This window comes from Hyperoodon ampullatus, assembly GCF_949752795.1.
Source record: "Hyperoodon ampullatus genome assembly, chromosome: 10".
NCBI classification, from domain to species: domain Eukaryota; kingdom Metazoa; phylum Chordata; class Mammalia; order Artiodactyla; family Ziphiidae; genus Hyperoodon; species Hyperoodon ampullatus.
Genome location: NC_136923.1, coordinates 68,764,505 through 68,827,295, shown reverse-complemented (window position 1 = coordinate 68,827,295; position 62,791 = coordinate 68,764,505). Strand labels below are relative to the sequence as shown.

At 43.2% G+C, this 62,791-nt stretch overlaps 2 protein-coding genes across 2 annotated transcripts; one reads left to right on the top strand and one right to left on the bottom strand.

The window, feature by feature from the left end:
* Positions 1 to 10,835: 10,835 nt before the first annotated feature.
* Positions 10,836 to 30,886, bottom strand: LOC307059318 (bombesin receptor-activated protein C6orf89 homolog; the record flags this gene model as incomplete). The annotated part of the gene is made up of 7 exons (XM_079713197.1): positions 30,683 to 30,886; positions 29,739 to 29,952; positions 18,669 to 18,823; positions 18,399 to 18,538; positions 16,788 to 16,917; positions 13,804 to 13,927; positions 10,836 to 10,930 (listed from the first exon to the last, which is right to left on the bottom strand). Exons 1-7 carry the CDS (start codon positions 30,869 to 30,871, stop codon positions 10,836 to 10,838), a joined length of 1,047 nt encoding a protein of 348 aa, XP_079569323.1. The 5' UTR covers positions 30,872 to 30,886.
* A 12,410-nt stretch (positions 30,887 to 43,296) lies between these two features.
* Positions 43,297 to 61,775, top strand: PPIL1 (peptidylprolyl isomerase like 1; the record flags this gene model as incomplete). The annotated part of the gene is made up of 4 exons (XM_079713394.1): positions 43,297 to 43,352; positions 46,862 to 47,016; positions 60,622 to 60,690; positions 61,233 to 61,775. 4 exons carry the CDS (start codon positions 43,297 to 43,299, stop codon positions 61,451 to 61,453), a joined length of 501 nt encoding a protein of 166 aa, XP_079569520.1. The 3' UTR covers positions 61,454 to 61,775.
* Between the last annotated feature and the right edge of the window lie 1,016 nt (positions 61,776 to 62,791).

Genomic DNA, 62,791 nt, shown 5'->3' with positions numbered 1-62,791 from the left:
GAGGAAAGGAGAGGAAGAAGAAAGAGGAGCAGGGAGGGAGGGGAGGAAGAATAAGAAAAAAAGAAAGGCACCTTCATTTTAAAGGGGAATCTTAGGCTGGCCTGTCTTGTCCCTACCAACAGTCAATGCTGCCAAATGACAATGGAGAAATGCCTCCAAAGTTCTGAGCAAAAGGAAATGTGATGCAAGAATACTTTACTCAGCCAAGTCGTATTCAAGCATAAAGACCACAGAAACATTCTCAAACACAGAAAACACAGCGTTGATGAGCCATCCTTGAAAAACTTAGTGATGATTCAGCCAACTGAGAGTTTAAAAACAACTCAGGAATGAAGAAGTGATGGTAAAAGTACTGGTGATGAATCACAAATCATTTTAAATATAAAATGAAGGCTAAATAACTCTGAGAATTATGGTTTCAGAGCAGAAGGAAATGCAATAGACCCTGATAATGTCAATGTAGTTATAATTCACACAAATTGGGAAGTAGAGGAAGAGATAAGGTTGGAAAAAGAGCAGCCTATTTCCTTATCTTCAGAGCCTTGAACCATGCCATCTAAAAAGGAAACCTTATTAAGAACAGCTGTAGTTTCTCAATGTTTCTCATCATCTTAACTTCACAGAGATCTTTTAGGAATTATTTTTGTGTGTGTGGGAAAGAAATGTCTACTTCACTTTCTTTTTCTTCTGTTACATTCACATAAAATTGATGTAGTGTTTTTATTCTTTAAATGGCATGACTGGGCCCATTTTAATAAAAGCATTTCTATCTAGCCTTCTAACTAGAAATACCCTCGAGATACATAGAATGCTGTTCACCTAAAGTCAGTAGTTATTGCTGGGTGGAGGTTTTCGTAAGATCACTCAAACTGTCTTCAATTCTTTATAAGATGAATCATTTTTATAGAAATAATAAAATCATTATGAAAAAATAAGATTGGTGAAATATCTATCTTCACCATGGTACCTAGAGGCTTGTCAGTTTGATTTATTAAGAAAGCCTAAAGTACATGTGTCATGTTGAAGGAATGTGCCCTAATACAATGGAATTCAAACTGAGCAAAAGGACATATTGGAGTGTAAAAATATTATCATGGGATAGGAATTATAACTTCTAATTTAAAACAACCTGGATGCAACTAGATCTGCAGAGTCAACACAATCTCAATCGAAATTCCAGCAAGTTATTTTGTGAAATTCGACAAACTGATCCTGAAGTTTACGAAAGGCAAAGGACCCAGAATAGCCAACTCAATATTGGAGAAGAATAAAGTCAGATAACTGACAATACTGGACCTCAAGACTTACTATAAAGCTACAGTAATCAAAACAATGTGGTATTGGAAAAAGAAGAGACAAAGTATCAATAGAGCAGAGTAGGGAGCCCAGAAATAGATCCATATAAATATGGCAAATTGACATTTGATGAAGGAGCAAAGGCAATACAATGAAGCAAAGATAGTATTTTCAACAAATGGTGCTGAAACAACAGGACACCCACATGCAAAAAAATGAATCTAGACCGAGACCTTATACCCTTCATAAAAATTAACTCAAAATGGGTTATGGACCTAAATGTAAAATGCAAAACTATAAAACTCCTAGAAGATAACATAGGTGAAAACCTAGGTGACCTTGGGTATGGGGATGACTTTTTGGATACAACACTAGATCCATGAAAGAAACAATTGATAGGCTGGACTTCATTAAAATTTTGAATTTCTGCACTATGAAAGAGAATGTCAAGAGAATGAGAAAACAAGCCACCAACTGGGAGAAAATATTTACAAAACATACATCTGATCAAGGACTATTATCCAAAATATACATAGTCTTAAAACTCAACAATAAAAAAATGAACTACCTGATTACAAAATGGGCCCAGGTCTGAACAGACACCTCACTGAAGAAGATACACAGATGGCAAGTAAGCATATGAAAAGATGTTCAACATCATGTTACAGGGAATTGCAAATTAAAACAATGAGGTATCACTATACAACTATTAAACTGGCCAAAATCCAGAACGCTGACAACACCTAATGCTGGTGAGGATGAAGAGCACAGGAGCTCTCATTCATTACCAGTGGAAATGCAAAATGGTACAGCCATTTTATAAGAGCTTGGCAGTTTCTTACAAAACTAAACATTACTCTTATCATATGACCCAGCAATTGTGCTTTTTGGGTATTAACCAAAGGACTTGAAAACTTATGTCCCCACAAAAAACTGCACATGGATGTTCACAGAAGCTTTACTCATAATTGCCAAAACTTGGAAGCAACCAAGTAGGTGAATGGATAAACTGTGGTACATTCAATGGAGTATCATTCAGCGCTAAAAAGAAATGAGCTTTCAAGCTATGAAAAGACATGGAGAAAACTCAAATGCATATTTCTAAGTGAAAGAAGCCAATCTGAAAAGGCTACATATTGTGTGACTGATGTCAACCATATGACACTCTGGAAAAGGCAGAACTATGGAGACAGTAAAAAGATCAGTGGTGGCCAGGGGTTAACAGGGAGGGAGGGTTGAAGTGGCAGAGCACAGAGTATTTTTTAGGGCCGTGAAACTATTCTATGATATTATATTCTGTATGATACTATAATGATGGATACATGTCAGTATACATTTGTCCAAACCCACAGAATGTAGAACACCAAGTGTGACCCCTAATGCAAATGGACTATGGATTCTGGGTGACGATGTGTCAGTGTAGGTTCACTGACTGTGACAGATGTACCACTGTGGTGCAGGAAGTCAGTGGTGGGGAAGCTGTGCCTGTGTGGGATCGGGGGTATACAGGAACTCTCTGAACTTTTTGTTCAGTTTTGCTATGAACCTAAAACTGCTCTAAACACACACACACACACACACACACAACACACACATAGCCTGGATGCTTCCAGGAATTATGGATGGTCTAGTAGAGGTGGGGCACAGGAGATGAGGAGGGGAGGCAAAGGCAAGAAGTGGAATGAGGCTGGAGGGGCCAGCCAGGACTCCTTGTCTTGTGGGTAAGGGAGAGCCATTGAGGAGTGCTAAGCACGGAAGTGAAGTGACACGTGCTTTAGAAAGATCACTGCGGCAGCTAAGTGGACGGTGAATTGGGATGGTAGGATGTGCATGAGAAACAAATGAGGTGGGAAGTGGGGGGGGGCGTGGGAGGGAGGTCCAAGGGGGAGGGGATATAGGTATACAAACAGCTGATTCACTTCACTGTACAGCAGAAACACAACATGGTAAAACAATTATACTCCAATTCTGGAAAAAAAATAAAGTCATGAATTCACAGCCAAAAAAAAAAAAAAAAGAGAGAAACATATTAGGCAATTACTGGCAAAGCCTAGGAGTGAAACAGCAAGGTTCTAAACTGAGGCAGCAGCCAGGGGGTTGGACATATGACAAGGAGGCAGACGCTCCAGAGCTTGGTCCTGACCAGAAGTAGAGGTGCTTTGGGAGACAGCTGATGGAGATGAGCTCCCGACACTTGGATTTACAGGACTAGAGCGCAGGTGAGAAGCGGGCCGGGCACGGAGGTTGCCCATGGGTGGAAGGTAAAGCACAGAGTTGAGATCTCTCCCAGGGAGAAAAAAAAGAGGAGAACCCAAGGGCAGACTGGTAGGGGAGACCAGTGTTTCAGAGACAGGCAGAAGATCCTACAGCAGAGACAAGTGGAAAGAGGAGGTTCAGGAGGGGTGTAGTGAGTTTCACAGAAGCCGAGGGAAGGAGGTGTTTTCCACAGGTCAGTGTCAAGGGCTATAGAGGGATTGAGAAAGAAGAGGACTGAAAACAGGCAACTCTGCCACCTTTTTACCTGGAATCAAGCCTTACTTTTATACCTTTTTTTTTTTTTTTGCGGTACGCGGGCCTCTCACTGTTGTGGCCTCTCCCGTTGCGGAGCACAGGCTCCGGACACACAGGCTCAGCGGCCGTGGCTCACGGACCTTGCCGCTCTGCGGCATGCGGGATCTTCCCGGACCGGGGCACGAACCCATGTCCCCTGCATCGGCAGGCAAGCCTTACTTCTATTTATTTATCTATCTACCTATTTATTTATGTTGAAGTGCAGTTTTCAAGCAGGTAAATGAATAGCACTGTGGAATGGGATAATTTTTGAAGAACCTACATGAGACTTGGAGCAAATGAGAAGGAATATACATTTTGTAAAAACAAGTATTTTAAAAATTAACTCCAGACTTCTTGACTTATAATCCAGATAATCATTTAACAGGATGTGATTTACCACATGGTTGAATTCATACCATGGAATATTAGCCATTAAAAAGAATGGATTAGAGAGCTATGCCGGCTGACTTGAAGAGAACTCTGTGGGGTATTGAGTAAGAAAAGCAAGAAACATCAAGTGCCTGTAATATGATCCCAATATTGGCAAAGCAATGACAAAAATCTTATGATTTCTGATTGTCATTAGAGAACAAGGAAGAAAGTGTGGAAAGATACATGGCAGGGTATAGCTGTGTATATATTACATTTACCTGACATGGGAAGGGGGAGGGATAAGGTGGAGGAGAGGGAGAAGGGTGCAGCAAGTAATAAAAGAAAATAAAACAGGACACTAAACACTATATAAGAAATGGCCATATTTATGCATTTATATAAAACTATGCATATATTAAAAAAATTATAAAAAAATGAACACACAAAAATGACTTAAATCAAATCTCGATTGAGTTGAGTGCTGAGAGGGGCCCTAATCTTGTGGCAGTGGGGGTGAGCCAGCAAGGGGGACTGGCTGTCCTCCTGCAAGGACCAAGGACATCCACGGATGAGGTAACACTGTGAGGGCACCTGGGCCGTGTGCAGCCGTCTGGGAGAAGGAAAATGGCATTGAGGGTCTCATTTGAATTTTGGGCAAAGTGCAAGAACAGGGGAGAGTATTAACAGGAGGACTGAGATTTGAGAACTCATGGAACAGGAGATCAGAAGTCATTGTGGGCAAAGGGTTAGAACAGGGATAACAGAAGAATCTGTGAACGCAGGCGAGTACAAAGCCGGGTGCAGGTGTTAGAAGGACCAAGGCCCATGTGGACAGGTAACCCGGAGGCCCACAGAAGAGCCTCGAGGCCTGCCTCATGAGTAGGATGTGGCTACAAGTCTCTGAGTTACAGGCGAAGAGAAAACTGGAAACCAAAGAATGACATCAAGTACAGGAAAGTTCTTATCAACCAACGTACACACTTTTAATTGCAAAAAGTAAAAATTTTTGTTACATAAAACTTTAATTTACATACATTCTTTACAAGTTTGCAGTACATTAACTTACGGTCAATATTCCACACTGAACACAGAGTAAGAGCTTAGACCATTTGGAGCACTCGTGGTGGGACAGGTGTCCCCCTTCCTCTGTTCACTGGGACCACCCAGGCCCACCACCCTGGTTCCCTGAAGACGAGCTGCAGCCGTCCTGGCTCCCGTCCCTGATGGCGGCGGCGAAGAGGCTGAGCACTGAGTTCCTGCTTCCCTTTGCCTCTGCAGTGTTCTCCCCCAGCCTAGGCGTCTGTTACTGACCTTTCCCCAGGAGGGAGGGGGAGGAAGAGACCACAGCCAGCACTTTTCTGAGGGTGAAACTATGGAGAGAAGTTTGGAGGGAAAGTCGCCTATGAGGCTGGGGCTTCTCTGGGAATGCCACAGGTCTGTCCGTTTCCGTCACCAATTCTCATAGGTTAAGTGAGAGTTTGTTCCTTGAAAGGTTGGAAGTGCTCTGAGGGGCTGAAGTTTGAAGGGTAGGACACTGCTGACCTCACCTACCCCACAGAGCCGTTGTTAGGAATAATAAGGACGGCTATGCCTGGCACAAAGCAGGTGTCCCGACACCCCAATTTCTGTCTGAAACTCTAAATCGGTTTCCCTCCTCAGCACGGGTGCTTGCAGCTGTGGCTCACTCTTGGATTGATGCGGGCTGACGGACAGAGTTCAGCTGCATGAAGACAGGAGGAATGGCCTGTGGGCAGCCCCACCATGTCTGGACAGTTCCAGGCCTCTGCTTGCAGTTATGTTAACATTTCTTCTCTCTACTATTCTGAAGAGGGCTGGACATTTCACAGTCTCCAGAGAGGGAGAAATGACAGATTTAGCTCTAATGCTTAAATTATGCAGGACAGGGAAACCAGACACTAGAGGACCTGGACCATAGACGAGGTGGCTGGAGGGTTTCTCACCAAGGCCAGCACTTAAAGCCACATTGCGCCCGGTGGGTGGACTCGGATGTGGTGCACAAGGGAGACTGCCCGTCCATCTTCTCTGAGATGCTTTTGCAGAAGAAGCTGCTGGAGATATGGGGAGGCTGATGGCGACACAGCACGTTCCCAGAGCCTCCCATTTTTCATTTGTGACAAGGCTCTCTCCATAAGCACCTGACCTTTATAGCCTCCTGGCTCAGACATGCGTCTGCTCTGGACCCAATATACGCAGGTCCAAATGTGGAGAGACTCTCAAACCAAAATGCTATTTTAAAGCACATCTCTGGCACTCCCGTCCTTCAACCAATTTTAGTGGGTGAAAAAGTTTAAAAATGAAAGTTAATGAGTGTGGAACTTCTGACTCAGGAGAGTTTTTCTTCCATCAACAGGAGAACTCAAAAGCCTAAGAGATTCCTGTTTAATAATTGATTCTCAAAAGGTAGACAAGAGCGTCTTTCTCCTTGCAACCAGACTTCACTTTCCCCTACGACCTGGCCTGCTGGACAAGGATTAGATGAGAAGCAAACATCTGCTTTGAGGTTTTGAATTTTCACAATGGAAGGCACTGGTTAATGAGCAAAATATCATCTAGACTGTATTAAAATGATTGAGGCCATCACCTGCAGCTGAGGAACTATTTTGTTTTAAAATAATTGTTCCTACTCTGAGGTCTATGCTGGGTTTTGGAAGAAGGGAATAGAAAACGGAGAACTCAAAAACAAGTGATGTAAACTCCAAGGGGACCCACAACCGGAACTGGGCAGAGTCTTTCTTCTGGTCACACATCTGGAAACTTGTGGTGATGGGAAGATGGCTGGACATGGTTGTGTTCCAGCCACATTCACTCTTAAAAGAGTTTTCAGATGGGGAGGGAAAAAGTGAAAGGCTTTTTATAAAAGTCATCTGTTAGATTCTCTCCATTTCTGGCCAAAACAGTTTTGAAAACAAACCCTGGAGTTCCTGGCTTGCTGACCCTGCCCCTAGGTTCTCCTACCTGGCTGGGCACACCTGAGTCAATTAAACCCACAGCTTCATTCCTGGGCACCATACTTGCAGTAGCAGGAAAATAATGTGGAACCATTATTGGTGGAACCAGCCATCTACAGGACAGTCCTCAGCCCCAGTTTCTTTAGTTGTAAAATGAGGATCTAATACCTGCTTTACAGGACTGACAAAAGATCAGAGATCATGTATATCGAGACACTTTTTTTTAAAATTAATTGTTTGGTTTTTTTTTTGGCTGTGTTGGGTCTTCATTGCTGCACGCAGGCTGTGTCTAGTTGTAGCGAGCAGGGGCTACTTTTCTCTGTGGTGCACGGGCTTCTCATTGCGGTGGCTTCTCCTTGTTGCAGAGCACGGGCTCAGTAGTTGTGGCGCACGGGCTTAGTTGCTCTGTGGCATGTGGGATCTTCCCGGACCAGGGCTCGAACCCATGACCCCTGCATTGGCAGGCAGATTCCTAACCACTGCACCACGAGGGAAGCCATTCGAGACACTCAAGCTGGAATGGACTGGACAAATGTTACTATTTCTTTCTCTCAGAAAATGACCCCAAATTTGTCCACTTCATAGACGTTTTGTATTTTGCCGAACAGGCAGATTCTGTTTTCATAAACCAGTTATTTCACTCTCTCCCTTCCTTGAAAAATTGAGAGTGGGGAGAGGATAGGTTCTACCTCTCTTCATAAGCCAGGACAGGTGTAGTGTCTGTTCAACACCTGATTCCTGGGGACCTCAGGACACTGGATATAATACTTCAAACTGGTGCCAAAGCAGCCTTTCTCCTCTGAGAGCTGAATTCTGGGGACACAAGCCTCTGCTCTGGGAACTGACAAGAAAGGGAACCTAACCCATGCGCGGAGGTCACCGCCACGTGACCTCTTTAAACAACTCAAATTCACGAGAGCAAGTCCCTCTGTTTAAAGCAAGCTCTGCAGTTTTGCTCTTACTGTGGTGGTAGAGATGGGGAGTTATGTGGTCCCACCAGCCCCCGACCCTGTTTCCTCATCTTTATGACCCTTTTCCCACACCGGGAAACGTGGAGGGACTTTTGCTGCTTCAATGGAGGAGCTGAGAGCTAGGTGAGCAGGGGAGATCCTGCGGCACCCTCACACAAAGACTTGGATAACTAGAAAGGAATTGGCCGGCAACCCATTGATCATTGACTGGTCAGTGGTAGATTCTGCTTTTCAGAATTACCTTGAGAAGAAGGTGAATTACTTCTCAGTATCCAGTAATTAAAAGCGGAAAACCTCTTTGGAGAACTTCTCCCCTAACATAAATCTATATTCAATTCTGAACTGGACAGATTTTTAAATGATTTTTAAAAGTCTCTACTCATCTGCTGCCATACCATTCTTTGTTGAACTGTAGACAGCTCAGGGGACCTCCCAGAGGATGCCTCAGAACACTAACACATACAAGGGTTTTTCAGTTTTGAGCTGAAGAGGGTATTTTATGAACATTTAAGGTGTAAAGGGCTGGAGTAAAATGGAAAGGGCTGGAGTAAAATGAGGAAGGAACACAAGGTAATTCATAAAAACAGAAATTTCCATCAACAAAACAGTTGCTTTGCTCCTAAGGAACCCTGTCTTCTGTTAACCCAGAGGACCTGATTTAAGAAAAACGCTGAGAGGCCTCTCAAGAACTTGTTTACATATAAATCTTCCCCGTATGCAGCAGGGGTAAGGACACTGAAAAGGCTCAAAAAGCTTGCACAAAGCTGGCCTCCAAATGATCTCTCTGATCTAAAACCTCTTAAATTGTAACTGCTTAGCAGCATGACTTTCATATGGACACAAAGTTTTGTTTTTCCAGTATCAATTCACACACGCCTGATTCTTTTAAGGAAAAATTCCCTCAGGTACAATTCATCCTAGTTTCACTCAAGACCGTGGAGGAGGCTCTGAGCTTTTCCACCCTGGACTCTGTGAACCCTCCTTGTCCTCTACAAGCCCACACACAGGCCACTCAAGCACCTGATGATCCTCACTGCTGCTTGTGAGATGTGTAGAGAAAGAGGGCCTGGGGACAAGGTGCAGGGGTGCCTCCAAGGATAAAGAAGACCCCATAAGGAGTCACACCCACCCTCTTCCCTCACCACTGTCTGCCTCTGGTCTGTAACTCGACACAGACACCTCCAGTATCTGTTTGATTTCTGCAGTTCAGAACCAGGGCTGCAGTGTGGTTTGCTTTTTCTTCAACTGGGCAATGGCATGATCAGAAGCCAGATTTTTTTTTTTTTTTTCGGTACGCGGGCCTCTCACTGTTGTGGCCTCTCCCGCTGCGGAGCACAGGCTCCGGACGCGCAGGCTCAGCGGCCATGGCTCACGGGCCCAGCTGCTCTGCGGCATGTGGGATCTTCCCGGACTGGGGCATGAACCCGCGTCCCCTGCATCGGCAGGCGGACTCTCAACCACTGCACCACCAGGGAAGCCCCAGAAGCCAGATTTTTAAGAGTCGATAAAGGGATAATAAAGGGAAAAAGGAAACAAGAGTGTCCTTCTTTACACACTTAAGACACGCTAAAAGCACTTGGGGAAAACAATGAGCATAGTGAATCATCCAATCAAAAGAACATAATTTTATATTTTCACAAAAAATAAAAACACCTCACCTTGGCTCCCAGTACAGAGAGAGAAATCATTTCAAGACAGAGAGTCACACAGTCGTACGCCCAGCTGGCCAACACTCTGGGTCTGGAGTTCCTTCCCCAACCACATTACAACATCAGCTTGACACGTCTGTAAAACATCTTTCCTGCAGAAAGTTGGACCCTAAAGATCAAACCCAGGGAGGCACCCTATCCCCCTCCAAAGACATTTGGTAAAAGCAACATAGTTGACAAGAACAGTGCTGCCTCAGCAGTAAAGGGCGATGGCCCATCCAAGGGAGGCGGACCAGGAGCCCAACTTCTGAGAAGCCATCCAGATAGGCAAGGGAGAAGGGAAAGGAGGGGAGAGGCATAAGAACTGATAGAATGGAGACAAGTATTACCTTAGGAATTACCATTTCAATTACAATCAGACTCCGACCTGGCATTGCTGATACTCCCAAGAGCCATGGACACTGGGAAAGAAGTGTACTTCTTGAGTGCAGTTTGAGGTTATTTGATCCTTTTTCACCGGTTCTAGATTCCATTCTGCTTGGGAAGCTGCAATGACTTCTTTAATCATCCATGGCTTTCCATAAAAAAGTACAGGGTGTTGTGACCAGGAAGAGAGGACAGGCAGGCCCACCTGGTAGAGGATGGCTCCAAAGTCAGGACCTGGTGACTGCCCTCTCGTGGCCAGGGAGCCAGCAGAGGGGATCATATCATGCAAGTGAGGGAAGGTATCAACTGTGCTCCCTGCCTGAAGGGCAGCCTCAAGGCTTTGGTGCCAAAAGGCCTGGAAGAGGCCAGTCTCTCACAGATGGGTATTGGCAAAGTCCTGGCCAAGCAGCTGGTCTGGAAGAGTTGGGAGGGCTGGGCTCTGGCCTTTGCTTCCAACACACAACTGGCTCACACACACATGCACAGGGCAGGTAACTAAGCAACCAACCCCTGGAAAGTGGTTTCATCGTTTTTTGTTTTTATTTTCCCCCTTTCGATCCGGTCTTCAGCTCTCAAACCTGTTCCTTTAGTTCTGTTTCCTACAGTTCTGAGAGGGTGGTTCCATCACAAATGACCAAAGGCTGGACCCCTCTGGCTATAATGTGGACCTTCCAGTGGGTGACGCCAGCATAGCCTTGAAGGGAGACACGAACAAGGAAAGCATGTGAATGTCAAGCCTACCCATGGGCACGAGCAAGGCAGGTCCGCCAAAGCTGCCCTCAGATTCACCTACAGACTCAGAGGCAATGCTTGCTCTGGAGGTCTTTTAGCTCTTCCTGGCCTAAGTATCCCCAGTTATTATCAGTCCTCTCTGTAACCTGACAGCCAATGGGAGCCACTATGAACCAAAGTGCTTCATCACCAGCCCTCACCTGGGTAACTGTGAATCACCATTCAGCAGGTTTACAAAAGCAGGATGCTCTAGATAAGGCTGATATGGGACATCAATTCTCAGGTCTCATTTTTTTCAGCAAGAAGATAGAACGGGTTCTGAGGGGCGCCAGGACCCCCTATCCAATTCTCCTGAGGTTATACATAATATGGTCTCATTACAGAACATCCAGATTAACCCAAACCAGTATTTCCTAAATTGTATTCTGCAGACAGTAGCATCCCATAAAATAGTCCAAGGAAAAAGGGTTCCCTGGTCAAGTAAGTTTGAAAAACACTGGATTTCTCCAAGGCTTTTCAGAGCCTTTTGTACACTAATGTATACTATGTTTCAACAAGAGAGGCATTTCCCAAAGTCAATGACTCAAGAGCCCTATTTGCCAAGGGTCTTTCCAAGGGGCTCCTGTTTGCCCCCTAGGGTCATGAGTGATCTGAAGAATCGATTAGGAAACACCGACCTATATCATTTGAGCAATAGGAATAGGCTAGGAAGGTAAAGTTAAACAATTTTAACACTTCAATAACTTCCTGATGGAAAAATTTCTAAAGAATGATATATACTACCCATCTTTAAACTGAGAGCACTGAACGGATGTGCCCTCTACTTCGTGACTCCAGAAAGGTTACTACGAGCCAGGACTGTACCATCATGGCAGGTGTGTGGGCTCACCAGCATCAGCCTCTGATGCCTGACACCCACGTCATTCTTGAAAACGCCGCCCGTCACAGGTTTTCTGGTGATCCCCTGCCCCTCAGCTTTCACAGGATAATGCTTATTTTGTCAAAAAACACAGAACCTGCTTGTCACAGTGCTATTCTTAAGGGTCTCTTAGGTGCAGGAGCTGCCACCTGTCCTACAGCCACTAAATTAGTCTCCTCCACTGTCACGGTCTCCTGCCCTCATTTTTCACTGTGGCAGCTGTAGCCACTGCTTCTATTTCTGCCGCTGCTTCAAGTGTCCACTGTCCTCCTCCGCCCTCTCCACCTCCACTCTTCTCCTGACTTGCCCGCTTCCCCTTGCTCTGGTCAGTCTCCATTAGTTCTCGACGTTCCTGTCATGTGCTGGCCTTCATGGACACTGCCAACCACAGGGCTCCTTCCCCTCTGGTCAGCAATCTGCCAGTCACAGCATGATAAGCATCAGGCTCTGGATTTTAAGCTGTTCTGGACCAGCCACAGCAGCCTTTGAGGCACAAAGCTTCTTTGACCACTGCCACTCACCCATCTTTTTTTCTTTTTCCCTAATTCTATAATTGGCATTCTGAATGCTTGTGGGAGCCGAAAACATGGAATTTGGATAACTAAAGTGTTTCTGTAGTTGTCTGAACTGTCAGGCATCTGTAGAACATAAGACAGAAACTTTTTCAAGCACAACTACACATTCCAAACTCAGAATGCTATACAGACTTGTGCAGCGTCACTCCACTAAAGGAAGATGGTTTCGGAATAATTTCCACATAAGAATCCTCTTTTCTGCAGTAATTCTCAAGGGCCAGACCAGCTGTGCTCCATTATTGGTTAATGCTTAATTTGTGCATTATTTTTATTTTTTCATTTTTAAATTGAACTAAAAGTTATATAACTTGGTTGGGTTAAAGTTTGGCAGTTCGCAGTCTGCATCCGACCTCCAAATGAGGTGAGAGGTTTCTAGGGATTGGGGTCTTCCGAATAGATAAAATTAAAAGAAATCAACTGGAAAACCAGTCTGGGCTCTGCCAGGAACTCCAGGGCTCCCCTAGGTTTTGTGAGGCAAGAAAAGGAGGGCCAATGGTGATGCTTGCTGATTTATGTGCTTCTGCCAAGAAAATTCCACTGTCAAACTGATGGCTACTGACAGCAGTTGATTCAAGGCTGTTTCTTTGGAATGGATTTTTAGAGTATCAGGTACAGAACAAGTCACAGCGGGAAATCATGGAGCCAAGGGTGAGTGATGACTGTGAGGCTGTGACCTGGCTGTGGGACCCACACGGAAGGTAGTATTTCCTTGGGTGGCTGCTGCCCTTACATACTGCCTGCATTGTTTTATTAGCAAAACAGGCACAGAAAGGGTTTCCTCAAATCTGAACTGTACCTCCTCTGGCCTGACTCAGTGAAAGGAGTCACTTAACACTGATGCTTTGCCTAACTGATGGTGGGGCCTTGAGGTGGTCACCTCTCCTCCCTGGATCTCAATCTCCTTATCCGTAAAATAAAGGATCACTCTAAATACTCCCCATAATAATTCTTTCTAAATTGAAATCTCTAAAGCCAATGGAGGGAATTCCCTGGCAGTCCAGTGGTTAGGACCCCATGCTCTCACTGCTGAGGAACTGGGTTCGATCCCTGGTCGGGGAACTAAAATCCCACAAGCCACGTGGTGTGGCCAAAAAAATAAATAAATAAAGCCAGTGGACACATACATTCTAAATGTGCATACAAGACATTTCTCTCTGCTACATTTTCTCATTACTTCTCATTACATCTAAGCATAAATATTGACCTTTTTAATAAAAGAATGCTATTTTTGACTCTACTTAATGAATCTTTGTGAAGGCAATATTTAATTTTTAGAATGTTTTTTGAGTTAAAAAGTAAAAAGACCCTCCAGTGACCTTCCCCGCCGGGGGCTCCACCTACCAATATCCCCTGGCTCTAGTGGCATCGCCATGGACTGGCAATGTCTTCGGCACTGGAAGGGAGGGATGAGTTGCAACATGGCCTCGCCGCTGCCAATGGTAAACAGGTCATGCATCCTATGCATCTGGAGGAGAAGACATGGGGGAAGAAAAGGAAGGAAAGGAAAACAAAATAAAACCCCGGAGCATGGGACAGTAATACACAAAAACTCTTACACATATGGCTCTGAGCTTCCTCGCAGCCTAAGCAGAGGAAAACAGTACCAAGAACACAATTCACAGTTACGTCCAAAAGACAAAAACAAACTAGTTTCTCCTAAGTATGGCATCTCCTGGTACTGAGACCAGGGTAAGATTTCTTCTATGGTTTTTCCTAAAGAGACATCGTGTAGTTTTGTGGGCAGCATCCTCAATGACAGTCCTGTAGCAGAAATGGCACGAGCTTCATAATTCACAACTATTTCTAGCCACAGTTTCAAAGTAGGTCAAAGGCAAAATATCTAATTGTATTTTAACAAAAGTCTAGCAGAGGCCAACATGTGGTGATCTAAACAGGCAATCTTCTGAGGGTCTGGTTTGACCCAGACAGATAGTTTGCATATCCTTCGGACAATGGTCCATGGAACATTATCACTTACTGTTAGGGTTTTGACAGCAGCAAGTTCAAGTTTATACTTTTTGGCAAGACTCAAGTGAGCAGATACATGATGCTACTGATTAAAAACTAATGACAGTAAGATCAGCCTCTGATTTTGAAAGCTAAGGAGATAACCAGGATATACACCTACACAGGTAACTACTGCACTGCTGAGGGCATAATACTGCTACCAACAGGCATTAAGTGCAACCTGCTGTGTACCAGGTAGAGCTGTGAACCCTGGGGTTGGGGAGGGGCAGGGAGTAGAGAAAAAGGGAGAGGTTGGTCTTGCTCAGGCTTCTCTTCCTTTCTAGATGGTGAGAGAAAACCCCTAGGGTCTCCCCTTCCCTCCCCTCTTCCCCCTCCTCCCAGCCCCTGCCCTCTAGGGAAGCTCTTTATATGCCCTTATAAAGCAGGGGTAAGAAGTCTGACTCCCTGGGCCACATCCTGGTTTTTCTGCTTGGGTCCTCTAGAGCCTTGGGATGTGGCCCTATCTTCTCCTGCTCCCCAACCCTGGTCTCTCGGTTGCTCCCACAGGTCCTGGCTATGACTCTGTGTCCATGGAAACGCTAGAGCCATTTCAACTGCTGCTATAGTGACAGAAGGAGGACTAGTGTCTTGAGCTGGCCTGTGACTGACTGGTAGTAACACTGGCAGAAGCCCTGACATATGCAGTCTTGAAAAAATCCCAGAAGACAAAAATGAGCGGATGTACCTCTGTTTCATATAGGCCTGAGAGGGGGTGGGACCATGTTCCTTCACATTCAGGATGAGGAGAAACTGACAACAGGATGGAGTGGGCCAGCCCTAGGCAACACCATGGGGTGGGTAAAGTGGGCCTTGGAGCCCCTCACCTCTTCCCCCAGGGCCTCTCAACAATCAGCTCCCACTGCTTATCTTCTATCCCAAGGCTGCCTCTTGGATTCTGGGCCCACAGACATGTGACTTTACCAGGGTCCAGGACACAGGGATGTGGACCAAGGGCGGAGTAACAAGGCTGTGGAGGAAGGACAGCCTGGGCCAGGATGGGGAACAGATGCTCTAAGAAATCAGACTCTCAGGATTTTTGCCTATTTGGGCCACTCCCCTTCCCAAAACATCCTTGAGAACTGCAACAAGATGACTCTGACAGGCGTCTGTGTAACTGTGTATTTAACCCTTTGGCTGGGCTCCTTGGTGTCCCTGTTAAGCAGACTGGTGAAATTAACTTAAGGTTCAAGTGGGAAAACCCAAGATAAAGATCAAGGCCCTCACCCAGAATTATATCATAATTATGCAGATGAAATCATACTAGGGCCCCGAGTTCTAGCCGAAGACAGAAGGATAAAATTCTTTAAAATCTGAGGCAACAGCCCAGCACCTCCACCCTACAGCTGGCAGACAGAAGTTCTTTCTTCTAGATGAAATGATTGTTTTCAAAGGCTTTGAAATTCCTTTAACACGATTCAGCAAATTGGAGCCAAACAATAGTGTCAGGAGGTTAAAGACACAACCCAGAGTTGGTAGGGGTCACAGTTCAGCAAATTTAATTTTTTAATAAAAGAAAATTCATCCTTTTAATTATTCCAAACCAATCCAGGCTCAAAAACCTTCTTCAGGAATGAGACTCAAAAAAAGAGCAATTCAGAGAAAAGTAAACAGACACAAGCACAGAACAGCTCTGCCCAGTCCGCTGGCCCCAGAGACGGTAAATGTGGGCTCTGGGTACTTGGCCACGGACTGAGGTGAGAACCACTGCCACACACACTGGGCTGCCTGCCTCAGGCACAGGCTTGTCAGCCTTTTTGTTCCCAAACCTCTCCATGCTCCCAAGCTTTTTGCTTTCCCGGTTCTCTATCTGAAGTTTCTCATTTGTTTTTTTCTGGGGAAAGCCAACCTGGGAGTGGAGGGTGAGGAGAGACCTCTTATTAACTTGCTGTGTCCTTGGGCAAATGACTTTATCTCTCTGGGGCTGTTTCCTTCTCTATAAAATGAGTAAGCTGGACTATTCATTTACATGCTATTCATTCATAGTCTGCCTGCTTTCTACTTGGAAGTAGGGAAGTCAGACTAATGGGATGCTCAGGACCCTTCAAATTTTAGGATATTACTTCCTTTAATATAGAAAAGTAACTTGCCCCCAGGTGTTAAGGGCAGGAAATACATCTGCAAGGTAACTAGACTTTCTGTAAGCGTGTCTTCAGTAAAAAGTCAGGTCTGTTGGCAAGCAGCAGGAGGAGAGAACTTTAGATTACGTGGGTGACCCCTCAATTCACCCCCTAAGTTGACATGCAGGGAAGGCTTTATGACATCAGCCCAGGTACCAAATGAGAAAAATTCTAGAGCCAAGTCCTCTCAAAATTTCCTACCTTACTCCCCACAATAGGTTCTGGTTGAAGAAGGAAGCACTTTTTCAGGGAGGCTTCTTTTGGAAATGGCAGGTAGGTGAATACAGGAAAAAGCTCACGTAAAAGGTGTGATCTGTTCAGAGGTCTTCTCCTGTAAAATGTGTAAAAGAGAAAAATGTAGTTAAACTGGGCAAGCCAGCCTAACTCCGTGACTAACAGAGAGCTCGGCAAGGGTGGGAAAACTGTGGGCGGTGGGTGAAGAGGGAAAAATGTCAGGACAATATCTGAAGTATTAGGTCCATGAAGAACAGTCATGCCAAACCAATTAATAGTAAAACGCACACACACACACAAACTCTACTGCCATGATTTGTCTGTGTGGGTGGGGTGTTTATAAAATCCAGCTAAAACAACATATAGAGGGAGAAAAGAACACTCCATTCATCCTCCCTTGGCAAAGAGACTGAAGTAACAGCAGACAGGGCAAGAGAGAAGGGAGGAGGAGGAGGCAAAAATCGTGAACCGGGGCTTCCCTGGTGGCACAGTGGTTGGGAATCTGCCTGCCAATGCAGGGGACACGGGTTCGAGCCCTGGTCTGGGAGGATCCCACATGCTGCGGAGCAACTAAGCCCGTGCACCACAGCTACTGAGCCTGCGCGTCTGGAGCCTGTGCTCCGCAACAAGAGAGGCCGCCACAGTGAGAGGCCCGCGCACCGCAATGAAGAGTGGTCCCCGCTTGCCGCAGCTGGAGAAAGCCCTCGCACAGAAACGAAGCCCTAACACAGCCAAAAATAAATTAATTAATTAAAAAGAAAAATCAAAAAAAAAAATCGTGAACCTTCTGAGGTGGAGCAGCATGAAGTAGGAAGCCTGTATCAGCTCGTTACACCGAGTATTTGATCATGTAAATAAACGACAAATTTAAAGAAAGGCAGAAACACAGAAATCATCTGACAAAAGGCCTGAAAAAGCAGTTTTAATTCTCTTTGGAATGGTTCTAGAAGTAAACTGGCCTTCCTTTTCTTCTAGAAAGCAACTTTCACGTGAAGAAACAGACCATGTCTTCTATAGGACACAGCAAGGAACAAGGAGATAGACCTGGGTTTCAATTCTGGCTGCGTGACCTTAAGCAAGGTACTTAACCTCTCTGATTCCCACTTTTCTGATCTGAAAAACGACAGTGATAATTCCTACTTCCCAGAGCTATTATGAGCATCACCAACGAGTAACAGATACTCAGTACCAAGGCACACAGCCTGGCTGCCAAGAAATAACTTTCCCTTTTATTCTCTGTGCTCTCTCTGCAGTCTTCAATGCTCAGGGCCCACTCAGCATGAACACAAATGCTAAACACATACTTAGAAGTAAATTATGAGTCTATTAGGCAATCTTGGTGTCCACCACAGTGGTGCCCCTCTTGACACACCTCTTTGGACTCACCCACTTTCTCTCTCATCAAGTTTGCAACAGTGCCCTCCTGAGTATCATTTGACTTGAAGGGTGTATTGTAAAGTGCTTGCACAGTGCTGGGCATAGCAGCGTCTTGGCAGTAACTATCCATAGTACCATTTTGACATTTGGTCTGCCCCCTCTCTACACACATGCACGCTGAGCGGCCCTTTCCACACTCACCATGGGTAAGGAAACGGGAACCACCGTTCAGGAAAGCAGCGCCACCACTTGGTGAAAAACCCTTCAGTGAAGCCTTCTGTCACCTCAGGGTACTGGCACAAAAAATGCTGAAGCCCCTCAGATGACAGGGGTTGTCCGGTCTTGGCAAGGCAGAAAACAAAAGTGCAACAAGACAACACGGAATTACTAATCACAAATGTCACAGCGCTTGATGTTTCCTAGCCATTAAATGGGTAATCGATCAGTGGGAGAATCTGCCTTCTTGCTCACCTTGATCACCAGAGGATGGAGTCTCTCAAATTTCCTTGGGGTGTCTTCCAGGAGCATCACCTTGAGGGGTAATTTCTGGGTACAGCCGGTGCAGTTGGCAGGGATGGGGTCCGACTCATTCTGCTCACACTCATTTGTCCACCAGGGGTCAAAGTCTGAGAGAGGAAGGGATATGGAGAAAGCAGATAGAGCAGGTAAATCTAGGCGCCACAGCAATAGAAGCAGAAAGACGTAAGAATAATTTTAAAAGCTAACAGTGATAAGTGCATGTGACCTCTGAAAAGGTACATATCAAATACATTAACCCCAGAGAAGGGAACAGATGGCTTAGGGGCCAGAGGTGGAAAGGAGAGGTACTTTTCTCTGTATCCTCCTCTAGGCTTTGTGGAAAATATTTTTTAACACATACAAGTATCTCCTAAGTCAAATCAACAACTGAAGTCAAACACTTTGAGGAGCTATATTCGGAGACATGGGGTTGGAGATGCAGTTCTTCCACCGTTTTCTAACCTGCAACCCATAGGTCTGACCCGGCTACAGCACATGGGGGAGGGGCAGGCAGGAAGGGTGGCCCCATCGTCAGTGATGAGCCCCTCTGCATGCATGTCTTCTCTGACACCCTAGGCCCTGGGTTCACAAGTTCAAGTGGACGCCAGGACGGCTCTGGGAAGGAAAACTGAGAAAAGGGCACAGACAGTAGGGATGGAAAGGAGAGACAGGACTTTTCAGGGGCCCATCTTTGGAGTAGAGTGAACTGCATCTGCCCGTTAGCACTCTGTCCGAGCTCAGGGTGGGTAGGGGCTACTAACCATGGTTTCTAGCCCCAAGGACTGCAGGTTGGTCAGAACTAGAAGAATGCCCCACCCAGACCCGGATGTCACAGCTTGCTGGCTCCCCACACCTTTCTCTGGTCCTTCTCTGAAGGGTTGGCTCTGTTTCTATGCAGCTCTTCTCGGTTTCTCTGCGTCCCTTCCCTCTGAGACTATTCTGTTCATAATATTATTACATTATTTCTTGTTTGCTTTCTGTTCCGTTCTGGGTTTCACCTGTGTTCTCTGAGATAGATGTTTCTTTCTTTTTTTTTTTAAGATGAATTTTCCCCCAATTATGAAAGATTTCCAGAATACAGTAAAGTTGAAAGAATTTTACAGTAGATATCAGTATATCCACTACCTAGGTTCTACCATTAACATTTTACTATGCTAGTTTTATCATATATCTATCACTGTTACTTTATTGCTTACAGAAGGGATTTAGAGAGACAAGTAGTAGCTTTCTAACCAACAACTTCCTATTCTGAGTCATACATAAAAGTTAAAGTACTGTATTGGTCAAGAAAGAGTTCTAACTGTTCACATGTGTTTCAAACAAGTGGGGCTTTTCAAATACCTCAACTAACAAATCACCATCTCCCTTTAGTTCATTTAAATGTTCATATTTTTACTCATTTGATTAGTAGTAAAAGAACTGAAGTATTTAATGTTAAATTGCTTTATATTAAATCATTACATATAATTGAGTTTGTGATTGACTTTATTCACAACTAATCCTAAGGGACCAGATACAACATAACCATATAGCACTTTAATTTTAGTATTTGAAGCATACATGCTGGGAGGCTAATGTAACATAGCAGGTCTTTTGAGTGGCCATTGCTGACTGCCCAGAATCCCAACATCTCAGTTTTGTTGAATCTTTTATAGTTAATAGAGAACATTTCATGTAAAAAAAATATGCTAGAGAATTGAGATAGATGTTTCTGATAAACTCTAATTTGAATCCAAAATGTTTCACAGATGGTTTCTGATTAAAACCCAATGGAAACCAAATCAGGAGACAGCCTACAACAAAAGACAACAGACGACCAAATGTGGCCGAAACCAAGTCAGTTCTTTAAACCAATAAACACACGTGGAAACCGACTCTTAACCACAAAACATTCTCTGTAGTCAGCAGAAGGCAGCAGTCGTGCAGTATAAGAAATCCTCATCGGGGGAGGGCTGTGTTTGTTCTCAGCACGTCTCCTGAGCATCCTCCATCTCCTGCAGACAGAACCTGTGTTTCCCTGAGGCAGCTGCCACCCACTCTTCTTATCCAGGGGACTACGCACACCTTGGCACACACAGTGTTCACCATGAGCCTCCAGGGGCAGCAGAAAACCCTTTCGTGGAACCTGTTTCAGTGGCACACTGAGGCTGCAGTCACACTTTTTTTTTCCAGTGGCATACTCAGGCTGCAATTAAACTTTTTTTTTTCCCTTCTGGAATATTTTCAAATGTTCCTTATTAGAGGTCAAATATGATGAATTCTTGCCAAAATACAAGAACTCTGGGTAATGGACATAAAATGAGGCATAAATAATCATAACAACATGTTACAATTATACAGCATTTCCATTTCCAAAGTACTTGTGAGGGAGGGGGTAGGAAGGGGAAAGAAAACTAACGTGCTCAGCGTCAAGCCCAATACGAGTCATTTTTGCAGGTAATATATCGTTTACTGTTTACCACATAATTACTGAGGAGGCATTGCTATTCTCATTTTACAGATGAGCAAACTGAGACTGACAGGCAAGAGGAATTACCGAGGCACCTGGGTGCAGTGGGAAGAGCACAGAGGATGCGGTGGGGCGGGGATAAGAGGACAGAGGCTGCTGAGGAAGACTGTGATGAGGACTTCTAGGGCTTCCTTCTAGGAAGGTTATTCTGGATTGTGGATTGTGGATTGTGACTAGGGTGTCCTGGAAGAGAGAGGCTGGGAAGAGGAAGACCCGGTTATACTTTGTTTTTGTCCTTTTTTGGGGGAGGGAGGGGTTGTATTGTGATGAGAGGTGAAATACGAATCTTTTTTTTTTTTTTTTTTTTTTTTTTGGCCGCAACCTGCAGCATGTGGAATCTTAGTTCCCCAACCAGGGATCAAACCCACACGCCCCTACACTGGAAGCACGGAGTCTTAACCACTGGACTGCCAGGGAAGTCCCTATAACAAGAGTCTTAACTGAGGCAGTGGGCTTGGGAAGAAAGGGGTGATTCCAGAGGCAGTGATAACACAATCTATGGCTCTAAGCAGCACTATGGAGAATGTCTGTGCAGGCTGAGATGGCGCAAGAGCTCCTCATCTAAGGGAGACACTGGAGAGCTGCATATATTTATCATCACATTTTTCTGTAGTAATGTGTCATATTCCAAATGAATCAATTAATTATGACAATCTTCCCAGGAGATAAGAGTAAAGTGTCAGGAGAAATTCTTCTAATTTATACAAAGGTGCTTCATGGGCTAGTAGCAGGCAGTTCTGAACCTAAGGGTATCAAGAGATTATTTTAACTGTAACTTATATTAGTTTTATTCTGAGCTTTAGATATTCTTGGGATTAACAGGTATAGATATGTGAAAAGCAGGTGGAGGAAGAAAACCCAAAGAAAATCAAGAAAGGAAAAGAAAACAATAACAGATAATTTAACAAGGTAGAAGAACACAAGACAGAGATCTCTAGACATGTAAACATCAATAGTGTTCTTACACTGCTGACCATAATCATTTAAAAATGGAAATGGAAAATGATCTCACTCATAAAAACTGGCAATAAATTTAACAAGAAAGGTAAAACTAGAAAATTTTACTGAAGGATATAAAATAAGACCTAAATAAACATATCATACCATGATCCTCGATGGGAAGACTAAATATCATAAAGATGTCAAGTCTACTCAAAAAATACATATATGAACCTTAATACAACTTGGATAGAATCCCATCAGAGTCTCTTATTGGTGAAGGTGGAGATGAGGTGGGGCTGTGACCACGGCATTCTAAAGTTCATCTAGAAGAGAAAATGTGTGAGAATAGCAACAGGCAACAACCCGCCCCCTGACAAATTAACTCTGGGAAATATTTAAGTGCCAGAAGGCATGCTGGGGTAATACAAATGAATCACGAAATATGGTCACTGCTTAAAATCTACAGAGGATACTCCCCTCAGGCACAGATAGAGTCAGAGACTGTATTAAGAGCCTCATGTGACAGACACTGGGCAGACTGTGGACCTGAGGACCCTCACCTCTGACTGCTCATGGGTCACTGGAGAGCTCGAGCCTCTCTTTGTGCCACACATGAGGAGGGCAGGACTAGAGGGAAAGGGCATTGCTTTGCTCTCTCTGTGTAGATAATATGAACAAGTAATTCACGAAAAATAAACACAAATGGCCTAAAAGAAACACATGAAAAGACATCCAACTCCACTAAAAGGTGAGACTTAAAGTGAGATACCACTTTTCAGTTTCTTGACTGGCAAAACAACGGCAATATCCAGTGTTGATGATCTACATATGCTGTTAATGAAAGTTACACATTGGTGTAAGTTTATGTAGATAATTTGTTAGTATTTATTAAAGTGTAAAATGTGAATGCTCTTTGACCCAGCTATTCTACTTCCGAGAATCTGTCTTACAGAAATAATAGTATATGTATATAAAAGTGTGTGTATATGAATGTCCCAAGTGTTTTTTTTTTATAATAGTAAAAAATCTAGAAACTGTTCAATTATGGAATACTCACAGAATGGAGTAATATAAAATCCTGAAAAATGTGTATACTGGGTTGAATAGCGTCTCCCTTAAAATTCAAGTCCTTCTGGAACCTCAGAAGATGACCATATTTGAAAATAGGGTCCTTGCAGATGTAATTAAACATGAGGTGATACTGAAGTAGGGTTGGTCCTAAATTCAATCTAAATGGTGTCCTTATTAGAAGAGGAGAGGATGCACAATGACACACAGTAGGAAGATGGCCCTGCAGAGATGGGGACTGGAGTTATGCTACCACAGCTAAGGAATGCCAAGGATTGATGGCAACCACCAGAACCTGGAAGAGGCAAAGAAGGCTTCTTCCCTAGAGCCTTTGAGAAGGAGAAGAGCCCTAAAACACCTTGATTTTGGACTTCTAGCCTCCAGAACTGTGAGAAAATTAATTTCTATTGTTTTAACCCACCTGGCCTTTGGTACTTTGTTACGACAGCCTTGGAAACTAATACAATGTGTCTAGCCAAAAATATGGACATAAGCCCTTTCTTGCATGTGTGAATCAAAAACTATTTTATATTTATAGATATTAAGTATAGCTATCTGTACAGCCATGGAAAAATTCAGAAAGATGTATATCAAATTATTACCAGTGGTTGCTTGGGTGGAAGAGTTAGAGGGATAGAGGTGAGAAAATTCACTTCATTAAAAGTATATTTTTAAAAATCAAAAATCTCACACCTCTTTTTTTTGTTTTCGTTATGTAAGCGTTTTTTTTTTTTTGGTTGAGCCGCGCAGCATGTGGGATCCTAGTTCCCTGCTAGGGATTGAGCCCTCGCTCCCTGCACTGGAAGCACAGAGTCTTAACCACTGGACCGCCAGGGAAGTCCCTGTATGTAAATGTTTTATGTATTTTCCAAATAAAAATGTCTTTGGAGGGAATTCCCTGATGGTCCAGTGGTTAGGACTCCACATTTTAACTGCCATGGGCCCGGGTTCAATCCCTGGTCAGGGAACTAAGATCCTGCAAGCCGTGCGGCATGGCGGGGGAGAGGGGCGGAATAGATACATGTATATGTATAACTGAATCACTTTGCTGTACACCTGAAACTAACACAACATTGTTAACAACTATGCTTCAACATAAACTAAATTAACAAACAAAAAAGGTCTTTGGAGACCATGAAAACTCAAGCTGAGATTGTTAACTTTTAATGTAAAGTTCAGTCATCTTGGAAGGCAGGCCCCTGGAGAGGTACCCGACAGGAGAAGAGGCACTGTGGCTAGGCTGGCGGCCAGCCAAGGAAGAGGGGAGTGATGAGGAAAAAGGATCACTGGAAAGGGGTAGTTTATACCATCCATCTGAATTAGGGGAGCACACTGCAAGAGGAAGAGCTACTTTTGATTTCTCTGCAGGCTTCGTCCTCAAGGTGGATAAAGAATGTGCTTATATTTGGTCTGAGGGACTAACGAATGGCCAGGCAGTGAGTAGGGGGCAGTGTACAGTTGGGGCTCTTTCTCCCCTTCTCATAGAATTTCCAAAAACAAGGAGAAGTGCCCAGACTTCAACTTGGTCTCCATCTATCTGAAAAGGTTTTATCTGATGTGTGCACTATACAACTGGCTGAAGCCAACATACCACAGAGTGATCAAAGTCCCATGCTAGAAAACAGCCAGTAGCACATAGCAGACCATCCCATGCCACCCCAGGCCACAACTTTTCTTCAATTACCTAACATGCTGCATCTCACTTCTCTGCAGCCCTCCTCTGCTTCTATCCACTCCGCCAGCACCAGACAGAAAGGCCAGTGGAAGTTGGATAGTGACTTCCTAACTTTCTTTTTATTTCCAAGGCTCCTTTATGCAAGATAGCCTTCTTATACTAGCTATTTCATACTAAAAAAAAGGTGTGACAAAGAAGTGAAACTCCACGTCTAAGAGTTCAATAAAACGCCATGGTCTGTATTCCAAATTCTCACCGTGATTATGGAATCATTTTGTTGTCTGAGGTGTCAAAAATGGTCTTGCAGACAAAACACAGCCTTGAAGTTAAGAAAGGCAGAAACTGTAACCGCCCAGCCTTCTCTGCAAGTTGGGCACTCTGCAGAACAATGGTGAGCCAAGACTGTCAGGAGGCTTCCTGGTGCCTGAGAGTTGTTTTCAAAGAAAACGCACTCAGGCTGGCTCGCTGTGGACAACCATAACATACTCTGGAATTCTAAGTGGAGAGAGTCCTTTTACACAGACTATTAATCTGGTGAAAAGCAAAAAGCAAAAAAATAAAAAACAGCTTTCTTTCCAGGACCAAAAAAACCTCCCTCTGGGTAAAAACGATAGAGAAGAAGAAAGGCACAAAGCCAAGACTAGCTCCGCAAGAGCAGGGGGACTGTTTTGTTCACTGCTCTGTTGAGAACAGTTGCTGGTGTACAGTAGGGTCTGAATACACACTCACTGAATGAATGAATGAATGAAACCTTGACTTTTCAGAAGCTTTAACAATAGGATTAAGTCCATGGGGAGAAAAATCAAACAAGTAATCTGAACTTGGAGAAACCTCAAAATAAGGATTAAATAAATATAACCTCATGATTTCTTAGATTTCTCATATTAGAAACGTATCCAAGAAAACCCTGCAAAAGTCCATGACAAAGTCTCTGTGACTTTCACTGGTACGTGCTCAGGCTACTCTCCAGCAGCTTGTTTTGCTTAGCACTTCTAGCATCCTGGGCATGAGGCAGGGGTGAAGTCTCGACCTTGGCCAGGCCCCCTGCATGGATGGTAACAGGCCCAGAGCCACTTTTGTACACCGTAGGGATGGAAGGAACCCAAGAAATCATCTCGCCAACAGCTTTGCCTTCAGGAAGCAACACGTTTCAACCATTCCAAACCAGAGAGTCCATCTATTTTTTTTGTTTGTTTGTTTGTTTTTTTTGCAGTACGCGGGCCTCTCACTGTTGTGGCCTCTTCCGCTGCGGAGCACAGGCTCCGGATGCGCAGGCTCAGAGGCCATGGCTCACGGGCCTAGCCGCTCCCCGGCATGTGGGATCTTCCCAGACCGGGACACGAACCTGTGTTCCCTGCAACGGCAGGCGGACTCTCAACCACTGCGCCACCAGGGAAGCCCTCCATCTATTTTTATAAGTTCTCCTTGTATAAAAATTTGTCTCTAAATGTGAGACTTCTGGCAAGTTAGTCAACCCCCTTGCTCATCAGCTTCCTCATCTTTGAAATGGACATAAAAATATTAACTACCTTACGTGACCGCTGTAAAGACTGAGGAATACACGGCACAGTATACAGCACAGTGCCAAGTATACTGTAAGTGCCCAAAAGAGCTGTTACCACTTTACTCTTTTATTTGTAAATAAACAGGTTCTAGCATTTCACGTAGCACTGGCCTGGACTCTAATTCTGATTAGGTCCTTACCTTAGTTCTAAGTCAGTGAATGACCTGCTATTCCCCAAACTCCTTGATATTGGTAGATCCACTTCAACCTTCCCTTGAAAGTTCATGGGTACATAAAGTTCCAATTATGCAGTACAGATACAGGATGCAGCTTCTCATTGTATGTGAGAACTGTCCCAGGCCTCCTCAGTATATATGGATGTTACAATTACAAATTATAAATGCCCCAAGTAAACAAAATAGTTGGGCCTAACATTCTGGAACCTGGCTTGAATGAGGGCAGAGGCAGCAGGCAGTAAATGTAATGTGCTAGACTAAAGAAACTAAGGTTCAAGTGCTAGTCTGTCACATTTAGCTGGGTAAGCAGGCTATTTCACCTCTCCTGGTTTCAATTTCCTCTTTACAAAACAGGGGTATGTACCAGATCAACTCTATAAAGTTCCTTTTGAGCTCTAAAACTCAATGATTCCACGGAAGGGTGAAAGCCAAGAGGGTGGCTGGCAGGGTCAAAGCAGATATAAAGATATGAGGCCAGGGGCGGGGGTGGGTAAGAAGTAAGAATGTGAATGTGAAGAGAAAACTGCAGGTTAATAAGAGAAAGGACTTTGTCAAACAGTAAGTCAAACCTTACCTATAAGGGTGCAGACTGGGAGGATGAGCTGGGCTGAATGCCTAGGAAAAGACTAGTTCAGGAAAATGCTAAAGGGCCAATGGCTTGGAGGACCATTTATTTTTGGACGTGCAGTACCAGCCATAAAGAACCTTATTTCTTCGGGGACTAGGGAGCTGAGAGAGAAGGCATCTGGTGACCTGAAAGAAAGGGTTGAACTCCAAAATCAAACTTAAAGCTAGACTCTTCAGGTATACCATGTAGCTACAAACTACTCATATCAGAGGTTAAGAGCTCAGACTCTGAAGATGGGCAGCCTAGGTTCAAATCATGGTTCAATGACTAACTAGCCTTATTAGATCAGGCAAGTGAGCTAATCTCACTCTACTTCAGTGTCTTCATCTGTAAAACAGACATAAAACCAGAACCTACTGCATAGGGATATTGTAAAGATCAAATGAAAGGCAGCTGAAAGACCTAACTGAAAGGCAGCTGCTTTGGGGTATGCTTTAGGCGGGAGCTTTAGGCCAGCCCTTAAGGAAACAATTCGCTGAAGGGCTTTCCCATGGGAGCTACATTCACTTTACATCCTCCCTCGACATTTACTTTAAAGGTATTGCTAAGTAGTCCTAACTGAAAGGCAGCTGCTTTGGGGTACCATGACAATAGGAATGATTTATATATTTTTTACTTTTCTGGCCCTCTTTCAGGCCCAGCAGTTTGCCCTTCTTATACCTAGTTCTCCCCAATATGTTTCTATTCACCACTTACATTATTATGCATTAAGTTTCCTTCCAAGTGTTATGCAAAATGCTGTTAGTTTTACATGTCTACAGCTTCCCAGAATTATCACACATAGGAAAATAGGGTGCAGTATCTCCATTTACAAGTAAAAGCAGCACTTTAATAGAATCAACAACATTAAAGACCTAAAACCACACCCTTCCAATGCTCTCTCTTTACAAGTGAGCTCTAAGGACTCATTTTTATTTCCATCTGCAAGGCAAAATATTCATTTGGAGTGGCCAAACAACCTGGTTTGTTGACAAGACACCTATGTTTCTTGACTTTTTAAACTCCGATACACAGAATGAGCAATCACTGTCCATTGACTATTATTGCTTAACTTAACAGTCTGTGGAGATGTACTTTATAAGATGGGAAGAGAGTAGGTGCCATCAACCTGGTCCTAAAAATTGTTGACTTCATCTCATGTGCCAAAGAGTAGAAAATGACTTTAGGGAGGCTGTGAGGGGAGGACAGGAAAGGAGGCTGATGCATCCGAGGCAGCAGCACAGGCTGGCCTAACTGACACGTTTCTCTGGCTCTTTCCCCTACATGCTCTGGACCTTCCTGATAGGAGTTGGAAACTTCATTTTTTTGAGCTTTGTTGTTTCAAAAACAACCTCCCCAGTAAATACAAGGAAGTTATATATTTGGAATTTAAACGTTTAAATACATAAGTTGATTTTTTAAAACAACTTACGAGACTGGGTTTTTGTTTTACAATGTTCCCTTCCTCTGATTTTGATATAATTCTCGAAATCTTTCCATGATTTTCTCAAGTGTATAAAAATAGCTTTCAAAGGAGACCCAAACCAAGTGAAGATTTTTATGACTGATTAGGTCTTGGCTTAAAGAGTAGCATTATGATTATAAAGCTTAGTTTCAACTGCTAAATATTTTTTGAAAACACTGAAGAGAAAACATACTTCCTCAACAGTTATGCTGAAGCCTAAAGGTTTCAGAACACAGTTACACAGAAAGTTCTATAATCCATTTGTGATATTAACTTACATATTCCTTCATACAGGCAAATAAGATAAACACTAAAATAAAACAATAATAAATGAATAAAATAATATCCCCTTATTCTTTCTCAAAAGTAAATTTTGAATCTTACTACATTACACTATTCTCAAAAGGGAACTCCTCAAATGGTCTATCGGACCAGGAATTCCTATGCTACCATTGATGCATTGTTACTAAATTTCAGTGCTTCTTAAATTCAACTTATTGGCAAAATTGCATACTTAGGAGCACTACATAGTGAACTGTGAAACAGAGAAAAGACTCAGTTGAAAGAGAGGGATATACCTAGAAGAAAACCTAGCCAACAGGCTAAGGACTATTAGAGGATATGGACTCAGATGCTTTCAATAAACCAACAGCTATTTATTAAAATATCTATTATGGATAGGGATCACAGGAGAGAAAACAGTAGAGTAAGATACACTCAAATCCCTCCTATGAGCAAAAACACTCATCCCCATCACATATGTTTTATAATCAGGGGGCTTGAATTTGGCTCCACCTGGTGTGTTTCTCTGACAAGCTTCTTAATCCTGAGCCTCAGTTTCTCAATCTGCAAAATGGGGTAATAAAACCCATCCCATAGAGTTTCACTGAGGATTGAATTAAATGAGACAACATAGGGAAAGTGTCTCTCATTAGATGTCAGTAAATGTTATTTCCTTTCTCATGATATACTGCCAAGAAAGCCGTATCTAATAAATAACAAATGCAGTATTCTACCTGGAAAGGGTCTGTCTGCATCACCCCCATGCAGAGGAACTCCCTTATTTTCTGGCATATACTTCTTGGTAATGGGCAAAGACATCAGCCGGATGTGATGGATGAGTGAGCGCCAGGTATGAGCTCCAGAAAGCACTGGTTCAGGTGGTAATGGGCTGAAAGGTTGAATCACAAAGTAGGCAGTGAGCAAGATTAATCCCAGGGTTACGAGGACCTACAAGGAAAGACAGGAAATGGATTAATAATTGTCACAGCAAACAAAATACTTTTAGGCCAAGGAAAAAAAACAGGCATCTTCTACTATTTCCAGTGTGCTTTAAGAACTAATCCATTTTCATAAACAAGCCATTGACATTCACTTCTGAAAGCATTTAAAGCTTGAGAACTGTGAGGACTGCAAGGCTCACCAAACTTATATCATACAGACCAGGGGCTATGCCCATCATTTAAAAATATACACAGAGGGCTTCCCTGGTGGCGCAGCGGTTGAGAGTCCGCCTGCGGATGCAGGGGACGCGGGTTCGTGCCCCGGTCCGGGAAGATCCCACATGCCATGGAACGGCTGGGCCCGTGAGCCATGGCTGCTTAGCCTGCGCGTCTGGAGCCTGTGCTCCGCAACGGGAGAGGCCACAGCAGTGAGGGGCCCACGTACCGCAAAAAAAAAAAAAAAAAAAAAAAAAAAAAAAAAATATATATATATATATATATATATATATACACACACACACACACACAGATACAGTTAATGATAAATACATAGCTTTCATCTAGAACATTTAACAAAGTAGTCAAATTTGCTAATAACACATCGTAACAAAGAGTAAAGGCCAACTTATTCATAGAAAAACCAAGTTTCAGTGGTGGAATCAGTCAACATTAATATTTGGGGAGAATGTTGAAGAGTTTGTGCTCTAAGCTATTTCCAAGTCAGAACACATTTTTACCTTGTACACAGCTAGAAGGAGGGGATACTGGGGTGGCCCCCTCTGAGGTTCATTCTTTTCCAGCAGCTGTCTGATAAATTTTTCAATTGCTTTCTCTGACATGCCACACTGATGGCCCGTCTGTCTTACCAAATCAACAGTCTCTGAAAGTTTGTCATAAATGCTGAGCTCATTAGCAGCAAGATCCATGTCTTCTAATACAAAATCCCTGAGAGAGAAAGAAAATGAATACAAAAAGAAAGATGGTTTCTTTAAACTACTTCCTCCACAAAGTTACTTCCTTTAGAACAGTGCTTATTGACCAGCTTTTTGACCACCTGTGGGGAAGGAACAATTCTTCTGTAAAACACAATGAATACATTGAGACAATGTCAAGATGCAATACAAGTTTTTAAGTGTTTTTTAATTGTGGGCTAGTAATAAATGGTTCACAGGCCAGCACTGGTTCCCAAACACTTTGAGGAATACCTGTCCAGAGCACAATAAATCCCTAATGGGACTCAGAAACACTAGTTCCATCCAAAATGATTTCTAAAACCAGTCACAGGAGATCTGCTACTGGTAATTTACGAAAATAAAAAGAAATGGAATATGGAAAGTGTTGCTGATCAATTATTTCTTTCCTTTCACGTAAGATGAACCTTTTAGCAACACAAGGGGAGGAACTTATCACTGAAGGCAAGGTTTACTGAGGAACACATTGATATGCTTTGTTCCTGACAGACCAAGAATTTCAGACAACACAAAACCATAGCATGGTAGTGCTTCAGACTTAGCAGGTTGCAGTCCTCATGCTTTTCTGCAAATACAATCTCAGACAATAAAGAGCATTCTGTTTCTATTTTACATACTTAAAGGTCTAAGATCTATAACTCATTTCAAAATTCAATTTGCATTCTCACAGTTATTTTAAAGCCAGATTGTTTCACAGTGGCCATAGAATTAAAGGCAAAAACTAAAGGCAAAATAGAATTCTCTGTATCATGTTTCACAGTGGCCACAGAATAAAAGACAAAAACTAAAAGCAAAATAGAATTCTCTGTATCATTTGTAAAATGAAATTAAAAAGTTCTTTTTAAAAAGTGCTGTGCTACAGAACAATGTTCTTCTTCATTTATAGGAGGAAAAGCGGTGCTTGGGATCTATGCTCTCTTCTGTTGGTTGGGTTTTGTTGTTGTTGTTGTTATTTTCTTGCTTTTACATTGCAGAGGGTCCTCTTATTTCACATATTTCATCCCCAAGGTGTTGCTAAGATCAAAAAGCACTGACAAGGTACAACTATTTCCTCAGTAAGGAGATGCTGCCCCCTGTAGAACAGAGGACAACAGTCATGAAGCTCCAGCAGAGGAAGAGGTCTGCACTGCCACAAACCAGCACACATGGCACAGCTCCTCTTCTAACAATGCCTCCTCTAATGACTCCTTCCCTTTGGTCCTCTTTCTGACTATTAACCTTTTACTTCACTAGTTCTTAACTGTGCCTGCACATTAGAATCACCTAGAGGGCTTTTAATGAATGCTCATACCAGGGCCCCAACCCAAGACCAACTAAATCAGAATCAGACTTCTAATTGTGGATTAACAGGCAGGTAATCTAGACTTTGGGGATTGGGGGAGGGAGGGAGGAACCCCACATTAAAGGGGACACAACCTTTCTCCAAACTCTCTGCCGTTGCTCAAACTGTTTTTTTAAGACCACAAAGGCCTTCATTTCAAGGTTCAGGTAAAAGGATGGTGAAAACTCTATTTTAAAATGTGTAGTTTTGGGAATTCCCTGGCGGTCCAGTGGTTGGGACTCAGCACTTTCACTGCCAAGGGCCCAGGTTCAATCCCTGGTCGGGGAATGAGATCCCACAAGCTGTGTGGCGTGGCCAAATAAAATAAAATGTGTATTTTCCACAAATGGTGCTGGGACAACTGCATATCCACACACAAAAGAATGAAGTTGGATGCTTCCTTATACCACAGAAATTAACTCAAAATGGATAAAAGACCTAAACTTAAGAGTTAAACTGTAAAACTCTTAGAAGAAAACAAAGGGGGAAATTTTTATAACACTAGATTAGGCGATGGCTTCTTAGCTATGACACCAAAAGCACAAGTAGCAAAAGAAAAATAAATTGGACTACATCAAAATTAACAATTTTTGTGCTTCAGACGATACCATCAAGAAAGTAAAATGACAACCTACAGAATGGGGGGGCAATATTTGCAAATCATATATCTGTTAAGGGACAGGTATTCAGAGTTCATAAAGAATTCTTACAACTCAATTATAAAAAGACAAATACCCAATTAAAAACGGGCAAAGTATTTGAATAGATATTTCTCCACAGAAGATATACAAATGGCCAAAAAACTCATGAAAAGATGTTTAACATCATTAGCCTTCAAGGAAGTGTAAATCAAAACCACAATGAGATACCACTTCTCACCCACTGGGGTGACTATAATCAAAAAGTCAGATAATAACAAGTGCTGGCAGTGGAACTCTTGTACACTGTGGCTGGGAATGTAAAATGATGCAGCTGCTTTGGAAAACAGTTTGGCAGTTCCTCAAAATCTCAAATGTAGAGTTACCATATGACCCAGGAATTCCACTTGTATGTACCCAGGATAATTTAAAACAAATATCCATACAAAAACTTGTACGTGAACGTTTAAGCAGCATTATTCATAATAGCTCAAAAATGGAAGCAACCCAAATGTCCATAAATGGATACACAAAATGGATATTAATAATATCATACATCAATAATATTCATACCATGGAATATTATTGGACAATAAAAAGGAATAAAGTACTGATACATGCTACAACATGGACGAACCTTGAAAACATTATGCTAAGTGAAGGAAGACAGTAAAAAAAGACTACGTATTACATGACTGCATTTATATGAAAAGTCAAGGATAGGCAAATCTATAGAGACAGAAAATAGATTAATTAGGGGTTGCCTAGGGGAGGGGGTGGGGAGGAATGGGGAGTGACTGTTAATATAGGGTTTCTTCCTGGAGTGACAAAAATGTTCAAAACAAATTGTGGTGATGGTTGCACAACTTTGTGAATATATAAAAACCACTGAATTGTACATTTTATAATGAATTTCACGGTGAATTTCATGGCATAGAAATTATATCTCAATAAAGATGTTGTAAAATGTGTACTTATAGAATCTGAACTTACCCCGTTGTGGCATTTATTACATTCACTGCTATGATTTTGGCTAAGTCACTTGGTCTATTTCCTCATCCAAAAGATAACAGGATTGAACCAGAAAAATTTTCAAGTTTCCTCTAGCTCTAAAATTCTAGGAGTGTATGAATATTTCAGGAAGCAGAAAAAATTCAATACATTAGAAGTTAAAGCCTTATGTCCAATTGCATTCCTATATTACCATTTCTTGTTATGCCATCTGATATGCCAGGTGTTGTGCTAAGCACTGCAGAAACATTATCTCAGTAAATCGTCACAGCAATCCCATAAGGTAAGTGTGATTAATCCCATTTCACGGATGTGGAAACTAAGGCTCAGAAAGGTTTCATAACTCGCCAGGATGTGAACACAAGTGTGCCTGACTTCAGGGCTGGTGCTTTTAATCTTTATGCACACTGCCTCCCTTACCAAGTATGTTCCTATTCTGAGCAGGCAGTTCCAAAACCACAACACCGTGTCCCTTGATTATCACAAATGAGTGGTTGAAAACTGGAAAGTGATCGACTACAATGATTCCTGGAAAAAGAATAAAGCAATAACTTATTACAATATTTTTCATATCTTGCTTTTGTGACCAGTGATTCCAGAGACACAGCATTTTCCTGTTTATATGAACAAAGATATTCCAAGCAAGCAAGCAAGCTACAATAAATTATCTGACAATACCCAGTCAAAATCCATTAAAACTCAGTAGAGGACCAGAAAAGGAAAGCTGTGGGAATTCTAGAAAAAAATTCCAGTAAAAAACTTTAAAGATTTGAGAGATGGGGGCACCTGTAGGTATCCTCAGGGAGAAGAGAATGTCACATTGGTGTGCACTTAGGGGCGCCGTGAAGGGGAAAGAAGTGCAGGTGAGGCTAAAAGGAGAACCAACTATCATAGGTTTTGAAGACTGTTTCACAATCTTTGTAAACCTCTGCCCACTTCTGATACACATAAAAATCTCATTAAACTCCCAGTTTGTGTTGCAAATAGGTTTTTTTTTAAATTCAAGTACACAATGATAACATGATACTGAATACATACATTTTTGCAAGCTGTACATCCTTCTTCTCCGAGATTCTGACACATTTCTCAAGTTATCAGAAGGGTAGTTACTAATAATTTAGTGAAGTTTTCAAGAGCACATGGAGGTCTTGATAATAAGCCTTCCTTTCGCCTTTGGTAAGATCAGTGGTTCTCAACTGGGGGCAACTCTGCCCCTGAGGGGATATTTGGAAAGTCTGGAGACATTTGTGATTGTCACACTTGAGGGTACTACTGGCATCTAGTGGCTATGATGTTAATTAAACGACAAAAAAAATCTTGTCCCTTTAGGTCAGACTATAGAGCAGCTCCCTTGCTGCAATCTGCTGAAAGTCAACCCTCAACATGACAGTTTGTATTAAAAACAAAAACAAAAACCTTGTCCCTTAAAAAAAAACAAAACAAAGTCATAGCTAAGCATCAAGTATATTCATTTAGACTGAGTGAAATCAGCTGAAGCTTGATGGCAACCCCTTTACCTCCAGAAAGAAGGTCCAACTCTGGCAGAAATGAGCTTTGCCACAGAGGGAAGTTCCGATGAGCGAGCTTGACTCTTAACAGTGGCTTATACCTGCAAGGGCACAGGCAGAATCACTTGCAGAGCTGCAAAAATCAAGGTATCATGCACCACCTTGGATATACTGAATTGCCAGAACCTTGGGAATGGGACCCAGGTGCAGAAGATTTCAAACCTCTTCCCTGCTGATTACAAACACACCCCACAATTAGGAGACATTGCTGTGGAACAGTGGAATCTCAACTGGGATGATTCTGTTCCAGAATCATAGCTATTAAAATGAATAATTCTCTAACATCACCTAATATCTAGTCCACAGTCAAATTTCCCCAAAGGTCCAAAAAAAGAAAGAAAGAAAGAAAGAAAGAAAGAAAGAAAGAAAGAAAGGCAAGCCATATAACTTTTTAGAAGTCTAGGATCCAACCAATGATCACATTATCACAGTGAGCTGTCATGTCTCTTTGGTCTACTTAAATCTACAATAGATGCTGGTGTGGTTTGTTTGGTTTTTTTCTGGCCTTTTATGACATTGACATATTTGAAGCAGGAATCCCCACATCTTTAAACATATTTCTACTTATTCCTATCTTCACCACTTCTAGTTTCTACCATGAAAAAAAAAATCCTTCCTCTTCAGATTTCCAGAGCTCATACTCTTCCTCCCTTCAGAGTCAAGCTCCCTTAAAAAAAAAAAAGTAACGGGCTTCCCTGGTGGCACAGTGGTTGAGAGTCCGCCTGCCGATGCAGGGGACACGGGTTCGTGCCCCGGTGCGGGAAGATCCCACCTGTCGCGGAGTGGCTGGGCTCGTGAGCCGTGGTCGCTGAGCCTGCGCGTCCGGAGCCTATGCTCCGCAACGGGAGAGGCCACAACAGTGAGAGGCCCGCGTAACGCAAAAAAAAAAAAAAAAAGTATCACTTCACCTTCTTGTTTCTCAGGTCACCATTCATTTCTGACCCCCTCATGCCACTGATACTGCTCTCACTAAGGTCACCAAAGGCTTTCTACACATGCCAAGTCCAAAGGACGTTTTTTCAGTTAACACCTTATCTGACCTCTCTGCAGCAGCTGCCATTGCTACCCATTATCTCCCTCAAGGGCTCTCAAACCTTGGCATAATTCTCTTGTTCTCTTCTGAGTCTATGTCCCAGAATGTTGGTATTCATCACGGTTGTCCTTGACCATCTCATTCCCTCCATGGCTTTAACCACCAGCTATTAGTGATTTCCAAATCTCTTCTCCAGTCTAGAACTCTTTCCAAAACTCAAGACCCATCTATCTAACTACCTACCAGACACCCTGGCCCAAATTTCCTATAGTCCCCTATATGTAATGTGTTCCTAACTGACTTATTGTTTTCCCCTGCAAACCATTTCTCCTATTACATTCCTTTTCTTAATTAATGGAAACACCAGTTCTCCAAATTTAAAACCTCTCCTCCTGCTTCTTCATCCCCACTAATGAACCAATCACCAAATCCTCAATTCTACATCCTGTATAGCTCTCACATTCATCACCTCCTCTTCAGCTCTACCTAAGCGGCAGTCAAGGCCCTCAACATCTCTCCCACAGACCATCACAAAGATATATTTAATCTCTATATTTCCAATCCTCTTTCTCCTTTCTGATCCATCCTCTACAAGTTATTTTTCTAAAACACAAATTGGTGCACATTGCTCATCTATTTAAAGCACCCTCCTTGACTTCCCATGCCCTGCTAGGGAACAATTTAGCATGGTGGTTAAGAACACAGGCACCAGAGTTAGAAAAAGCTGAATGCAAATACTGGATTCTCCATCTACTGCATAGCCATGAGTCACTGTTTACCCTCTTTAAGCCTCAGAGTTTTCATTTATAAAATGAGGATAATTGTGTCTTTCCAACCATGTTGTTAAGGAATTATAAGGTGATGTATTGAAAACATCTGTCTCAATACCCAAATTAAATACTTAATAATTATTATAAGATGAACTCCAAATTACTTAGCATGGCCCTTTATGATCTGGTTACTGCCTACCTGTTCAGTCTCATTTCCCATTCCTCCCCACAGTTTTCATTGCCATACTATTTCACATCTTTTTGCTCTTGTACACGTAATTTACTTTGCTTACAAAACCTAGCCCCCAGTGCTTTGTCCAATGACTGAACGCTATCCCAACCTTCATTTTTGCCCTATGAACCTTAAACACAACTCTATCATTTTGTGTTACATCTACTTCCTTGTCTTCCTCTCACACTAAATTGTTTCTTGAAAGCAGAGATAAGTGGAGAAAATAACAACACAAATAACAGACATGGAAATTCACCTCAGAGACACGGAACCGTATCAGTGTCTGTTGAACAAATTTATAGAAAGGACCTAAAGTGACCATTCTGTTCTCAAACTAATTTGATGTAAGTAATGGTTCATTTATTTTACTTTTTCTTCTTATTTTTAAAAAATACATCAGCCTAATGAGAGTTTAGGTGAGCAAGTTAGGAACTTTACACTTGGATATTTTTTGTGGAGTTTTAGAGCAGCTGTGGAAGAATAGGGATTCAAACTGGGTCTTGAAAATTGTTTTGGTCCAAAGCAGAAAGGGCAAACAGGGCCTGTGGTATTCAAGCTGGGCGATGTGAACTTCAGTCAAAACTTCAATGTAGCAAAGCTAAATTTGGTTAAGTCATGTTGTTCCTTAGAGGGAAACTGTGACAACTCAAACTCAAATAAGCAAACTTATTAAGGGAGAGATGCCCAAAGAACATTTTACCATGGGAACAACTAAGTGAGCAAACAGAAAAAGACAGAATAATAAGTATCTGGGAATAGTCTCTATTATAAGGAGACGACCAAATACTTTAAAAGAAGTATACTGGTGAATACCAAGGCTATGCAGGCTCTTAGACCAGAAAAAGTGTAGCTTGCAGGGTTAATGGTCTTAAAATACTACGCGGAACACGAGGCAGGCAAATTTCCTTGTTCTAAAAGGAGATTACAAACAGCTCATTTACTTGGGTTAATAAAACAAGTCATATTCCTTTCTGAAATCCGAGATGCCATGTTTACCATATACCAAGATCACACTTTAAAAAAACATTCTCTCCCTAACAATTATTAGAAAAAGATGTTTCGGAGGGGGGTGGGGAATCTACTCTCAACCTACCAAAAAGAAAAAAAATAAGAGATCTGTCAAAAGGGCAGTGAAATCTGGACTTCGCTAGCACCACTGTGTTGGACATTGCTGTGACGCCCGCGAAACAAGTTCAATTAGCGTAGAACTCGCTTTGCTCTCCCCGGCAGAACCAAGGAAAAAAAGAGGAAAAGTCACAAGGGAATCGACTCCGGGGGAGTTGCAGGAGGATGCCGTCAGTCTGCAAAACGCCAAAGGCTCAGAAAAGGGGTCAGCGCAGGGGCAGGAGTGGCAGTGGCCCCGAAAAGTGGGCTGCGCGAGGATGCCATAGACGGGTGCGGTGACGAGGCTGTCACGAAGCTGCCTCCCCCCTCCCGGCCTCGGGCCCCAGTCACTCACATGCGGAGCCCGCGCCCCCTCGGGCTCCTCCCGCCTCGGGGACAGAAAACTGCCGGGCGTGGAGTATAGGCCGACAACTTCCTGCTTCCGGGCGCGCAACCCGGAAGCAACTCCTACGCCAAAGGCGAGGCAGCGCTCTTTTTTCCCGCCCCACGCTTCCGCCAGAAGCCGAAAGCACAAAGACTCGGAGCGCTAGGGAACTCTCGCGAGATCCGGAGAGAACGGGTTCTTGCTCCCTCTGGCGTCGTTTCTTCCTCCTCGGTCCTCTTCAGTTCTTGCCAGGGTTTCTCCTCTTCGTGGGCTACCACAGACTTCATAGCTGAACTGATTCATTCAGTGAGCGTTTGTTGAGCCTCCTACTACGTGCCAGGCAGCGTGTTAGGCATTAAGGGGTGGGAGTGGGAGGGATAACGTAAATGGTGGGCAGGCCCTTACCCTTGGGATCTAAAAGAAAGGCAGGCAAACAAATCACTCAGATTTACACACGGCCCACTCATTAATGTTAATTGAGAGTTTACTCTTTGCCAGACATTACAAAGGACTTTACATTCGAGAAACTGCTTCAACAACCTCCATTTACCCTCATACCAACCAAGCTGAAGTTTATGGAAAGGTTAAATTGCTCGAGATTACACTGGAAGCTCCCTCTGTTCAGGTTCTGGTTTGGAACAGGCCGTGTGAATGTTGAACTGAACAGAATTAGGACATGGTCCCTAACATGGGCTGTTAACAATCTCGGTGAGAAGAAAATCTGACACAAGCAGTTAGACAACGATGGAAGGTGGCACTGAATTAAAGACCAAGAAGAGAGAAGGGGAGAGAGTCTACTGTAGACAGGAAGAGTAGAGAGGTTTTCTGAAGGAGCTGGAACAAGGACATGGGCGAAGTTTGGAAAAGCATTGCAAGGAAAAAGACTAGCTTGGGCAGAGGTCTGGAAGTGGGAATGCTGGTGCCACATTTAAGGCTTGGATAATAAAATAATAAGAAATCAGGCTGGAGAAGTCAGTGAGTGGTCAATGATGAAGGGCCTTCAAGCCCAGGCCAAGTGATTTGGGACTTTAATGGGCAAAGTGAAGCCATTTAATACTTCATGGCAATATCTTGTAATATTTTGGGAGGAGGGCTTTGGCTGCTGTGTGTAAGATGTATTAGTGGGGCAAAGCCAAAAGGCAGGGAACCCAGCAAAGGGGCTTCTGAAATAATCCTGGTGTTAAAGGTCTGAAACAGCAGTGGGAATGGGAAGGAAGGGATATAATTTGGGGATCTTTGGAAAAACGAACTGACACGTCTTGATGTGTCACTTATAGGGAGCAGAGAGAAAGAGGATGATCTTCAGGTTTCCAGCTCAAAAAATGATGTTTCTGTAAAAGTTTATAATTTTGTTTTTAATAAGGGACATTTATTCAGAAGACACATTAAGCTTAGATACAGAATAAATGAAGTATTATATAAGCTACAATTTAATAGTGAATTTAGAAAAGGAATCTACGCCTCTTTGTCAACTCTGTCCTGAAGTCACTGACACCTAATGTTCTCTTGGGGACAAAAAGGCCAACAAATACTGAGCCTCTTGAGAAAGGATTTGGAATGAGCAAGCAAGACGCTGTCTTATTCTTGTGTCAAACCCCAATACATCCTCATTGTACCCTAAGCCTCCCAAGATATACGGTAAGGAACTACATAAAGTCCAAAGAAAGGAAACTCAGATAACAGACAGAAAGGACCAATGATGAAAACTTTTCCATCCAGCTCAAGGGTCATAACACAAAACTGCAGGAAGTGTAAAATTAATTATACCTTACATTAGCACAACACTCATCAGTCTAAAACGTTATTTTCTGTCCATTAGTCAATGAAACCTGAGCATCCTATGTTCAGTTCTCTGCCAAGAGAGCACAAAGATGAAGGAGGCACAGTTATTCTTTCAAGGAGCTCACTGTCTACTTTGACCTTTTCAACCTTGTATACCCTTATTCCTGCTTGGCAATTAAGGAAACTAGGATTGAACTGTGGTCAAGAGCACAGGCTCACAGCTGTGGTACTTTGAGCAAATTATTTAATCTCTGTAAGCCTCGGTTTCCTCAAAGTAAAAAGGGAATAGTGATATCTACCTCCTGTGGGTTTGAAGATTAAGTGTTGTCAAAAGTTCAGAAATAAGCTACAAGGATATACTGCATAGCACAGGGAATAGAGCCAATATTTTATAATAACTATAAATGGAGTAAAACTTTTAAATATTGTGAATCACTAGGTTATACACCTGAAACTTACAAAATATTGTAAATCTACTGTACCTCAGGTTTTTAAAAAATTTTTAATTAATTAATTTATTTATTTATTTATTTTTGGCTGTGTTCGGTTTTCGTTTCTGTGCGAGGGCTTTCTCTAGTTGCGGCGAGCGGTGGCGGGGGGCACTCTTCATCGCAGTGCGCGGGCCTCTCATTGTCACGGCCTCTCTTGTTGAGGAGCACAGGCTCCAGACGCGCAGGCTCAGTAGTTGTGGCTCACGGGCCTAGTTGCTCCGCGGCATGTGGGATCTTCCCAGACCAGGGCTCGACCCGTGTCCCCTGCATTAGCAGGCAGATTCTCAACCACTGCGCCACCAGGGAAGCCCTGTACCTCAGTTAAAAAAAATTTTTTTTTTAATTTTTGGCTGCGTTGGGTCTTCATTGCTGCACATGGGCTTTCTCTAGTTGCGGCAAGAGGGGGCTACTCTTCGTTGCGGTGCGTGGGCTTCTCATTGCTGTGGCTTCTCTTGTTGCGGAGCACGGGCTCTAGGCGCAGGGGTTTCAGTAGTTGTGGCACGTGGGCTTAGTTGCTCTGTGGCATGTGGGATCTTCACAGACGAGGGATCGAACCCGTGTCCCCTGCATTGGCAGGCAGATTCTTAACCACTGCGCCAGCAGGGAAGTCCCTGTACCTCAGTTTTTAAAAATGTTCAGAAATAGCAGAAGTAAAACACTGAATCACTGGAATAGTAGTTAGTAAAAGTTTATTGCACACACACAATCACACACACACACACACACAAAACAGTTTGCAAACTGGGGGCACTCAGAACATGGAAAGAGGCTCAAAGGTATATTTTTATAAAGCAGCTTATACAGTGAGGAGGCAGTGGTTGTTTATTCTTCACAGTGGTTGGTTATACTACTAAGAGTTTTCCTAGTGATAGGGAATGGGTTAAAAGTGGTTACCTCACATTAATTTTGGGGAAGTTTAAGTTTTGTTTATGATTTTCAGGGGCATTAACAAGAAGTGGCCCAAGTTAAGTTTTGCTTGTTTTACAGAATAAGCTAAATTAAGTTTTACTTGTATGACTAAACTGATTTGTCTGCTCAGGGAATTTCCAAGTCTGGGCTCCATCTGTGTTTGATTTTTAACAATGTGAAAGTACACAATAGTCCTTAGTTGGATGCCAGGCACAAAGTAAGCATTCATTTAGCCATCATTATTAAGTGGTGTGCAAAGCATTTACTATATGTTTATTTACCCCATTTCTTTTTTGTCCTCCCTCCAAACCTCGTCTCATTGCCTCTACTTTGCTTCTCTTTGATCCTGAGCAAACTTTAACAACCTTGGGGCATCATCTATCCCAGCTACAGTCACTCTAAGCCTTGCTCTAGCCCTGATCTATTTGATCTTCATTCTCCTGTCTCTTCCTTTCCTTATCTCTCATTTTCTTCCCTGTCCTTCCCTCTCCCCTCTTTCCAGACTCTGCCTTTGGAGTCTAGAAGCTCTGATTTGCTGTATGGCTATGGACAAATAAGTCATTTAATTGCTGAGTCTCAGTTTTCACATCTGAAAAATGGGAATAACAACATCTACTTTATATGATTGTTTTGCGCAGTGGATTATAATGTTCAAGTGCTCTGTAAATACGCAGCGCCTTACAAGCGTTAGTTACTGTCGTCTCTCATCTCTATTCCCTTCCACTCTTCCTCTCCTTAGACTGTGGGACTAGGGAATTCTTCCAAATGAAAGGTTAGGCTTTAACGCCAATAGAAGTGCAGCTTTGCTGGTTGGTCACGCCTTCCACGCCTAAAAGAACCAATCAGAGCGTCCGGAGAGTGGCGCGGCATCTCTCCACTTGGAGGCCCCCTTTTATAGAGCTTGCACTTTTCTCCGTCCTTGCGGGCAGCTTGCTTTCGCCTTGCACCCAAGATTCTCGTCCTTGGAGATGGGGGTCCTTCCCCTTCCTCGTCTCAAGCACCCAAACTTTGGCATCGCTAGAGTTGAATGGCGGGAACCGGAAGTGCGTGCAGCGGCGGCGGGTCCCCGGCGAGTCGGGTCCCAGGCGAATCGCCGGAAGTAGCAATTGCTACGGGAGGTTTCCGCTAGCTTCGCTATGGCGGCGATCCCTCCAGACTCTTGGCAGCCGCCCAACGTGTACTTGGAGACCAGGTGAGGGTCCGGCTTCTGGGCCTGGGCTGGCGGAGGCGACGCGGAGCCCAGGCTTAGCCGCAGGGCTGGGTTCCCGGCGCGCTCCTTCGGGAGGCCGACCTCCTCGTGGAGCCGCGGTCGTGGGGGCGGCCTGAGGGCTGAGTGGGGACCGCCACTGCCCGCGTCCGAGCTCCGCACCGACTCGCGCTGAGACTTTAGCGACAGAGGCCCGATTGCTTTCCTCTCACCCCTCCGTTCATTCATCCTTTCATTCAACTAACGTGTATTGAATCTACAGGTCGGGGACGTAGGATCTGAGGGTCAGAGGTGCATAAAACACAGCCTTGCCTTTAGAAGCTTACAGTAAAGTGAAGGAGACAGATTTGTAAATATTAAGGTTGTAAGTAAAACAGTTGTATAAACAGATTTTAGGAGAACACAGGAAGAAGCACATTTATTCTCTCCTATCAAAGAGTGATAATATTGAGCAGAAACAGCTAGTGCCATGCCCCTGATGTGTAGCATCACATTTAGTTTAATCCTCTTAGCAACTCAGATCATGTAGGTACAATTCCAACTTCTCTCCAGTTTTAGCAGGAGAAATGTCAAAATTTGCAGAGTAAATGGCTTGATTAAACCCATGTAGCTAGTAAGTAGGGGAACCTCATTTGGAGCCTGGTCTGTCTGCCTCACGTGCTAGGTTCTTTAGCCCCATTCATTCCATTGCCTCCTTGGAAGAAGTTAAAAGTGATCTTTCCAAAGTAGGACAAATAACCTTAAGTAACTTCTTACTACTACAGCAGTATAAAATTGAAATTTTGTAGTCTGACCTTCATCCTGACCTTTGCCTACCTCTCTCCCTACATCTGCTGTTCTCACATCAGCAGCCAAGATCCAGCCATCGTCTTTCCATCTTTCTATTCTTGCCCATGCTGCTTTTCCATCAGAGTACAGTTGTCTCAGATGCTGCTCTTGCCCCTTGGCCATTTTCCCCACCTTCTTAATGAGAAAATTCTACTTTTTCTGGCCTCAACTTGAAAGTATGTTATTTCTGAACTCACCTGTTAGTTTTTTAAATTACAACATAAATCAGAATTTAAATCCAAGCAGTTGTAGAAGTGTGTAGAATAAGAAGTGAAAGCCACTCCTCTCTGTAAAAACACCATTAATAGTTTGTTGGATGACGATCCAGATCTTTTTCTCTGTACACATAGGCATCTCTTTTATGTTCTGTTTTTTTATTTTTTATTTTTTTAAAGGAATTTTGCCTTTTTAAAAATTTATTTATTTATTTATGGCTGTGTTGGCTCTTCGTTTCTGTGCGGGGGCTTTCTCTAATTGCGGCAAGTGGGGGCCACTCCTTATCCTGGTGCGCGGGCCTCTCACTATCGCGGCCTCTCTTGCGGAGCACAGGCTCCAGACGCGCAGGCTCAGTAATTGTGGCTCACGAGACTAGTTGCTCCGCGGCATGTGGGATCTTCCAAGACCAGGGCTTGAACCCGCGTCCCCTACATCGGCAGGCGGACTCAACCACTGCGCCACCAGGGAAGCCCTCTTTTATGTTCTATTTTTAAACAATAAGATTGTATGATCATATTATATATATATTTTTTCTGTAATTTGCTTTTCTTTCGCACACTAGTACATGCAGCCTTCTGTAGTATGGATATTTCATATTTTAGTCATTCCCTCTTTGAAGACTTAAATTGCTTCTCATATTTTTTTTTGTTAGGACAAATACTGGCATAAACATCCTTGCACATATTGTATCCTTAAGCATTTTTGTAAGTTTCTCCATAGAATAGAAACTTAGAAGTTGAAATTGCTGTCAAAAGGTATGGGGCTTCCCTGGTGGCGCAGTGGTTGAGAGTCCGCCTGCCGATGCAGGGGACACGGGTTCGTGCCCCGGTCTGGGAAGATCCCACATGCCGCGGAGCGGCTAGGCCCGTGAGCCATGGCTGCTGGGCCTGCGCGTCCAGAGCCTGTGCTCCGCAACGGGAGAGGCCACAGCAGTGAGAAGCCCACGTAATGCAAAAAAAAAAAAAAAAAAAAAAAAAAAAGGTATGCACATTTCAAATTTGTATAGGTATTTTCTGATTGCCATTCCAAAAAGTTATTCCCTGTATTTTACAAATATCCACCAGAATGTTGCTCCCTGAGAGGAAAAGCACTTAGAACTGTATCTTGCACAGAGTAGTTGTTAACCCGTGTTGAATGTTAGGAGTGTGAAGGATGAATAGCAAGTAGAAAGGCTTTTAGAAAGCTATGTTCTAGCACATAGTACATTTATTAATAGAGTGCTTACACTGTGCTTGGCACTGGGTATTCAGGCTATACAGAGTTGACTCAGTTCACACATTCTTGGAGCTTAAAGTCTAGGTGAGTGATGAAATGGAGGGGAAGGCACCTAAGTCTTACTTCTTCCTTTTCCTTAGCACTACTTCAAGGGGAAAAGCACTCATCACATTGGGCAGGTATAAAGCTTTGAAGTAATCAGATTTTGCCTTTGTTGTACCCTTCCTAAATACACACAAACTGTCCCTTTTTTTTCCCCATTAAAATTTTTAATGAATAGGTAGTAATTTACATAGCTCAAAAATACAAAAGCTTAAAAAAGATATTCACTGGGGCCTCCCTGGTGGCGCAGTGGTTGAGAGTCCGCCTGCCGATGCAGGGGATACGGGTTCGTGCCCCGGTCTGGGAGGATCCCATATGCCGCGGAGCGGCTGGGCCCGTGGGCCATGGCCGCTGAGCCTGCGCGTCCGGAGCCTGTGCTCCGCAACGGGAGAGGCCACAGCAGTGAGAGGCCCGCGTACCGCAAAAAAAAAAAAAAAAAAAAAAAAAAAAGATATTCACTGAAAACCTTCCTGTCTCCCATTTACCCACTTTCCACCCCCACCCAGAAACTTATGTATGTATAAATAAATTTGAATTCCCTTTTTTTTTTTTTTTTTTGGCGGTACGCGGGCCTCTCACTGTTGTGGCCTCTCCCGTTGCGGAGCACAGGCTCTGGACGCGCAGGCTCAGTGGCCATGGCTCACAGGCCTAGCCGCTCCATGGCATGTGGGATCCTCCCAGACTGGGGCATGAACCCGTGTCCCCTGCATCGGCAGGCGGACTCTCAACCACTGCGCCACCAGGGAAGCCCGAATTCCCAATTTTTTAATGTCCAACTTAAAAAAAAATGACAAATTAAATGTAAGATTTTTTCTCCTAATTCAGGGGTTGGTTATATTGGTTTACAATGATCAGTGATTTCTTGTATACAAGGTGTTAGAATTTTTAGTTGTCCATGGTTATTTTGCTTAGAAGAAGTTCCAGAAGCCCCTGCATGTTTTACTCAAAGAAGGTATCTGTGTTTATGTTATTTGCATTGTGTTGTTTTCCTTTGCTGAGCATGAAATCTGATATTTATCATAATTTCATGATTTATAAGCTTGAAAAGGAAGAGTCTTGGAGCAGTCCCATAATGTTTCTGTCTGCTGTGACCTTGTTCTTGACTGGAGCTCTACTGTCCTCTCCCCCTGCAGCATGGGGATCATCGTGCTGGAGCTGTACTGGAAGCATGCTCCAAAGACTTGTAAGAACTTTGCTGAATTGGCTCGTCGAGGTTACTACAATGGCACCAAATTCCACAGAATCATCAAAGACTTTATGATCCAGGGAGGTGACCCAACAGGGACAGGTACAGTTAAGTCAACGTTAGTTTCTGAAGCCTCATGCTGTTATAACTGGGTAGAAGGTAGCCAGGGCTCTCTTCCACATACCAGGGACTGGGTTAGTTGATTCTGGTGACTACTCCTGCCCTTGCTAGCACACCCCCTTCCCCAAACACACACAAGTGGAATTGACCAGAAACCAATCTTGACTCCCGGATTTTATAGAGTCTCTCATATATTCCGTGTATTGCTTACTAAGAGCAAATAATGTTTTGCCTGAATTATAGTAATGCATAGAGTAGTCTGGATAATCAGGAGTAAATAAGGACATTTGCAGTGTTTTGAGGAAAAGAAAATAGTGGGTTCTTAGATTGATTCATTCATTTAACAAATACTGAACACCTGCCTTGTGTCATATATTTTTCTGAGCTCTGGGATATGGCTGTGCCTAGAGAAAAAAAAAAAAACAACAACTTCCTGCTCTCAATAAAGCAGGAAAAGGATGTGGGGATGGGATTTTAGTAGAAAGGTCAGGGAAGTCCTGTCTGAAAGATGTGATTGGAACAGAGATCTGAAGGAAGTGAAGGAATGAACCTTGTGTCTGAGAGAAGAACATTCCCATGGAGGGAAGAGTAGACCCAGAGGCTGTGAGGCAGGAGATAGGAGATCATGTAGGACCTTGTAGGGCATAGTAGAGACTTTGGGTTTTATTCTGAATAAGGTGGGAGCCATTAGAAGGTTTTGAGCAAAGGAGTGACATGATCTGACTTATTCTTTAAAAAGATCACTCTGGGAATTCCCTGGCGGTCCAGTGGTTAGGGGTCTGTGCTTCCACTGCAGGGGGCACGGGTTCGATCACTGGTCATCAGGGAACTAAGATCCCACATGCTGTGCGGCACAGCCAAAATAAAAAGATCACTGACTGCTGTTTGGAGAATAGATGATGTGGGGCAAGAGTGAGAGCTGGGAACCAGTTAGAAAGCTGCTGTAGTCATCCAGGCTAGATGTATGTGGTTGGACTAGCCTAATAGTAGAGACAGTGGTGAGAAGTGACTGGATTCAGGTTATGTTTTGATAGAAATGGAGCCAGTGGGATTTGCTGAGGTTGAAAGCTGGGAAGGACAGGCGTGTGAGAGAAAGAGATGGTCAAGGATGACTTCAAGGGTTTTAACTGCAGTTTAGTGAAATGTGAAGGGGGAGAGAGGAGCATGTTTGGAGGGGGAACATCAAAAATTTGGTTTTGGTTCTGGACACACTACGTTTGAAATGCTTGTCAGATCTTCTGGTGGAAATGTTGATTAATGGGAGATGAGTGTGGAGTTCATGGAAAGGTCGAGGATGGAGGTATGAATTTGGGAGTTATCATCGTTTAGTCGGGATTTATTAGTGAAATTGGTAGATGCCAACATTTATAAGTTTCAAGGGCCCTTGCTTCCCAGTCTGCATTTTCTCTCTGCTAATTCCTATTCCTGCTCTTTTGCCTTTAAATAAGCTTGGTTCTCTCTGACAGTTTTTTCTCAGACTTTTTCTTCCTTGTCATTCTCAGTTGTCCTTTATCCTTTATGATGAAGAGGCATTCTATTTTTTCAATATATATGGACACATTTCAAAATATAGAATATAGAGGAAAATAGAAAAAAGAACGAAAAAATCACTCATAAGAGGGAATTTCCTTGTGGTCCAGTGGTTAGGACTCCCTGGTTGGGGAGCTAAGATCCCGTAAGCCGCGCGGCGTGGCCAAAAAAGAAAAGAAAAGAAAAAAGAAACCACTCATAAGTTTAGCTCCTGAAGATTCCTAACCACCATTAGCTATTCCCCCAATGTCCCACCTCTCAGAAATGATGAACGTTAACTTTTGGTGGCCATTATTCTAGACATCTTTCGTTTCAGATACCTAGTTAAAAGGATGGATAACTAGCTAGATGGAAATAATTTCAAGAGAATAGGCTATGTCATGCATGCTATTGTTTTTAAAACAAAAAGTATTTTATTTAATTTTGTATATACTTAACAGAAAAATTGACTTCCTGCTATGAAAGATGAGACAATTAGTACTTAAATTTCTACCCATTCCTATTGTTTAGGAAAAACTTAGTTTTACTTGCTTCCTGTGTTGGGAAAAACTCAGTTCTTCCCTCCTGGGTTTTTCCTTTACTTTTATATGCTCGCACAGAACACTTCACTGACACTTCTGGTCATCAACTGTATGGAATTTTTTCCCCACAATAAGCAGTTCCCTGTGACACCAGCTGTGTTTGATTAATTTGCTAGAGCAGGTCAGAGAACTCAGGGAAACCTAAGTGCTTACTTACATTTACCAGTTTATTAAAGGATATTGTAAGGGATACAGATGAACAGAGATACTTCAGGTGAGGTCTGGGAAGGTTCTGAGAATGGGAAATTCTGTCCCCATGGAGTTGGGGTGCATTACCCTCCCAGGGTGGATGTGTTCGTCTGCTTTGAAACTCTATAAACCGTGTACTATTGGGATTTTATGGAGGCTTCCTCATGTAGGCATGATCAATTAATAGCTCCATTTCTAGCCTTTCTCCCCTCCTTCCCTCTCTGGAGAAGGGGGTGGGGCAGGCACTGAAAATTCCAAGCTTCTAATCATGACTTGGTCTTTCTGGTGACCAGCCCCCATCCAGGATTCTACCCAGAGTCACCTCATTAGAACAAAAGATGGTCCTAGTGCTCTAATCACTTAGGAATTTATAAGGGTTTCAGGAGCCCTGTGTCAGGGATAGGGTCAAAGACCAATATTAGAACAAGAGATGCTCCTAGTGTTCTTACCACTTAGGAATTTACAAGGGTTTTAGAGGCTCTGTGCCAGGAACCAGGGGCAGGTATCTGTATGTCTATATATATATATATACACATATATATATATATGTATATACACACATATATATATATGTATATATGTATATATAGATATATCTTTTTTTCTATTATCTCACACCTGTCCTCCCTCCCTTACTCCCACTCTTTTGTTGTTAGTTTTATTTTTCCTTATCAAAGTTTACAGCATTTTCCATTCTGCACCCGTGAGTCCCTCAGTTACAGTGTGGGTTCTACATTTCAGAGGGTTCAGTGCTCACCACTAGGCTTTTCTATTCACAAGTGGTAGAAGGCAGAATTTATTGTTGAGTGGTTTTTATTGCAAGGGCTGGAGGGTGTTATATTTTCAAACTCAATCATGTTTGAGAATTTCTGCCAGTTATGCTTATAGTTGAAAAAGATCATGACTTGTTTACTATTCTTGGGCCAGACTAATTCTCTCAGATCTTTTTAGACAATTCTGCTCCATTGCCTTCTGGTTTTGAACATGGCTTTGGAGAATACTGAGGCCAGATTTACTCCTTCCTTCAGTTCAGGGAAATTTTTTTATTCATGTTTCTGAATATTTTCTCTGTTACACTTACTGGATTTTCTATTTCAGGAAACTAGTTATTCTTTATTTCATTGCCTTTGCCTTCCATATCTGTCACATTTCTCCTGAGTAAGTGAGGTGATGTTTTTTCTATTTTTTCCTGCATCCACTGAAATAATCTCAGACCTTTACTCTGTGCCTTATTCAGTTTTCAGCCCTGTCTATTTCATTCTTTACTGCTCTAATTTATTTATTAGAGCTGTCTTGGTGTCATTTGGCTCTCAGTCTGTTTCCTCAGCTCTGCACTCTTTTCACCTTATTCTGTTGATTTGTTATCTTGTCTATGAGCTCTTGTTTTCTTGGATTCTTATTTTTGTTGAAGCATCTGTAGCTGAGACAACCATGGAGAAGCCCTTCTTGGATTATATTTTCTCCCTTCTTTCTCTCCTTCCATTTGTTGTGTATGTTTGCATAGTCTCCGTGCCATTTCTTGTTGTCAAATCCACGCTTAATGTCGGAACCTGCATTGACCTTACCTTTTATTTGCTTGGGTACAGTGTAAGTGGATTCTCTTTGTCACTCTCCCTACCTTTGTGGGACCAGTCATCTTCCCCATCCCAAATGCTAGGTTGCTTTCTTTCCATTTTATTCTAGCCTGCTGAGGGTGTGGGAGGGAACACCAGCTCAGCTCGTGCTGAGTGAGCCCCTGTGGGAGGGCTGACTTTGTTCTGTCTTCCCAGACTCCATGCCGGTGGTGTCCCACTACCCCCACCCCAGGCCCTGGGTAGCCCCTGAGTATAGCTATAGCAGAGGAAAAAGAGGCCTCATACCTTTTTTTCGTTTTCAGCTGGGTTTCTATAACAGAAGACATATTAGCGAGAGAAAAGCATACAAATTTATTTAATACAAGTTCTGCATGACATTTCCTTTATAGGGAAATGAAGACCTGAAGAAGGGGTTACCTTGAGCGTTTTTAGGCTAGGTTTGATAAAGAGTGGAAAGTTGTGGGAAAATGTGAGCGGACAAAAGGGGTATGAGTATAAGCTCAGTGTAGTAAACTAGGGGAGACTTAGCAAGGCTTGTTCTTTCAGATTCCTCTTGGGTGTCCCTCTTTCATGAAAGTAGGTATGTTCCTTTCCTCCAAGTATACGGAGGAGACCTCTCACTTGAGAGTCTTATGACCCTTCAGAGGAATGTTAGAAAGTCCTTCCTGCACCTGCTGTTTCTCACATTCCTTCAACTTGAAATACTCATTATGCCTGGGTGCCTTATTTTGGAGTAGTATGTCCTGATCCCTGTCATGGTCCTGTGTTTCTCCACCTAACTAAGGCGGTCGTTGCTATTACCCTGACCTGCCACTCCTGAGTGCCTGTGGTGTGTGGGCTTCTGTCTTCAAGGGCTTCTCCTTAACTTCTTCAGGGTTGTTCACCCACTCCCCTTGTTGGCTTCTCAAAATTGGAGGGTATTTGTGAGAATTCTCTGGGTGACACTCCTCCTTTCCTGATTACTACTTTTCAGGAGTGCAGGCAGAAGGATCTCTTATTTCTTTCCCTGACTGACTCTTTTCAGAATCTTTGGAATAAGTTTGTCTCCCTTTTCTTATTTGGTTGTTGCTGGTGAATTTTTGGCTTTGAAAGAAATTGAATTTTTTGTGTTTGCTTCATCAGTTATTGGGGAAGGCTGAGTCTAATTCTGCTTCAGTCCACTTTCTTTATCTGAAAATGTCCTGTCAACACTTTGTTGTACTTCTTTCCTGTCTTCTTCCTCTTTCTTGTTGTCATGAGATAAAATTTTAATTCATAACACCAGTGAACTGAGAGTTCTTGATTAGTGTACAAGAATTGGAAGTGACTCAGATGTGAGTGCTCTTGTCAGAGCTTCCCTGTATTTCTGTAATTAGTTCGCAATCCTTCATAATGTCACATTTCCATGAGGTGATTTTAATGAAATTGAATCACTCAAAAGATTTCCAAATAATTGCGTCCAGCCTCAAGTATAGTGAGTGGTTGAGCAGGCTTATGGTGGAAGGCAAACAGGAGTTAGGCCCTCCTGGGTCACTAGTATGGACTGCTGGCTGACTAGGTAACATAATTTTTGCTGAACATCTCAGATGACCAGCATGTGGCATTCTGGGCTCTTCAGCAGGTCGATGTAGCTTTTCTATCCCCGATGTATCCTTTTTTTTTTTTTTTTTTTAATTTATTTATTTTTGGCTGCACTGGGTCTTCGTTGCTGCGTGCAGGCTTTTCTAGTTGCGGCGAGCATGGGCTACTCTTCATTGTGGTGTGTGGGTTTCTCATTGTGGCGGCTTCTCTTTTTGTGGAGCACAGGCTCTAGGCGCGAGGGCTTCAGTAGTTGTGGCACATCAGCTCAGTAGTTGTGGCTTGCGGACTCTAGAGCACGGGCTCAGTAGTTGTGGTTCACGGGCTTAGTTGCTCCGTGGCATGTGGGATCTTCCCAGACCAGGGATCAAACCCGTGTCCACTTCATTGGCAGGTGGATTCTTAACCACTGTGCCACCAGGGAAGTCCTCCAGGGTCTTTCTGATACACCTTTGCCAGATGTTTTCTCAATTCAGATGTCTTTGACTTTGACCTCCTGCTTCATTTTAAACCATTTTTCTTCTTTTAAATTTCCTTTATTGTAATAACTCTATGCTGGCTCTTCTCTTAGCCCTCTGAATGTCTTTTCTCTGTTTTCTACTAACTTCTTCTCTTTCTCCTCTCCCTGTAAGACATGGCATCCTATCAAGCTCTTCCTTTCACGTTTCCAGCTCTGCACTTAGCCTCACAGTGCTCACCAGCTGCCGTGATTACAGTGATTAATTACATACTGATTATGCTGTGTGTCACCCTCACTCTGATTTCATCTCGCCTCTTAGTAGCTCCAGGAACACATGAAATTTAACGTGTTGAACAGCAAGCTCTTGTTAATTTTATTCATTTGATGAATATTTGCTAAGAGTCTGTGGGGTATGCTGTACTATTCTAAGGCCTGTGAGGAGTATTTAAGCATTAGAAGCCAAGGCATTTTTCTCTTCCTTGCAGAGTACCCTGCCCTGCCAAGAAGACAGTGTATTCATTATAAGAAACAACTAGAAAGTAATAATATGATAAATATGCAAATGCATGGTGGTATGCTATGGATTATGTATAGAACATTTGTTGGAATAATTCATAATGAGAGAAAAAGTACAGTGGAATGGGGTTAGAATGGGATGGAGTAATATTTTGAGGTGGGCCTCGAAGGAAATGTAGAATTTTAACTTTTGAGGGGACAGGGAAGGGCATTTTATTGATAGATTTAGGAAGAAGAGTGAATACAGAATGGAGGCACAAGTGACACGCATGTAGGGTGTGAAGGAGAACCCACCACCCCAGGTGTCGCATCTCATGCTGGACTGGCTCTGTGACGGGACCCAGCCACCTCTCCACGCCCTGGACAGATGCATAAAATGTGATTTTTAAGACCCCCGAACTGCATGCTTAGGGGAGAGTAAGGGAGGAGCAGTTCAGGGCAGAGTGCACAGAGTAGTAGGAGACAGCATGGGGGTTAAGATCAGGCCAGTTCATGGAGACTCCCAGACGGGAGTTCAGATTTGAATTAGCATCATTTGGGGACCATATGGGACTCTTGATAAGAAAAATGTGTGAGGACATTTAATCCAGCCATGATATACGGCAAGGTAGTGTAGTGTGGGGGTGAACAGAGGGTGGTGGAGCTCACTGGGCTTGGGGTCGAATCTTGGCTTCACACGAACACTTACTAAGTGTTATGTTAGACAACTTATGTGACCTTGCTGAGCCGCCTTATATATAAATGGGGAGTGTGGTTACATGTACCTCATGAAGGTTGTTGTGAGTAGTAAACGAGCAGATGTTTATAAAATGGTTAGCACAGGTTCAATACAAAATAGGAGGTCAAAAAAGTATGGGTGTTTATTATTTATTTTGGTTGTTAATTCATTTAACAAATGTCTGTTGGACTCCAGGCATTATTCTAAGAGCTGGGGATACAATAATGAATAATAAAGCCCTCATGGAACTCTCATTCTGGTGGGAGAGACAGTGAACAAATAAGTACGTAGTACACTGTGAGGTTGTGCATGACAAATGATATGGAAAAAATGATGTACAAGGGGATAGAGCAGGGGTTCTCAGGCTTGGCAGTACTGACATTTTAAGCTGGATAATTCTTTGTGGTGGGGGCCGTCCTGTGTATTGTAGAATGTTTAGCTGCATCCCTGACCTCTACCCCCTAGATGCCAATAGAAGTCCTTGGTGTGACAGCCAAAAACGTCTCCACGCATTGGTCAGTGTCCCCAGGGGGCAGAGTCACCCCTGGTTGAGAACCACTGGGATAGTGAGGGAGGTGCTACTTTGAATAGTGTGATTAGGGAAGACCTCTCTGATAAGAAGGAATTTGAGCAGCGCTCTGGATAAAATAAAGTAATGAACCATGAGAATGTCAGGGACAAGGACAATCCAGAGGGAACGGCAGTCAGAGGTCTTAGAACCAGAATGTGCCCTGCAAGAAACAGCACAGAGGCCACTGGCTGGAGCAGGTGAGTGAGGGGGAGAGTGGCAGGAGGTATCAGAGAACCAGATCATGGAAAGTCTTGTAAGTTGTGATGAAGACTTTGGACTTTGTCTGAAGTGTGATGAAATGTCACTGGAGGATTTTGAGCAGAGGACTGCCATGATGAGACTTGTTTTAAAAGGATCCCCTGACTTCCACATGCAGAATAGACTGGTGTGGAAAGCAGGAGTCAAGGCCAGAAGCAGGGAGATGAATTAGAAACTTTCATTGTTGTCAAAGCTAAAGCTTATAGTTTGCACTATGGTGATAGGGGTTCTGTTGGTTCTGGTCCTCTGGGAAGCACATGCCAAGACAGAGTGAGAAATTCAAGAGATTTAATGGGGTAACACTTGTGAAAGGTAAAGGGGGGAGGGAGCAAGTGTTGGAAGGAGAAGTCTTCACATATCAGTGCAGGTCTAACATCTGTGAAAGGAGAGAGGGAAGTGGAGAAGGAGCCAGTAGAGGAAAATGAAGAGCTGCCAGTAAGGTGGGATTTCAAGAAAGGTGACATCAACTGTCCGATGCTGCTGTTGGATCAGGCAGGGTGAGGCCTGAGGATTGACCAGTGGATTTAATGACAACGTGGTGGTACTGATGACCTTGACAAGAGCAGTTTCAGGGAAGTGGTGAGGGCCAACATCTGAATGGAGAGCGTTCAAGAGGCTGGAGAAGAAGTGGGATGGGGTTTTTCTGGAAATTGATACAGAGAAATGGGGAGATACTTGGAAGATAGTGTTGTCGTCGTTTTTCCAAAATGTGAAATAGTAATACCATGTTTTTATGCTGATAGGAATGATCTATCAGAAAGAAAAACTGATACAGGAGAAGGGAAAATTGTAGCTGCAAAGTTCCTTAAAGGTGAATGGGATTGATTAGTATGTGCTGGTGGGATAGTCATTTGAACAATTTATTTATACAGTGTATTAATAATGGATGAAGCAAGGTAAATGGGTAGAGATGTAGGAAGGAAAGTGGATTTGGTGATGAGAACATGTGAAAGTTCTCTTCCTTTTTCTCAGTGAAATAAGAAGCAAAGTTATCCACAAAGAGCAAGGAGCAGATCGGGAATGGTGGAGGTTTGAAGACAGAGGAACTGGCATAAACTTGGGCAGACTGCCTCCCAAGGTGGACTGTTGGTCACAACCTACAGTCGTCTCTCAAAGAAAATGCTCAGACTATCTCAGTTAAAGGAGGCTCATCATCACTGATACTATTGTGTTTGCTTCATGTTATATACTACATGGTTTCCATGCATTGTCTTATTTAATTCTCATAACAGTCCTATGAGACATAAGTACTACTGCTGTTCCTATTTTTTGGACAAGGAAACTGGGGCTTAGAGAAGGTAAGTATATTGCTTAAGGTTACACAGCTAATAAGTGGTGGATTGGGAACTGAAATCTAGATCTCTCTGACCCCAAAGGCAAGTGAGGAAGAGAGGACTCTATCTTAAGAGCTAAAGCTTCTTGGAGAACTGTAGTATTGTTTGCTGTGTTAGATCTGGTATCTGGCATTTGCCCTGGTAATTCAATAGTAGCTCCACTAGTCAGTTCCCCCTTCCTACTGTTACTAACAAAGTGATTGTATCAATTTAGGATGCTTCTGGCTGCAAGTAACAGAAAACTCAACCACAGAGGCTTAAACAAAGAGAGCTTTTGTTTTTCTCACATAACAAAATGTCTGGAGGTAAGCAGTTGCAGGCACTGGTTCATCTGCTCAGCAGAGTTGTCAGGGACCCAGGCTTGCTGTGTCCTTCCACTCCACCATTCTCAGTGTGTTGCCCTTTGATCTCAAACTTGTCTTATGGTTGCCAGGTGGCTGCTGCTGCTCCTGACATCACCTCTGCTTTCAAAGAAGGAAGATGAGGAAAGAGCTATGGGTGAAAGACAGGAGTGTGTTGTCCTTTTTTAATCAGGAAAGCTATAGCTTTCCTAGAAGCTCTACTCAATGGCTTCTGTTTATGTCAGTAAGTCAGAACTGGGTCATCTGGCTACCCCTAGCTGCAAACGGGACTGGTCCGTACCTGCCTTTTTTGTCTCTGAGGTTGAGGCAGGCCATGGAGAAGGGGTTGGAAATGCTCAGAGGACATCTGCGGTATCTGTTAGAGGCTCTCTTGCTGGAAGAGAGGCTTTGATTGGTTTGGTTAGTTGCCTTCTTGTGTCGAATGCCCCAGGCAGAGCTTTCACGTGGGCCTCCTAATGGCTAACTGGCTGACCTGTGGCTGCTTTAGGGCTGGATATTAATCCGTGATTCCATCAGCTGTGGCATGGGAGTGGTAGGCACAGGTAGCACCAAGTATGGTAATCTTTGTGTAAGAGACCTCTCTCGATGTCTTAGATGCCACTCTAGTTCATCTTGAGAGGTTTCTACAGTCAGTCAGCAGGGGAAGGAAGAAGCACATCAGAGCAGTCTTGGGGATAAGACAGGTTTTTTCGTTTTTGTTTTTTAAAGAAACAGAAAGCACAGATCATAAAGAAAAAGATTGAGGAATTTCAACTGCAAAGAATTCTTTGCATGAGAAGATCCCATTAAAAGAGTGAAAAAAGTAAACTGGAAAAAAGTATTTGCAAAAGCATTAACTGACAAAGAATTAGTATCTAGAATAATCCTACTAATAAAGTATATATAAATTTTAAAATGTGAAACCACTCGGTAGAAATGTGGCTGTTGACAGAGGAGGGAAGCTAAATAGCCAGTAAACAGGAAATTACGCACAGCTTCAGGGAAACGCAGTTTAAAACACCACAAGAGATCTGACACCTTTCAGACTGACAAACATTAGAAAAAGCCTGGCAAAAGGACCTCGAGCAGTAAGGGTAAGAGTGAGAGCACTGTGGGTGGGGTGCACATTGGGGCCACTTCTGGCAAGATAGTTGGGGAAATCTAGTAATGGTGAAATGTTGATACACTGTGAGCCTGCATATCCCCCATGAGGTATAGTCCCTGAGAGCTCCTGCACTTGTGTTTGGGAGACAGTATAAGAATGGTTATTGCAGTGTGGCTTATGATAGCAAAAACATTGGAAAGATCCTAACTATCCATCACCGTGAGAAAAGATTGTGTTGTAATCATTCAGTGGAACGAATGCTACAGAGAGCTGCATGGAACAAAATGGATGAATATCACTTACAGTGGTGACCCAAAAAAAGCTAACTGCAGAAGAATATGTGGAGTCTAATACCATTTATATAAACCTAAAAACATGCAAACAACAGTACATTTGTTTAGGGATGCATACAATATGTAGTAGAAAAGAAAATGCATGGAAATAACAAACTCCTGGTCAGAAAGAGTAGTGGTGACCTGAGAGGAAAATGAGATCCTTCACAGCAGTTGTTAGCTCTTGGGGGAGTGGTGGAATTGGGGTAGGGAAACAGGGTGTGTGTGCCTGGGATCTTCGTCTGGATTGGCCACACTTTATTTCTTGAGGGGAGGCTGCACAGTTGTTTGTTGTATTATTCTTTGTATTGTTTTATGTCTGAAATATTAAATACATTGAATAAATGTTTAAAGGAGAGGGCAGAAGAGTGGAAGAACTTTGAGGGCATAGAGTTTGGAAAACAGGCCTGTGCCTGTCTCCCTTGTATCTGTACTAGAGGAGGCACACAGCACGTTTTTAACCACAGAGCTTCCTGATTTTTGGCTTTATATGTGATCATTGACATCTGTTGCCTGCTGTGCACCGGAGAACTCTTTAATCACTCCCTGTCCATTTCTCCACTATTCCGCATGCCCAAAGGAATGTTTTGATTGGAATTATTTGTCTTTATGACAATTTGCTGCAAACCCTACTGAGTTGAACTAGGTTACGAAAAGATAACATATTATGATTAAATGGTGCCTTCGAGGCCCAAACTACTTGCAGTTGGTCAAACTATGCCTAGTGAGTGAAGTGGGGCTTCCATGCCCTTTCCTCTCATCTCCTTCTGATTGCTTAACCCCCCAGGCTTTATCTGTGACTCTTGACTGGCCTATCCTGTTTGTGGTACCATTCATATGTTCGGTTTCAGTTCCTTGAGAGTGGGGCCCTGAGGTTCGGGCAGTCCTTGGCTTGCAGAGATCACACTTCCAGGGCTCAGCCTGCGGACAGACAGCACACTGCTGAACTTCATCCTCATCATGCTCATTCAAGCCCTGGAGGCAGGGCTTGACCTTAGTTTGTCCCCATAGCCCTCTTTCTCCTCTCTCGTCTTCAGCCCGAGCACTTCTACTAACCAACCCCCCACCCCAAGCTCAAGCAGGAACCTTGACTCTAGTCAGAGGGAACATACTGGTTATATAATTGCTGTTTGGAGGTATACTGGCATGTTGGAATTTTTGGAATGAATTTTTACATAGTTTGGTAGTTCAGTAATTTTCCAGAAGCATGGGTAGCCTGGGCCAGGTGGGAGGTTTCCCCAACTCTAACGTTCACCCCCATTCCTCTTTGCATGAGAACAGCATTTTCTTCCTGAACCGGGGGCTGTGACAGGCTCCCTGTGGTGGAGCATCCTAAAAGACACAGCAAAGGATTTTTTTACCATGGAAACACCTTACCAGGGCCCAGGGGCCTCTGGGGGTGGACATGGTGCTTTAACATGCTACTTTCACAGCAGGCTGTAAAAGGAAGTGAGCTCCTTGCCTCTGGCCTGTTTCCTGGCTGCCAGGCAAGCAGAGTAAGCTGATAAATCTGCTGTTCACTTTGTTTCAGGCTATTTTGTCTTGACTGGTCAACTTGGAGAATCCAAAGTAGTTCAACAAGACATATGGTTGACTAAATAATTGATTAAGAAAGCTGTCTCCTATTAGGACATTTTTCCCTATGGAAAAATCTTATTTAACATATCATTTTTCTCTAACAACAAAACCTGGGTGCCCAGAACAGCAAGGGTATGGACTCTTGTGGATATATAAATAACCTGTGATGTTGCTAGCAAATCATTCCCAATGCCATGTTTCTTCATATTCTCCTTACAGCATACCGCTTCTCCTCCCAATGAATTCTCCCTACTGTAACATTATTCTTTTCTGCCACGTTGCCACTCAGCACTGTCCTTGTTTCTCCTTAAGCTAGTTATCTCTGACTTAAATGAATTTTATTTTCCTTCATCTAGTTTAAGGATGACAAATAGGTTTCAATTCTTATGCCATCTCTGATCCATTAAAAATGGCTGCCTGGATTTCTGGGTTGGTGAGGATTCAGAGGCCAGTCTAAGCTCAGCAGGGAAGAATGCTGATTGATTAGCAATGTCTGTGATGGGCATAGGGTTAGGGCTTGGAGCACTCCTGTCTAAAGTACCCATAAAAATGTAAAAAATTAGGAAACCTCTTAACACATCAAACCACGAATGGTGGTTATTTGTAGATGGTTAGATCACAGGGGACTTTAATGTTCCTTTGATAATGATCTATGTTTTCTACATTTTGACAGTGAAAATGTATTACTTTCATAAGCAGGAAAAAAGCACTCAGTGTTATTTTGAAAAGAAACGTCTTACCTAAATGAAACCAGTGATTTGAATGTGCTGTGCCAATGCTTGATTCTTCTGCTGGGCTGTGTATTTGCAGTGTACTTAGCACAGTGCTAGGCATGCTTACTGATTTTCCTTGCCTGTACTCCAAAAGTCATTTAATCCTGGACCGTAGTTCTTGGTGTGAGGTAGAATGTGGGCTGATTGGTTTCCTGTCTTCTAACTGGCAGGTCGAGGTGGTGCGTCTATCTATGGCAAGCAGTTTGAAGATGAACTTCATCCAGACTTGAAATTCACAGGTAGGTATATGACCTGTCTGGACTGGGTAGGAAGAAGGAGTGGATTTTAAAAGGTCACTCTTTTGGCTGTGATTCAAGGTGAATGCCTGACACCATGGCCTGGTGCCATGTAGCTGCCCAGCTGCAGAGCCACAAAGAGCTCTGGTGGATTACAGAAAGCGGCCTCAAGAGTCCTGAGCGATTCAGAGTGCCGATCTGAGTGATCTTGATTCCAACTGCTTGTTGGATGTTGCTGTTATAAGCTTCCTCAAAGAAGCAGGAGACCTTCCTGAATTTTTGAGGGGAATTGAGAACATGGTCCAGAGCTTAGCAGGGATCATGATGTATAGAGGCTAGGGAGTAGGTGAAGACAAGGAAGATGAGGCCATCGGGTAGTGCAGTTGTTAGCCCTTGTGCAAGGGCAGAGAGCCTGCCCTGAGGGGAAGGTTGTCTGGTCGGGTGGTTGGTCTGGCTTCTTTTTATCCCTAGGCTGGTGTTGCAGATCCAGGCTGGAGCTATGGGGGTTATTCATACTCTTTCCTCTCTTCCTGTTTTCCCACCAGGGGCTGGAATTCTCGCAATGGCCAATGCCGGGCCAGACACCAACGGCAGCCAGTTCTTTGTGACCCTGGCTCCCACCCAGTGGCTTGACGGCAAACACACCATTTTTGGCCGTGTGTGCCAGGGTATAGGAATGGTGAATCGAGTAGGAATGGTGGAAACAAACTCCCAGGACCGTCCTGTGGACGATGTGAAGATTGTTAAGGCATACCCTTCTGGGTAGACTTGCTGCACTCTTGGGCACACCCAGGTCTTCTGAGATGGCCCCAGTGAACCAGTTTCCAGATGACCTAGAATGACACGTAACTCTAAACTGCGTTTTGGTCTTGCAAATCTGAGTCGCTGAGGAGGCCTGGGGTCTTGGGTGAGTTAGAGATGGAAGTATATTTTAATAGGATGCTTCTTTTCTCTTCCCCAGTGCCTGTGTTGACAGAGCATTTGCAGAAATGCCCATGCGTGATTGTTCACAGGTTACTGCTCACTGCAGATGACCCATACTGCTCCTTCTTGTGTGTATCTGCTCTATACACTTGCAATGAAATGAAGCCAACTCTGTCATTTTACAGTGCCTAACCACCTTCTTCTTGCAGAAATTTATATTCTGGGCTACACTGCAGTCTTTGGTGGCTGACACCATAGAATTCAAAACCAAGTAGTGTCTATCAGCCTTCTTAACTGTGTGCACCCCCTATTTCAGTCTCTTGCTTTTGTTCTTCCAGGGATTGTATGCATCTCTATGTATATTTTCCCTCTCAAAACCAGAACATCAACACTGCTGTTTCCGACACTTAGACATCCCACGCAAAGCCACATTGAATTTTTGCCAAGTGAAAAATGCATCCAACAATCAAGTTTCTAAGAATGTGTCAAGTGGGGAATGATAATGTGTAATAATCAAGAAATTAATTTATTAAAAAGAAGCAGAAGCATTGACCATTTTTTCCCCAGGAAGGAGTAGAAATCTATAGTGAGCATACGGAAAGACTATGAATTCTCCTTAAAAAGCAGTATCCTCATAAAGGAGAAGCACCGCTTAAGTTTTTTAACCTAAGACTTTAGAGAAACTAGATAAGAGATTTTATATATTTTTTTTTAATCTTTCTGATTTTTTTAGGGAGGGGGCGGTGAGACAAAGGAAGTTAATACCTATGGAATACATAGAACTTCCAAAATAAAATGCCATTGATGGTTGAAATCACTGCTGTAGTTTGATTTTAAATATTGTATGAGGTTCTAACAGCCATTTGGACCTCTGAACCCTTTCAAGTAGTATTGCAGGACTGATATTCAAGTTTTCATATCATTTTAGGTTTTTGGATCTCTAGTAGACTTCTCCCATCCAAGAGTAGGTTTGACTTTAAAAAAGCAGTACCAAAGAAAGAAGTAAGTGATGTTGATTAGCATGTCTGAGTGAGGGGGAATCCCCTGTAGATTAACCAAGTGGATGTGCTGAGAGACCTGAACCATTTCATTCCCTGAACTTGGAAGAGATACACCTGCATGTCATCACAGGCCCAGAGGCAAAATGTGTTGTGGTGTTTGTTTTCTTAAATGGGTAGTT